Genomic DNA, 72,089 nt, shown 5'->3' on the forward strand with positions numbered 1-72,089 from the left:
TGCAGTCGTAGCTGCATACATCTGCCCTCCTTATTCTGGTGTTTTGCCTAATAGTGTGGTCCTCTATGAAACCATTTAGCCACCCCTCTCATCTTTTGTCTTGTAGGTCTTGAGATGGGAACCAGTATGATCTAAGTCATTGCGTATCTTTTTGTAAGAGGTGGGTTTCCTGTAGCATCACTATATAAATATCTTCGCCTTTCAACTGTTAAAGCAGAGCTCTCCATTTCATTGAGGAATTGAGGCCTCTAATTATACTTCTCATGGACAAAGAAGCCTTTTTAAAGGAAGAAGCTGTCCACATCCACAGAAGAAAAGAGCCAGAGATTAGGGCTTTGAAGGGACAATCCCAATCCATTTCCTTTCAGTGTCCACCTCCTAGTTTGTTTCTTTTGATAGTGGAGTAGGAAGAACAGTAGTAGACTGGGTGAAATAAGCAAGTTGTTGCTGATGCCCTTTCTCCCACCACCTTCAATTCACACCCCTTGGAAAACTGGAATTGGCTAGTGGACACGGCTAAGGAGGAGCTGAAGGGAGTGGTAGTTGTGTTAGCTGCCCTTAGCCCTGGAAATAGCTCAAATACTCACCCAGTCCTTTCAAAAGAACTTGAAGGGTCAAGGAATGACTCCCAGTCCTTTTGATATGCATGTGACTTCATATGTAAGGTCACACACATATCAAGTAGGTGGCCAAGAAGACAACATTCAGCTCTTTCGTTTGGGAGTGTGCTGCTTCTAGAGAGAATCAGGCACCAGTAAACTCCCTCACACCATCTTCATCTCCTCAAGTACATTATTTCCCATGGTTGGAACAAAAAAACTTATGTTGGGGCAGAGGAACTAAAAAAAAAAGTTACACATACACAGATATATTACACAGCGATGCTCACCACTGTCCCATTATAGTTAGGTCATGTCTACACAAGCAAAGAATAGTGTGAGAAGGCATAGCTATTTCAGAGGTAAGGCTTATTGTTATTTTTTATATGCTACATATTTGTAGTAGATGCCAAATTATCCATTATTAAAATATCCTGTGCAAAAATAATGAAAATTAATCTGAAAAACACAGTTATTTATAAGTAAACCAATCCAAACTGAAAAGTGGAATTACCTTAAAATATATCAAATATTCCAAAGCATTGCCAATGAAAAAATAAAAATAGAAAAATAAAATGTTTCATATTTTTCAAACAAATCTAATTTTTAGCAGAAATATAATAGTCATTTTACCCAATATTATAAATTACATCAAGTAGATTTTAATAAACATACATATGTTAAACTGCATTACTTTATTTAAAATAAAAGCACGAATACTTTGAAAAATCTGTTATTAAGTAGACATAATATATTTATGCATAAAACACAAATTCTGCACATTCAACCTTTGTAAATATATTAAATAATATAAACCAACACATTTAAAAAAAAATTAATAATGGCCATAAATGTCTATAAAATAATTATACAAATATTATATCAATATCAAACATTACAAAATACACAATTTGAAATTGGGGGTCAACAAACAATGCGGAAAGTACATAAAGGATAAAACAACCACATGTACTATTCTAACCATAGCACCACAAATATTGTGAGAATGATTTGGGGATGAAATGAGCTATTTTAAATCCAGTTACACAAACTATGGGAAACATTCATAAATCTGGTAGGTAAGATTTACTATTCTAGCTCTAATGTAACTAAAATTTTGATTTGATATTCTTTGTCGAGTCCTTCTGGGGAAAGCGGATAAGCTGAGGTAGTGAGAATTGCTATGCTAATTTAAATCCAACTAAATTTGGGTTAAGTTAAAAAATAAAAGGGGTGTGATTTACTATGCTAACTGCAGTAAAGGAAGTGAGATTTACTATTTTAACCATGATCTCAAAAACATTTGGAAAGCGCATTAATCAGAGGGATGAGATTTACTATTGTAACTTGAGTCCAACAACAAATGTTAAAGTGCATACATAAAAGGCAAGAGATTCACTATTCTAACTCCAATCCTACAAATATTGTACAAAGTAAAAAAACAAAACAATTGGGGCAGAGTGGAGGGATTTACTCTTTAATCTTCAGTACAGGTAAATTAGGGAAAGTGCATCAACAAAAGAAAAGCTAAGAGAAAGCGTATACATTGGGCAGGGGGAGAAGTGGACTTAATTAATTAATCGTACTCCAGTGTAACAAACATTTAAATTCGAGAAAAGACTGTTGGGCAGATATTCTAAACCTAATATAGTAAAAAAAGAACTAAAAACCAAACTTTAGAAAAATAAATTAATTTTCAATCTTTAAAAAATAAGCGTCCACATTAAATGAACCACATTGTTATAGCATAGTAACAATCAAATCCACAAGGACAATATTTAGAAAAATCTTAAAAGGTAAATGAAATCACAGTAAGATTAAACAACTAGAGTCAAAATCCCCAGTGCACCACCTACCCATACTTTAAACGTGAAAAGAATCTGGGGGGCTTTTTTCTTTGGTGCTAAGGGCATTGCCAGTATGTGTGTTGTGTGTTGTTCATGTAGAAATATTCCAAACTGACAAAGCCTTTTTTGACAACTCAGCCTCAGACACTGCCAGTAATCCTCCATTTGCTGGCCACTAATGTAAACTTGTCTGATGTGATTTCTATTCAGTGCTGATTTTGTAAATGAGTACTGGTGCCCAATGCTCTGCCTAGAATAGTGCAGCCATCAATATTACATGTTGGTGCTCTGGTTACCAAGGCTGTGTAGTCTGGAATCCACCTCTGGCCTCTTTAATCCACTACCAGACACTCCTTGACCATTTCGCACACTAATACCGGTTCTTGCTTTCTCCATTTTCACAGGTTTCTCCCTCCTCCTTCTTTCCTATGTGAGTGTTTTTCGCTCTCTTTCCCTTGTGAAATGTCCGATGAGGAAAAATAAGTGTTGCTCCCCAAACATGATTGCCGGTAGCCCTCACCAGCAACCACCTGCTCAAATTAAGCACTGTTTCTATTATGACATTAATATTATTAGTAGCTTGGCATTATTTGCATTGCATATAAGTAGCCCTCACAGTAGAAAAGTTTGGAGAGCCCTTTATTACACCCTGGTACTATGATGGAATATTTTGGGGGAGTAAATCTGTTCCCAATGGCAGTGGGATGCTCTGTGAAGTTTGTGCACAGTCAAATATATTCGTTAGAGTCTGGTTTACGGATACTCATGTACCTTTTTGATCCAGTGCCACCATGGAAGTGTTCAGGCATATTCTTCTGTCAAGAGCGGAACTAAATCTGTCTGGTCACCCAAAAACTTTGTGGGACTGTTACAGAAATGTTCTTTCCTTGGGGGAAAGAATTTCCCGTGCAGCAAAATTAAAAATAAGATAGCAAATTTCCACTTGGTCAGACATTTTCCTATTTATCATGCATAAAATCTACAAAAATACAAATGAAAATATATTTGTTGTTTTAAAAAATCAGGACCATTCCTAAGAAAACTTCACCAGTTGAACTTTTCAGGGAACACTCGTGAAAAACTTGATGATTTCCTCCAAAAGTTTCCATTTACACCAAACCTAGGATTAAAACTACAGGAGTAAATGACCCACTTTTCTATAAATTGGTCCCACTGAATCTGCACCTATGATTCCTTTACACGGAGTTAAGAGTGTCATGGAGCATCGGAAATGTATTAGAGGATAGATAATTGGAGAAGATTAGGAGAACTTAGTTAAATGTAGAAGTCATTGCCGTAAAATGCCAAACCGATTTCACCCAGGCATTGTGTCATCAATCCTTGGGGGTGTGAGCTATTACAACATTACACAGTTGACAAAACTGTAACCGCACATTTTGTAAGTTGCCAATAATAACCCAAGAGAGAGCTCGTATGTGCAGAAAATGTGACTTTTATCAAACATCTGCATACTGAAAAGAGCACGTAATAGTGTTAGGAAATACTTGCGAAAGCCGTATTTGATGATTTTAGTAATGTTTGCAGACTCTCAAATACCAGAGGGGGTAAAACCAAAGCCTTTGCCCTTGTCTCGTTGTTAAGCAGGACATGATCAATGATCCCGGAAAGACTTCTTGGAATATTATTTACTCTTGACTTCATGTATTTAATCTTTCATATGTTTTTTCCTTTTCTCGAAGGCACCTAACTGTACTCGCTGTTTGACCTTATTTACGTTTGTGGAAGTGTCCGCAAACCTAACGATTCCATTAATCAAAAACATTGTAAGTTTCCAAATTCATAGGTGTTACCGGTGGGTAGGTGAAATTTACAACATAACTGCCAGGCTTAGGTAAGGAAAGACCAACATTTTCTTACCATCTTTATTCTTTACCACTGTGTATCAGGGTCGGATTTTTCGTCGCACTTTTTCACTTTTTCTAAAGGTATGATGGATGTACTTAGGGAGAAATATTTGTGGATGCTTATTTTTTATCCGATCTCATATTGCCAATGCCTTTCATGGCGCCACATACAGCATGGTTAACTAGTGGGTCGTCATGCAAGGTAAAAAAAACACAAGACAACTATTACACACAGAAAGTCTACGCCAGAAGATTATTAATAATTCCTTGGCTTTATTTACATATACTGTAAAAATATGAACATCTGAGCATGCTTGTTTCTTAAATTTGCGTTTATGTATGTATTTTCATTGGTTAGCGACAATCATCAGGTGTACTCATCCTTACAATCTGTAGATTTCTTTTATGCATACGCCCTTTCTCCTAAATTTACAAATGAGGGTTATTCAAAAATGCGCACTTACTTGTTCAGCTATTTTTTTTTTTTTTTTGCACATGGATATCTATTATTTCCTCAAGGTCTCCTTATCTCGCCTCGCAAGAACACATCTCTTTTCTCTTTATTGACAATATTGTTCTGTGATTCAACGATGTGGTCAATGGGTGCTGAAGCAGACAACTTTCAAAAAGTTGAGGCCAGAGCCAGGCTAACTTTAGTATTCCTTAACATAGCTGGAACCAGTCCTATAGAAATGTTTTTTAAACAAAGAATGCAATTGTTCCTGTATTATCTGTGTAATCCACACACCTATGCATGTAAGATATAATCTTTGGTCTATATTGTTATTTTATGTTATTATCCATACGTAAATACTTCACTGTTATTTACCGGTTTACTACTTACCTGTTTGATGTTGTTGTCTGCAATTTGTCTATATTCTGCATTCTGGAAGGTGTCTTTCTGGGGTGTTCCAGTCATCGGCTACTTCGAGGCAGTTGCTGCAGGACTCTCACAGAGGCTGCAGCTGTTGCTGGGCTCCTTTATAACCTTAGAATAAATTCTTCTTAACGCAACTACTGGATATTGAAAATCATTCCCAACAATCTGATTTGATTTATGCCCAGAAACACTTAGAATGTTTCCGGATCTCAGTAGAAGAAAGCACATTGTTGTGATACGCTCACCCTCAGGCAAAAAACACATGCTGCACAACTTTTTAGTGCTTAGGGCTGCAGAAAGCCCGACAAATTTACACAGTCTCCCTTATTGTTCGGCCTCTAGGCGTATATATTGATAAATCCTAATTCTATGAATCAGGACCTGAACATTTAGCCTATACATATGGGCCCATATGGATACTTATTTTGTGCCGCATTTGCGTTATGTTTAAATATAATTGTATTTTCTAAGTTTGAGCCGGTTTTGCGTCAAAAAATGACACATACGCGGCGGAAAAAAAGTATAAATATGGGCAACGGCATCTTAACTTTTATTCAAGTATTAAAATAAAGGAGCTTGTGTTGATTATTTGAACTTATGTGATTACACTCATTGATAAAATGGGACCGCGGTGGCAATGTCACTACTGGATGTAAAGTGGAAATGATGGTGTAGTGATAAATAGTGACATGTATTCCCAGATTCCAAACTCCTGAACGCATACAAATCTATATGTTACATGTAGCTTCCATTTGAAGCCTCTGACATGAACACATTGCAGAAATCTGGTTATTCACTGCTTTGACGTATTAGTGGTATGAGCTCAACAGTGCAATGCCCTCTTATCTCTTGCTCACTTTGGGCCTGATTTATACTTTTTTTTTAGCACCGCATTTGCGTTATTTTTTTGCGCAAAAGCAACGCAAACTTACAAAATGTAATTGAATTTTGTAAGTTTGTGCCGCTTTTGCGTCAAAGAATGACGCAAATGTGGTGCTAAAAAAGTATAAATCAGGCCCTTTGTTCCGACTACCTTGCCTAGGTTTCAGGAGACTCCAGTGCAGTGGAAGAATGGTAGTTGCCTCTTCTTGGGGTTTCCACTATGCCTTCTCTTCTGTCAGCAGGTCTCTGAAGACCTGTGCTGACAGGAGAAATCAATCCACACTGACCAGCAGATTGCACAGAGCTGCTGTCAGTGCAAAGACAGCTATTTTGGGCAGAGAGGGGTGGGAAGGTGTATTGGGTAGGGAAGTGGAATGAAGGAGGCCATGTGTTTCATTTTACCTTTGACTTGAGTGGGTGAGATAACAATTGCTGTTTCTCGGTATAACCAGGATCAGACTGGCCTATAGGGCAATCAGGCAGTGTCTGAGGGGCTGGTTTAACAGATCAGTGTGTGGAGTGTGTTTTCGGAGGCTTTTGGTCTTATTTTGTGGGCTAGTGGGCCAGTTTTTACTGTTGATTTCTCCAACATAACCACAATTATTGCCTGTAGAAAGCACAAATGCATGCAGTGTCTCACACCTTTCAAACCACCCATACAAAGTGTCTTTACTGGTTCAAAAGTCAAAACTGCCCTATTTTCAAACGTGGGGAACTTTGTTTAGCTATCTGATTCGCTACTGGGGCCGCTTTTTTGGTGACCAGACCTATTTTCTGACCCAGTCTGACCCTAGCTGTATAGGAAATGTGCACACTCACACATCCAGTAGGATGTTACAAAAATGGTGGAAAAATGTTTATATTTATCAGTATTTGTAGAAACTAGAAAGGCCAATTCATACGTTCTATGGGCTCTATGGAGAATTTGCTTCTCACACTTGATTTGCTGTTTTCGCACAACAGAAACAAAAAGGATTTAATTGATAAAATCCATACTGCTGTGGGTATTTTTGGTTAACGTTTGCATTTTGGGTTTCATTTACTAGAGTGCAAGAGTAAACCAATTAAGGAAATGTCTGACTTTTCTCTTTTCTCTAACTGGGTGGGTTTATGAATAATGTCAGTCATAATAGCACCAGATTCAACGAAAAATCATACCCACTGGATTATTAGTCAAGTGCTCCCAAACAACGTGCCAAGCCAAATGTGGTCTTCTGATTATTTCCAACCAGTAGATGACACTAAAGCAACTCCAGATACTGAGAGGGTTCAGATGAGTTGAGGAGAAAAAGAAAAGAACCAAAAACACATGCAGTTGGAATTGTTTATTGGCATCACTGTTTGAAAATGGGTTATTGGTAAGGGCAGGTAAGTACCTACACTATTCAATAGGCCACTAACCTCCACTTAGGTCCAGTTAGGTCTCAATAAATTAAACCCAGCTCATCCCTTGGTAACTTGGCAACGAGCGACAAGGCTTAACTTAGGAGACAAAGGCCCTCATTCTGACCTTGGCGGTCTTTTCGCAAGACCGCCGAGTTACCGCCGCGGTAAAGACCGCCGACCGCGGCGGTATGCCGCTGCGCGTATTCCGACCGCTGGGAGCGTTCTGCCGGAAAACCGCCAGCAGCCACTCTGGCGGTCGGCGGGAAAGTGGAGACTGGTCAACCTCCACCACCACGCCAGCAGAACACCGCCCCCAGAATTACGACCCACATTTCTGTGTGGCGGTCTTCTGTTGGCGGTCTTCTGTTGGCGGTCACGTCCCTATGGCTCCCGTCGCCTCCCGGAGGACCAACGCACAAGGTAAGTTGATCGTCTGTGAGGGGAGGGGGTGGGGGGGTGTTGTGTGATGTGTGCGTGCATGGGGGTGTGTAGAGGGGGTGTGTGAGTGCGTGCATGCGGGCGGGGGGTGCTGCTTTGCCTATGGGCAATGTGTGTAGTTCGGCGGGTGCGCATGTTGGCATGTATGTGTGCGGGTATGTGCCCCCGTTGTGTATGTGTGTGTGTAGGGGGTGTGCATATGTGCATGTTGGGGGTGCGTGCATGTCGGGGTGCGTGTATGTGCATGTCGGGGTGGGGGGGGCAGGGGGTTCGTACCACCTCTGGGGGGGTGGAGGGTGTGGGGGGAGGACTCGTGGGGGGTAGTGGGGGGTGGGGGAGACCCCTATCAGTGCCAGGGAAGGAATTCCCTGGCCCCGATAGTGCCTACCGCCATGGTTCGCATGGCGGTTCCCGACCGCCAAAAACCGCGGCGGTAAGCAGGGTCATGATACGGTTGGCGGTCTTGGGTCGACCGCCGGGCCGGAGTGCGCAAACTCCAGCCCGTCGGTCATGACCGCCGTGGCGGTCGGAGTGGGAAAGTGGCGGTCGATCGCGGCGGTGACCGCCGCGGTCAGAATGCCATTTTTTGGACCGCCGGTCTGTTCGCGGTCCGACCGCCGCCTCTCCGCCGACCGCCAAGGTCAGAATGAGGGCCAAAGTGTAAAGCATTTAAAAATCACAATCCAGTAAATAGGTAAAACACAAAACACAATAAAAATCTAACATCAATTTATAAAAATAGATTATATTTTTATCATTAAAATGACACCAAAACGTTTAACATTCGATAAGGGGAACCACAGATATGATTTTTTCAAGAATTAATGCTTTTTAGCACTTAGAAACTAATAGCGAAAACCTGGTCATTTGGTCGCACCTCGACTGGGGCAAAGTCAAACTTTGAGGCCGAGCGCGATGAAGCCCTGCTCAGCTACACCTCGCGGGAGGCCTCGGTCAAATGTTTACCTTCGGACTTAGTTGTTTTCTTGAAGATTTACTTCAACAGGACCAAGTCACCAGTCCAATCCGAACTCCTGGAACTCTTCCTCAGATATGCGTCACGGTAGCCCTCGGTGGAGATTTTTACCGTTGGACTTAGTCGTTTTTTCGAAAGGAAAATCCTTTGACTAGGGCAAACCTGAATTTTGATCCGACATCTCTGGAGCCCTCTTCGGTTACCACTGCCTGGGAGGTCCTTGTCAACTTCATACGTTCGGACGTAGTCACTTTTTCTGAGATTTTTTGACCGGGATGAACCTGCAAGTCAGGACGGGTCGCGGTTGAGGCAAGCCAGCTAGAGTTGCCATGGCGGGTCGGTCCCTTTATGGAGCTTTTTTCCAAACGTTCTCCAAACTTCTCCAAACTTCTGGATCTTCTTCCAGATGTTCCTTTAAGGTTCTTTAGAGGTCCACAGCTCACTCCAAGGTTCCAGAAGCTCTGAGATGCTCCTTGAGGGTACAGACTACAACTCCCACTAATGCACCTGGCAAAAACTTATTTTAGGCCACTGGACAGTGGTCAGTTTCTTCAGGAGTTGGTGCAGGGGACTCTGGTTAGCAAGTTTTCACCTGTAGCAAACAGGGAGTCCCTCCTTGAACCATTTGAAGCCAGGCAAAGTCCTTCTTGTGGTGCAGTCCACCAGGGTGCAGTGTCCAGGTGTAGGTCGGGGGTCCAGCAGGGAAGTCCTTCTTCTTCTGTAGTTCTTCCTTGTTGGATTCTGGGAGGGAACTAAGGTGTGGGTGCAGGTCTGACAGTTTTATTCTTGCTCCTGGGTGAAAACGGGAGGCTCCTGGTTCTCCAATTAGGTGCAGGGTCCTTCACCCTGTGACAACCACTTCCTGCGAAGTGTGGCAAACATCACAAGGAGCAACATTCCTCAAAAATCCATCATGACTGAAATTGCTTTCTGTAAGTTACATCTGGCTGAGCCCACCCAGTGACGTGGGTTTAACAATCTTAAACACACCCTTCTCCTGCCATCTCCTAATCTGATCAGGGGGCACCTAATTGTTTGGGTTTGCAGGATGTGAGGGAGGTGATGGGTTGCTCCCAATGTCCTTCCCTGCCTTTGAAGACCAGTTTGGCAGCCCTCCACCCTTCCTGCTTTCCAATCTACAGAGGGAAGATCTACTTCCCCAGGCAAATCTCTTTCTGTTGAGCCAGGCCACTTCACACCTCATCAAGGCAGCCTGGCCATTCAGAGCAAAGCAGCAAAACACTTCAGGGCTGAAGTTGGCAAATTTTCAGGTAAAGTTTAAAACTCTTTACCTGAACAAGTTATATTAAATCCAACAATTGTACGTTGTGGGATTTATCATAGAAATTAATTTGATACTAAACTTAAAGTATCTGTGACTGAAGGGGACTTTATAAATTAAAATAAACTCTCCCCATTCTAGCCTATGGAGGCCATTCACTACAATGAGAGAAAACAAATGTGTCTGTTTTACCTCACCATGGCTTATAAAACTATTTTTATAATGTCCCTGCTTATAGTTACATGGCACCCAGTCATATGGGCACATGGGGCACACCTCAGGAGTGACTTATATTTAAAAATAAGGCTGTTTAAGACTTTGGAACTACTTGTAATTCCAAAGTCGAATTTGAATGTAACCTTGATTTAAAAGCAGTGAGCAAGGCAGGTCTGCTTTTAAAATGACACTCAGCACCTCAGCAGTGCACCTATGCGGGCACCACCTATGCTGGGGTCCCTAAACCTACATGCCCTCCCATATACTAGGGACTTATAGGTAGGTTGACTTAGCCAATTATAATTAGCCTAATATGAATACTGATTTTACACAGAGCACAGGCCCTGGGACTGGTTAGTAGTACCCGGGGCACTCTTACAGTCAGGAAAACAGCAGCAAAAAGTGAAAAATGGGGGCAAAAAGTCAGGGGGCCTCTGCAATCAGCTTTGTTTTCTCACAATCACGGAATAGATGAAACCACTGATACTCACTTTTTTCTCATAGAATTCTCAATGCACCACATTCAGTCTTGGGTTCTGCAATTGTGTGTTGCTGTTCTTTTCGTTCCCAAAAATTGTTGTAATCTTCACCTCGAAGCTGATTTCAACAAGATTATCAGACTCACATAGTCCCGAGCACTGCACATAGCTTTCCCTGGTCACAGGATAACATGCACCAGGATTGAGCTAAGGAATTCCTGACAGTCCATTTCCTTTATTTTTCATACCTTGTCAGCTTTTCTTTGTGCCAGTTTGAAATGGTGTCAGATTGATATTGCTGAAGCTGGTAATTTAATACGACTGTGTTTGTCTTAAGTGTGATGTTTTTTCAATGATTTAATGTGCTATGAAGGCATTGGTGATTCTCAGAATTTGCTATTTGATGCCAAAGTAAGGCTCGCTGTTTTGATGCCAAATTTCTTACTTTTTTCCTTGGATTGTGATTCTTCATATGCATTTATGTTTGTGCTTGCTAAATGTTTATTTTGATGCATCTGTAAATAACATTGAGTTTACTACATCGGATAATCCCTGTGTGTATATCTCCCACCAGATTAGATCCAGTAATCCCTTGTGTATATTTTCCCATTACTAGAGAAGAACTAGTATTACCCTTGTACATTTTTTCCTCACCACCACAGTAAAAAGTCTATAAAAACAGAACATTTTAAATGTGTATGACTTAAATCAAAATCCCCTATAAGCTTAGAAACTAAAAAGAGTAACTTTCCCCCAAGAAGACTACCTAAGTTCATCATGTAGTCACATTTAAAGCATATGGAAAATAAATTCCCCATGCAGGCTAAAAAGCTTACCAAGTTCTGCCTTGAGTTATACGCACACACCAAGACACTAACATTCCACTGGCCAAAAGAGGGAACTTTCAACACCAACATAATTGAACACACAAGAACACACATACAAACTGGGTACAAAGGGCAAAAGAAGGATAAAAGAGAGGTATTACTAGAATTATGGGCTATTTTTGAGGGAGCCCAGAGTGCCAATGAAGGAGAGGGCTAACTAGAAAATTAGAGACCAAGAGAGCTTAGTGTGATCTCAGCTTAGACGTAGAAGAACCAAAAGGGCACCTCTGCATGTGCATGAAAAGACCAACAACGAGGACATCCAGTGCTCCCTCCAAACATGTAGGACAGGCAATCCAACTCCAAGGAACATAGTAGCTCAGGAGGAAGGGGAGATCTTCGCCCAAACCTCTTGCCACCTGTTAGCCTCCTGGACCAAGAGAAGTGATCAATATGACAGACAGACTCTGGCCAGAGAAAGGATCCTTCAAACCAGAATACATTGCAATTGTGGAAGACTTCATCCGGCTCGCAGGTGGAGATTCCCAGTGGAACTTCCCTTACATGTAGGAGTGTCTGAGGAGATGGAAACACTATGTTGAGGGAAAACCAGTGGAGCTGCCCAAAATGAGAATATGCTCATTACTGCAGAAGAGCAAGTAAAGGACCATCAATGGGCCATGTACTCAGATGGACACGGAAGGGCTAAGAGCCAAACTGCCACCTTTGTTAGATGGGGCCGGGAAGTGTATGTCCTGCTTTGAGAAGAACACCACAGGAATAACAATAGCAATAGGCAACGTTAAAAGTCTGCTAATCTGCATTATTGGCAAACAGACTAACACAGTGTGAGCCCAAGCTCACATCCCATTGATCACACTGACCAAAACGGAGCATGATGGGGCTGCATTCAATTCAGACTGGCCCCAAATATGACAGCACTGAGGGAAATGTTCCCTGACTGCCCAGATGTAGGAGGGTTGATTGCAGAGACCATGAAACCTGAGAAGACCATAACAGATTTTCTAGACAGGATGATGGAACACTGGGGACAGGAGGCAGGACAGCCATGGACCAATAAGGGTCCTCAGGTCATCGTCTCCTACAATATCCTCAAGAAGGGGCTGCCCCCCAAAAAACAAAGCAGTTTGGACAGCATAGTAGGGTTAGACACTAAACCCTTGTGGGAGATACAAGGGCACATATTACAGTTCCGCAAAAAAAAAGAAACAGGAAAAGGATAATGACAAACAGGAGCAGGCCCAGAGGGACAATGCTAAGTTGGTCTAAAACAAGTTCAGCAAGACCACCCTCAATGGGGCACTGTTGGTCGCAAATGGCACCTGTTCTGAAGGAAGTTCCACCACAAAACTCCACAGAGCTCCAAGATAGCTGCTATGATAGAAATCAGGGAGGTTGGCAGCAGCCAAACTCCATGCAGTGCTACTGTAGTGAATCCTATTTTGTTTTAATGGGAAACAGGAGTTAGCTCCGCCTTTGGCTTGCAGACACGTGCTCCCATCGCCCAGTGACCTTTACCCTACTAAGTTTGCTCTGTTTTAGTGCATTTATTTAATTATATCTTTTAAGATGGCTGCATTATTTCTAGTTAGGCCAATGTTTTAGTTTCACATTATCAGTGCCACTGCGCTAAGGCGTCAATATCAAGTGAAAAAGATAAACAAACTTTAGGTGTTCACATTAGGTACTTTCCCTCTTCACGCCTTCAAGGGAATTGTTTACATAAATTTGCCATCCCAAGCATGTCTTGTTATCTATTGTTTGGGAACAGACCTACATCAGGGGTCTGAGCAGATCTGTATAAATGCACCTCAGTTAGATAGATAGTCAGAGGGATTCCGACCAGATGCAATTGCTGCTATCGATGCTGCACGTCACCTTGATGCTAACCCAGTCTTCGTGTCCCTACGGAGTCTGAGCTAGAGACCTTATTCCAAGATAACAAGGGTTGGGAGGCTCTTCTCATGGACATGGCATTGGCACATTAGGTTTAACACACCTAGCTCTCTTTTAGGTTAGAGATTGGGTTTATTACATTAGGGTATTAGGACATGTTTCATATTTCATGTCATTTCATGTCATTGCAAGATAGTGGGGGTGTTTGTTTTAATGACTCTTGTCTTTACCATTCAGTTTTTTGCATTATTCATTATCCTAATCATTGCAGGCCATGCAACCTATTGTAGATTGAAGTTTTGTTAAATAAAACATTGAAATTTTACTGCATCTTCTTTATTGCCTGCATTTGATAGAGACATGTTGGTAATGTAAGAAAGGGGCAATCTACTTTTAACCATGACACTCCCTGAGATGTCACACTCTTGAGTCCATGCGTAAAGGCTGCCACAAATCACATTTTACTGTTTGGGGTTTTGGTGAGGTGCTGCTTGTGAACAAGGATGGTTGGGACGACAGTTGCGACTTGTTTTAGGGCTGGCATAGTCACCTACAAACATAAGTACTGTCATCTTTAAACCAGCAGTCTTGCCTAGAGCAAGAGTCAAACTATGACACTACTATTGCTGCAGAACGGGTCACATACCAGACAGGTGCCTAGTAAAGGTACAATGTGAGCAGAGGTCAATGAGCCGGAGTCAGGCCACACAAAACCTGGACACACCTTTATTCAGCTGCAGGGAAGTCAGTCCACTGCTGCATCACCGCAAGAGGGGTCAGTTATTTGGTCAGGTAGTTGGACCAAAACATGGCATCAGCTTCCGCAGTCAGAGAACCCACTCCAACAAGGACCAGGGAGACAACCATGGCAGGGACGGGTAGCTTTTGGGTAAGCAATGTCTCTGTGTAGGTACAAAACTAAATGCACATTAAGCCTTAATACCCCCAGTGCAAAACACTCAACTTGCACACATCTTGAAATTCACTACAGTAAGGCTCAACAGAAAGGCAAATGAGGCACCAACAGAGATTTAAAACCTTTACTTGAATTCGGGAAAACTCAGGGTTGCTGTGTGGCTGGGTATCCTCACTAGAGTCTGCAATTTAGGGTCAGTGTGTGGCCTTCGACGGACATCCTCACTAGAGTCCGCCATTTTGGTTTGCTGTGTGGCTATCCATTGGTTATCCTCACTAGAGTTTGCCACTCTGGGTGCTTGTTGAAGACTGGTCCCCACCCTGTTGCTGATCCCTTAGGGCGGGGTTGGTTGGCCACACTCCAGGGGGAGGCCAGTCTGACAAAGGAGGTGCGGGCAGCTCCTCAACTGGTGCTTATAAAGCAGACACCCCATGCCCTCACCCACGAACAACTTTTGCCCAGCTCCAATAACTAACTCATAAGGTCCCCATTTCTGGGCTTCTAGCTGGGACCGAAATGTCTTTGTCGCGTCGTCCCAACAGCAATAGCGCCCCCTGCGGCACACAACCAAAAGGGGACCCCCTTTAACGTCCCAAAACAGAGCTGTCCTCCAGTGTCAGGAGGCAAGCTTCTCGTGCACTGGGGGTGGCGAAAACCACATAACCCTCACAGTGCATGCATGAATCCAAACAGAGCACCGCATGGCGTCAAGTCAGTAGAGGGGGTTCACTAGGACAGCCAGTCATCCTAGTCCATTCCCATAACTCGGGCAAACTTTGACAAGTTCCTGGCCTTGCTCCGTATCCTTGCCTCAGCCTTTCCCTCAGAGCATCCCAAAAGCAGCCAGGAATCATAGGCCCAAAAGGGCATGGTTCGAGAAGAGGGGAGTGCCAGGGAAGAGAATCCTAGAACCCCTATCACATTTCTGAGCAGAGTAGAATGCAGAAAGTGCTCACCCCTACTGCAGTCCTAGTAATCAAATAAACACACAAGGCCTCACACACTGTTTGAAGGGTGCAATAATTCCAATCCCGAACTCCACATACCAGAGGCACGCAGGGGCCACAGAACAACTCTCTGCCCCCTGGAGGTCACAACAGCAAAGAGAAATGCCAAAAAAACAGACAAAAGGAGCTCAAAGGAAGTCTTTAGGAAAGGGTGTAGCCAAAACACCTGCCGCCACTTGGAAGGGTCACGTTACACACCACATGCTGGGATTAGAGGGACATACACATGACTTCATGGCACTTTGTGATGGCCGAACCACATTCAGTGTGACACGCTCCCTCTTTACACATCCCCTGTGAACATGTAGGTCAGAAACACTGCCCGCACTGATGACAACTCCATGCACACAATAGGGTACTGGAGGGCTGACAATGCCAACGGAGCACCAGCTAAAAGTTAAAACTGCCTGCAGGCATGAGAATAGCCCTGTAAAGAATATCATTCAAACATACACTTGTTAAAGCACAGAGAGGGAGGCACCCAACGATACATAGAGAAAAAATGTTTATGAAATATAACCCATTTTTCCAAAACCAGGTATCCTGAGTAGGGCCACCCTCTGGTGCCTTTTCATTGTCATGAAAAAGCATTGAAATTCCTGATGAATTATTGGTGACATGCAAAGATGTAATGTTCTTTTCTTTTACAACAACTGAACATAGTTCTTGCCCAATATGTCTGCAGTTGAGCTGCTAAGTGCACCACCTCTACTGTGGATCCTCACCTTCTCGGCAGAACCCACAGCAGTATCAAGAGCCATATGCTGCTCCATAGAGCTCTCACATCCAACAGATTCAAGAGCCACAACTGGAGTCGGTAGCCCACCTTTCTCCAAAGACTTATCTAAAACTGTTTTTCAACCAAGTGACTCCTATCACCAGAAGACATGGGATATCTTCGCCAAAGTCATCTCAAAGCCTACAATGTTTCATAAGTTATGTGTTTTAATGCATTTATATATCCTCTGTTTGCTAGGGATGCTACTGCATCCATGCATTTACAATGAACAGTCTAGTCTCATAGAGTCAATTCAAAAAATGCCACAGCACTTGCATAGGGACCTCTTTCACGTACCTTTAATTACACAGCACCCAGCACTAGCATCCCACACGCACTACACAGCATTCTTTTACACAACACATGGTATCAAAACATGACTGTCATGGGCTCCAAGACATCATTCAGGTCATGTTACATCTGTTCGCTGATACCACATGCCGTAGGTACAGATAGGCTTTACTTATCCCATGATGTAGCCCCTGAAAAAGGAAAATTTCTTCTCCACCTGTACATGTGTCGAATTAGGGCCAAAATACAACCTAGTAGAGTAGAGCCCTGCAGTATAGTAGTAAATCGGACCCGTTACAATACCATTCCTACAGCACTGTCCCTTATCACCAAGCCTAGCTATATCCAAACTGAGCTAGACAGGGTGTACAAAAAGGGAGCCAAAGGGGAGGATACTGTTTGGCCCCAGGATTTTCATGAGAAGAAATTCTTGGAGGTAGCTAAGCCACCTAACCAGTGCACAAACACATCTGCTCCCTCTTCCATCTGTGGCCCTAGAGTGGTCCTTAACATGTTTGCAGATGGCTTCCTTAACAACAAGTGGACCCCCACCGACATGGAGTTTCAGTACAGGGCCATCCACCTCTATGATATGAAGGAAAATGGGTCTCATAGGAGAGGGTTAAATAACAGCATAGTGACTCCATAAAAGAAGACCTCAGACACTGAGATAGAAACTGTATTTCTTATGTTTCAGAGGCAAAGGAACCATTCCGCTGGGCACAAATAAAAAATTGTGGCAGAATACTGCACCTTCCAGATGTGCAATGGGGCACCTCCATGCTGCTGGACACCGACAGGCAGTGTGGCAAGTTTACTTACACCCAGCTTGTTACTGTATGTGTGGCCTCTGCTCCCTCATCACCATGCACACCCCAACCTTGGTCATCTGGGGAAAATATCTGTCTAAACTGTACCAGCACCGGATGAGGAAAAAAACAACATTGTTGCACCATGCTTGATTGAAAAGGACGGCTGATTATTTTGGCTGGGCTCAGTACAAGGATATTCCTGTGGTATTTAGACTGTTCACTGATGCCCATGTATCGTCCGGAGGGTCTATACCCTTGTTCACCTTGCAAAAGCAAATGCCCGCTGGTTGCAAACAACCCGGTGGGAAATGCTCAAAATGATGAATAGTACTGAGTTCTGCCTTAATGCAATCAAGGAAGAACTGACAGCCATGCGCCTCATGTTGATGCAACATCGGTATGTCTTGGACTTGATGACAGCAATGGAGGGTGATGTGTGCTAAAAAAACAGTGCATTTTTCTGCACTTGTATACCTGGCAATGACATGGACAATGGAACTCTGACTCTTGCCATTCGAGCATCGCATCTACTACAGAAAGACATGCATGGAGAGAGGAGTGCCCTTGAGCAGGAGTGGTTCACAAACTGGTTCTCCTGGCTCCCCTGGTGGCTGACTGGACTGTGCATGCCATTGCCAGCCATTTTCTTTGTGTTACTGTTTTTGTTGTGGTTCCCTGCATTTGGGGGTTCCCTCCTGTAAAACTGCAGCCCCCAATTTGCATGAAGTAAAAGTAGTGGGAAAATTAGGACAACAAGGTACCAACAATGGGACTGCCATGACGTATGGGTTTGATGGTGTAGTTGAAAATTCAGCTAGAGGGGGAATGTTAATATTGGATTGATCGATGTCAGTGTGCACAGCGATACATATTTATGTACACACATTGCTAGGGTCCCTCATCATGAACTCTCTATCAACCCCAGCACGTAGGTACTTGTTCAGGCGGGCTCTGAGACCTAGGCCTGAGATTAATGACTGACATGTCATAGGTTAGGTAACACTTAGCTGGCAGCTAAACGCACAAGCAGGAAAACTCAGATCAGATCCCACAGATAGGCAGATCACAGCAGCGGTCCCAGAGACTGGCCCCAATAAAACGCACATGGCCAGAGGGTTGTGTGCATTCCCAGGACACAACACACACAGCACATGAAACAACCAAGTGGCCCTCAGGTTGGGCATCTGGACACAAACTTGCTTGCCCACATTGTATCCATGCCACATTGTGTCGAGGCCCACCTACGTTCATTATCTGAAAGTATATTTATGACTCTAGAACAACTGTTCACATTTTTACAAAGAGAAAAATGTCTTTTATTTTTTATTGCACTGAGAGAAATGTACAAAAACGTGCTTCAATTCGATGTACAATGAGAGGCATTCCTCAGACCCTAGTTCTGTAGCTGCTCTCCCGACCGTAATACCAGGTGCCTCTTGTTTTCTGTTTTTTAAGGTAAATTCTCATTCAAGCAACAAGCCCAACTTTGCTGAGCAGGATCAGAACCTTGCAAGTGCCTGTAGTTGGGGCACTCCCTGAAACTCTGCTTCCTGAAACTCGGCTACAACTTGATTTGGGCCTGTCGGACACTTTGACTATTTCCTAAGATGTTTGAGTAAGACCCACCAGTGTGCGTTTCCTGGAAGCAGTCACCAGTGAATGGGGAACAACCCCAATCACATTGCAAGGAAGCGGGTGGGACAGGGACTAGAGCTTTGAACTCAACGGGATTGTATTGTAGCTTACAAATGTTGTGTACTTCTTTGAATGTGCAGAGTTAGAAACAAAATACTCCTTTTTCATTAAAAAACATATATTTCAATGGACCTTGATTTATTGATATTATTGAGTGCACTTTGAGTTGTGAGTCATGTTCACTACTTCCCCACCAAGTGAGCCTTTGACTGCTCATCCACTGCTACCAAAGAGGGTCAAGTGCAGAAAGGGTACTCGGCCCAGCTGCTCAAGATCCAAAGTAGGTCGGGCCCTAGGATATCAGGAGTAAAACACATCAATCACCATTGTTGGGCCCAGTAGTCCCTGTATGAATGGACTATACACAATTAGCACATTTAATTCACTGACAAGTCCCTAGAAAAGTGGCACTACCTGTGCCAAGGGCCTGTAAATTAAATGCTACTAGTGAGCTTGCAGCACTGATTCTGCCATCCACTTAATAAGCAATTTAAACATATCTTAGGCCTGCCATTGCAGCCTGAGTGTGTGCTGTTTTAATCTGCCATTTTGATGTGGCCAAATAAACCTTTAGCCAGACGCAAACCTTCCTTTATAATACATATATCACTCCTAAGTTGGGCCCTGTACATCCCAGAGGGCAGGGTGCAATGTATTTAAAAGGTAGGGCATGTACTACTAAGTTTTACATGCCCTAGAAGTGAACAACTCTTAAATTAGTTTTTCACTACTGCAAGGCCTTCCTCTTCCATAGGATATCATTGGAGTTACCTTATTGCATTCAATAAGGTGTAATTTCCGAATGGGAAATGGGAACACGTAAGCGGTTCATGTTTGATGTCTTTGGAATTGTAATGAAAAATCCTAACGTATGGGTAAATCAGATTTTAAATCCCAATCTTGAAAATGACACTTTTAGAAAGTTGGCATTTTCATTCCTTAGCCATTTGGTGATTGCAGCCTGTTGTTGGGTCATATGACTGGTATAGTTAACATTTGGGCTTTGTGTATTCATCCTAGACAGCCACACAAAATAGGCAGGTTAGATTGGTAATCACTGGCAGAATAGGAAGGATGAGCTTGGCCCAGTGCTACTTACACTTGAATAGGCTGTGTTCTGCCTCCATACAAAGGGCTGCATACCCCTTGTAGTTAGTCTGGAGCCAGGGCTAGCAAGGCAGGGCACATGTGCAATTCAAAGGCCTGCCTCTAGAAGCGTCTAACCACTTCAAAGGCACAGCTGGGTATAAATGATGGACCTCAGGCACCACCTATTCTGTACACTTCTGTACCAGTGGAAACTCTGCCAGGAAGAAGGACTACAATACTGCTGAAAGGAATGCCACTCTGCTGGACTGCTGCTCTGAAGGACTGCTGACCTGCTGCCCTCTCGCCTGCATGAGAAGGACTGAACCTGCATCTCTTGAACCCAGAACCTCACAGTGACTCAAAGGGCTTATTGTCTTGCCTCCTGATCATCTGAAGCAGCAGGATCACAACAGGCTGCCACACCAGCCCAGGACCCTTAAAAGTGGGATTAAGGTGCTCTGCCACCCTCTGCTGGTTCAGCGGGCTAACACATCTCCTCTGCTGCGTGGCACAACCTCAAGCAGAACAGATGCATTGGCGCTGCTGTGTGGATTGGACTTCTCACAAAGACCCGCATCACTGCCTCAGCCAGCAACCTCAACAGGACCGTCTCTGCACCAGACACCCTTAGTGCAGGCCCTCACATCTCCTATCAAAGGCAGTCAAGACGATGATGCTGCAATTTCAGATGTCATTAGTGAAGTCATAAACTACATCATGAGAGATGTCATGAATTATGTCACATGTGAGGTCATAAGCAGTGCATGGCAGGAGCCAAATTATAGTTAGTGCTGCTAACTATAACTGCTGAATTTATGTGTTTTTTTCAGTTCAAAACGTTAACATCGTCAGTGAGCAATTCGCCTAACTATAACTTCACATTAACCGTTGTTTTTTTCAATGAATTTCTAAGGGTTTTATTTTGAAGTAGATTAATTTATTATGTGATGCCAATCTATAATATAGTAATGAATAAAAAATTATTGGATATTTATTTACTTTTGAAGTAAGAGCTGTCGTAAGATGCTCGCGGGAGTCGGATGCTCAATCCCCTGCATGGCCTACGGTGGGGCTGTATTTCCAGTTCGGCTCTTGCGAACTAGTCATGAAATCGTATATTTTGAATTAAGTTCTATACAGTATTTTATTGTAATTATGAAGAAAATAGAATATTAGACATGTTTTTTGAGGTACAAAAATGAATTATATAGTGTTCTCTCTCTCTGTTGACAGCTGTGTATAGTAAGGTGTAGGGAGGGTCCCCGACCAGATTGTAAGGAAGGGACTAGCCTCTCCTTTCAGACCACTCTCTCAGATGACGGGTGTGTATGGCAGGATATATGAAAAAAGTCTGGCCTCTTCACTGAGACCTCTCTCTCAGATGACGGGTCTGTGCAGTAGTTTGTGGATAGTGAAAGGACTCTCCTTTAATAGTAGTGATTGTGGAGAAATTGGCCTCTCTTTTCAGACCTCTCTCTTAGATGACAGGTGTGCATGGTAGGGTGTCTGGAGAGAGACGGGCCTTTCTGCTAAGACCACTCTCTCACATGACTAGTGTGTGTAATAGAGTGTATGATGAGGGACTAGCCTCTCCTTTGAGACATCTCTTTCTCAAATGATGGGTGTGTATATTAGGGAGTTTGGATGGACTGGCCTCTCCACTGAGACCCCTCTCTTTGATGATGGGTGTGCATAGTAGGGTGTGCAAAGAGGCTTAGCTCTACTCACAATTCTTCCCAAGCCAATGCACATAAATAGAAGACTCTGATAAACACCATCTCCAGTAAAACTCCTTCCTACAGTCTCAGTGAGCATACCAGAATGTATTAAAAGATCACCTACTCCTTCCTATTTTTCATGATTCCGCAACAGTTTCACAAGAGAGTAACATTCTTCTAAAAAAATAATTACCCTTCTATTCATCAAAGTACTTATCTCTGACATACTTCCTCTTAATAATAAGGAATATAATATGCATTTCTACTGGTAGAGTGTATTGATGACTCACAAACTCCTTTTTGCTATTCACGATCCTGTGAGGATCCCACAAGATCATAAAAAGTAGTTACAAACAATGTATATTTATAACCTTTACAGTAGTTACCCCTTAGACACCTCATCTCTAAATCTAGGGAGACAGCATGCCCTTTTGCTACTCCATTATATAGCTCTTTACTTCACTTCCACAACACCTCCAATTTTCCACACAAAACAGTATTGGCCAACATTTAATTTCTAACATTCAAACACCTAGACAATCAGAGGGCTCACTGTCGCAGGACTCCCAGGAGCCTCTCTCTCCCACAAGAGCGTGAAGGATCATGTGAAAAATAAGTCTCTCGACCAAGCACAAGGCTCCATGTTTGATTTTGCACTCTTGCAGGAGACTTGCAAGGCTATTGCTAGTCCAAATGCCAAAATGTGAAATTATTTCTGACCCTTAACTTAATTTCTCAAAAACTACTGAATGGATTTACACCAAATCACTAAATGTGTAATCTGCAGACCAAGATCTAACTTTCGAATTTAATGTAATTCCGTTGGCAGTTTTTGCTGTAGGCCTGCCTAAAGAAGTCTTTGGATAATGCATGGGGATTTTGCATTTTGGAACCCTCTTTTTCTCAGCCCCCACTTGACGTATTACCCCAAACCTTTTAAAGAAGGAGTTGAGGTGGCTGAACTTTTTTTGGGAAAGTTTCAGGAAGATTCATCAAACGCGGCCAAAGTTATTTGCAAACCAAAAAATGTTCTTCCAATTGAAAAGCAGATCTTTCTAGTGCCGATCGTCCTGCGAGAAAGGCCACTCACACTTGAAGTGAGAATTTTGTGGGTTTTATTTCAAAATTCAACAAACCCTGCTATGCATTTCAGCCACCAAGTCTTGTTCACGCATGGGGCAGTGACATACCAAGGTTCATGCATACAATGCTTAATGTATTCAAGAAGTGAAACAACAAAGGACTAACACAGGTCGTCAAAAAGCAAAGGGCCTCAATTACAAGAAACTTGTGCATCGGAATTGATACACCAGTTTCCTTGCACCAGCCGGGGACCCCCTAAAATCACAATGGTAGTGATAATAATACAGCACTCCACAGCGCACATTTCCACAGATCCATCAGAAATTCTGACGCATCTGTGACACTAGCATCAAAAAATGATGCTACTCCAGCAATGTGAAGGGGGTCTATTGTAAAAAAGTCCAGCATCACTTTAACACCTGCTCTGAGAAGGCATTAATAAATCAATGCAGTGAAGGCACAGAATGGTGCAGTGAAATCTTGTAGATTTCACTGCACCAGTTCTGTGTGGCTTTTAACAGGGGAACACTACCTTGCATAGATTATAAATGGCACAGGTATAATGTGGAACAAGGCTTTGCAAACTGGCACAAAGGCCCCATTGCACCAGTTTGTAAATGTGACGCAGGGTAGGGGACTGCTTTCACCACCACAGCATCACAAAAGTGATACTACGGCAGCGCAGGGGGCCCATACTTGGTTGTCGCCATCTTAGACTGTGGGCTTAAAAAGGAAATCAATAATCTATTTTTTCAATAAAAAGGATATTTTAAAGATATTATAAATAAAGCGTGCCTAATACACAAGGTATAGTTCAAACAAAATACATTCATCTTTAATAAAGTTTACTCTCTAGGTCCATGAAGTATACATCCAACTGTTACAATCTGAATGCTTCTTACTGCGATTATCTGTCAATCTCGAGGAACCACCTTGTCTCTTGCTGGTTCTGGACTGACCAAGGTAAGGGCGACCCTTTCCAGTAGCCATGTGCTGCTGACAGAGTAACAACAGGCAGACAGTGACCTCCAGAAGGAGTCCCAGAGGAAAAAACTTAACCCTGGTAAAAACCTTACAAGCAAGGAATTCCTGAAAAACAGGTAAGAAAAAAGAGAAGCATAATAAGAACTGGAAACAGCAAAAGCTGCAGACAAGAAAAAACAGGAGAAGTCCAAAAAATCACCGGATACAGGAGCGAGGAGCACCACCAGAACTGAAGTCTTTGCAACGCAAGGAACAGAAGACCAACTGTGCTTATATACTGACGAACAGGAAGTGACACTCAGGAAGTTCCGAAGACACCATCTTGAATTGGGAAAAGCCACATTTGAGTGAATGGAAAAATATTCATGGTGTAAAAGAGGAAGCAAAGCATGCAGGGAAGGAAACACAGACTCCTGGGAAGAAGAAAAGATAGCTAAGAGTAAAACTATAAAGAAAGAGAAAACAAGAAAAAAGAAAAAGGCAGAAAGAATAGGTAAGAGAGATTATAAGGGCAAAAAGTAGGCGCAGTGTGAAGCAGCGCCCAAAGAAAGATGAACCGGTCTCGTTGTGGACCCAAAAATAGGCAGCGGGCAGAAATGCGGCTCAAAATGCGGGCCGCTGCAGAAACGGCCGTCCAGGACTCGGATCGCCGATCTGACCGTGGTCCACAAGTGGGGTGCCGCAGGTCCTCGCGGCGTCACACCAAATGCATAAATTCCATTGACTTTAATGTTGTGCTTATGGCACATGTGTAAGCAGTTTTTGTACTAATGATGTAAAAGCACACCTTTTAAACATCAAGATACCAAATCTATTACCACAATGGCAACATCAAAATGCAGTGAGATAAAATAAAAATAAAAATAAAATAACTTTACAATTCAACATATGCTTATAGTTTACCCTTGGGCAATTACATTTCTCAAATTACCTTTGAAGCCAGAATTATGAGGTTTGCAATACTGCCCAAGTGGTCATCTACTCTACATCCGGCAGTAGAACACCATTATGATCATACTATAGATAATCGACAGAGGGCTGATAGATCACTTGTCTCTGAGAAGACAAAAGTGCTCTGAGTGAGTCAAAATATATATATATAGAGAGAGAGAGATCAATATATGTTGGATACTGGCGGTCACCACTAGATAGCTATAGTTAGGACCAAGGGCCTGATTTAGAGTTTGGTGGAGGAGTTACTCTGTCACAAACGTGACGGATATCCAGTTTGCTGTATTACAAGTTCCATAAGATATAATGGAATTGTAATACAGCAGATGGAATATCCGTCACATTTGTGACATAGTAACCCCTCTGTCAAACTCTAAATTAGGCCCCTAGTTTCCACTGAAAACTTATTTTTTTTGCCAATAACTTTGGCACCGTCCATTTACTGGGACTGCTGTGTTACAGGTCTCAAAGAGATTTGAAGCGAGGAATGAGAAAAAGCGGGGTCGCAAAAAGCATTTTCCCCATGCAATATCCCATAGGTATTTTAGATAGTACTATAGCATAAACCACTGGGCAGAATCACCCTAAATGTGGCAGAAAGATGGCTTTTGGTCCATAAAGAGCCCTTTTGTGATTTGGTGTAAATCCGTTCAGTAGTTTTGTGGTTATTCAAGGAAAAAGAAATATAGATATCTCGGGACGAGGATCCTCTGCGGATCCAACAGTCCTGTGCTGATATCTGATTGGCTACCAACACTTCAACCGAGAAGTGTTGGCAGTCATTTTGGGACTCGCACGCAGATAAGTCCCAAAGAAAGTTAAAAATATAGAAAAGAGGACAGGGTAGGAATACCCTGACCTCCTAGGCCTGGTGCTGGGGTCCCACAGGGACCCCGCCTGGCCCAATAAAGTATGTTTTGTATTTTTGCAGTGAAATCTCAGAGTTACGTGAATCCAGGCAAATGTTTTAAAAAAATAAGCACAATCTCCCATGCTTGCTTAACATTCAGCCCCTGGGTAGGCCAGGTCCTGAAGCATATAATAATAAATATTATGAGGAGAAGGCACATGCAACCCGTTTCCACATGGTCTACCTTTGCTCCTGGGCCCTCCACCTCTAAAGACAGTTCAATAGATTTTGTCCCTTAAGAGTCCCAGGAGCACCACCTCTCAGGGACTTAAGAAAAAATTGGAGTGAGGCCGCTTGGCCCCCCTCATTTTTTCAGTTCGGCCCCAGGAACATTGAAAGAGAGAGGTCCTCCTCCCGGACCATATTTGGCCCCAGGGACCACTACTTCCCCGGGGTTTGGTCATGCTGAAGAAAGGGAGAGGGGGCACACCTTCCTTCTGCCAGTCCATTTTTGACTCTTGAGATAGCTACCCCCTAGGGCTGGCTTCCTATGTCCTTAGGTGCCCATCCTCCGGCCATAATAGTTTGCAGTTGCTTGGTAGGAACTATGACAGCTCCTGCCAAGTGCAAGCTCTAAGGTAACTATAACTCACACCATTGCCAGGCACTGCTACTCACCCCACATATTACATCAGTAATGACATCTTTATTGACATCATTGATTACATCACCACAACATTTGCAATAAAACTATTGATGAGAAAACTGTGCAATGTGGAGGTGTGAGTTATAGTTACCTTAGAGCACGAGTTATAGTGTCCTGAGGTACGTATAGCTACAACTGTTGAATTTCTATGGTTTTGTGTGAGTAAAATTTTAAACTAAACATAAAGGGGGTCATTCTAAGTCTGGCGGGCGGCGGAGGCCGCCCGCCAGACTTCCCCCTCCGAAATACCGCTCCGCGGTCGAAAGACCGCGGAGGGTATTCTAAGTTTTTCCCTGGGCTGGCGGGCGGTCGCCAAAAGACCGCCCGCCAGCCCAGGGAAAAACTCCCTTCCCACAAGGATGCCGGCTCGTAATCGAGCCGGCGGAGTGGGAAGGTGCGACGGGTGCTGTTGCACCCGTCGCGTATTTCACTGTCTGCCAAGCAGACAGTGAAATACTTGTAGGGGCCCTCTTACGGGGGCCCCGCGACCCCCCCTACCGCCATCCGGTTCCCGGCGGGCGGACCGCCGGGAACTGGATGGCGTTAGGGGGGGTCGGAATCCCCTCGGCGGCGCAGCTAGCTGCGCTGCCTTGGAGGATTCAATAGGGCGGCGGTACACTGGCGGGAGACCGCCAGTGTTGCCGGTCTGACCGCGGCTTTACCGCCGCGGTCAGAATGCCCTGCGGGGCACCGCCGGCCTGTCGGCGGTGCTCCCGCCGACCCTGGCCCCGGCGGTCTAAGACCGCCGGGGTCAGAATCACCCCCAAAGTCCCTCTAAACTTTGATCTTTAGTGAATTTCTAAAGTTTTTCAAAATCTATTTCCTAACTATAATGTCTTTGTAACCTTTGTTGTTTTCAGTGACTATATATACATAAACTCAAAAAAGAGGGATCAGGAGGAATTCTGGTCCAGTGTATATCCTCCTAATGGAAACGTCAAAATATAAGTGATACACTGTTCCAACCATAAAGAACGGAAACTGGTGGCAGGGGTCCTAAATTCTAGGAGCAAGAGGCCTCACACATCCATAGGATGTCATGCTTCATCATCGGCACTGCTCCTCATCAGACCGGCACTGCAATGTCTGACGGGCACCACCCCTGGTGGGGGGGCTCTTTGCCCGAGATCTTTTTTTATGGTGGTGCCGTGACCCCAAAGGTGAAAGAAGTGTCAGAGGAGATCAAAAGAAAGCGTGATTAAAATTGACTCTCAAAACCGCCACTGAGACAATAGTTTTATTAGACCAGATGGACGGTCAGGGCCAAGGTTAAAAAGTGTAGTCACAAGAGTGAATTAAGAAATTAAGATCAATCACTCTATAGAAAAAAATATCAGGGGGGTCATGGTGCGACGGGCACCCCTCCCACGTTGGGAGGCCATCCCCAGCTGAGCATCCACCGTCTTCTTGCTCCAGCGTGAATGTCCTCCCATCTTTTACGGCAGTGGGTGCTCTGTCTGTGGTAGACACCCAGGGTCCGGACGTCCTTGGCGGTGGCACGCCAAATATATTTTTACTGGTGTGCACTGACCTACATGGTTTGTACAGGTGGAAGAGAAACTTATTACCAACTACACAGTCACAGTCATTGGCGCCCATCCCTACCCTTGCCATGTGGCACATGCACTCACCGTTGTTTCATGCACACCGCACTCTCCCCCCTTCCTTCTTACATCCACCCCTCTCCACACAGGCATAGCCCATACAGCATACTCCCAGTGTACTTACCTGTTTGTCTGGAGGACCATAGAGTAGTGTGTACTGGGGGAGGACCCCATCCACGAGTTTCTCCAACTCCTCCGATGTGAAGCAGGGGCCCTTTCCCCAGACACTCAAGCCATTGTCTCTTCCAGACCGAGGTCACAGCAGCACTTGCAGTGTAGGTCCTCTCCTGTCGAAGATCAGGTATCGAGTGATTGAGCAGATAGAAAATGGCGGTCACGTCCACTGCGGTGCGTACCGTCACCGCCGGCGTACATCGTCATTGGCTCCTGGGACCCATAGGGTCCAATGTTAACCAATGCAGCATTGCGCCGCGGTCTTCAACCACCTACCGCAACGGTGTACAACGCCAGCGCAGTTACCTCACATCCAATAGTCCCACTTTACAGGTCAGGCAGCCGCCATTTCAGGGGCCCACATGGCTTCATTTTTAACTGCGTCACACATACCTAGGCCTAGACTCAACACACATACAGGCCCCTTTTTGGATTAGGAATCGTATTCTGTGTAAGCTGTGGGTACGTACCTCTGAGTTGTTTGACTCTGTGCTCACTGTTGTCCTTCATAGGCACCGTCCGCTGGGACATGTGAGGAGATGGCGGCATCCTCCGGTGTATCGACCATTGGTGGACCTGTCGACAATGGAGGAAAGACATGTGATCGTCACCTACAGGCTTGACCGTGCCACAATCCAGGAACTGTGTACCCAGCTGGAGCCAGACCTGATGTCAGCTATCTGCCATCCCACAGGAATCCCCCCTCAAGTGCAGGTGCTGTCAGTGCTCCATTTCCTTGAAAGTGGGTCATTTCAAACAACAGTGGCCATAGCATCAGGGATGTACCAGCCTATGTTTTCCAACGTGTTGTCCAGAGTGTTGTCTGCCCTGCTGAAACACATGAGCTACATCGTTTTCCCTCAGGTGGAGGATTTGCCTACAGTGAAAGGTGATTTCTATGCCCTGGGACATATCCCCAACATCATAGGTGCCATTGATGGGACACATGTGGCTTTGGTCCCCCCCCCACAGGAGTGAACAGGTGTACCGAAACCGGAAGAGTTATCATTCGATGAATGTACAGATGGTATGTTTGGCCGACCAGTACATCTCCCATGTGAAAGCCAAGTTCCCTGGCTCAGTGCATGACGCCTACATCCTGCGTAATAGCAGCATCCCTTATGTGATGGGTCAACTCCAGAGGCACCGTGTGTGGCTATTAGATGAGCACCTGGAAGCAAGACAGTGGGAATGGTTGTCTGGGTCTGGGGATATCCCTACAGGTTAGTGTGTGTCTAACAGTTGTCCCTCGCCATTTGCAGGAGACTCTGGTTACCCCAACCTGTCATGGCTACTGACCCCAGTGAGGAATCCCATGACAAGGGCAGAGGATTGCTACAATGAGGCCCATGGGCGAACTAGGAGGATGATCGAATGGACCTTCGGCCTCCTGAAGGCCAGGTTCAGGTGCCTCCATATGACAGGTGGATCCCTATTCTACTCACCAAAGAAGGTGTGCCAGATCATAGTGGCCTGCTGTATGCTTCACAACCTGGATTTGTGACGACAGGTGCCTTTTCTGCAGGAGGATGGTACAAATGGCGGTGTTGTTGCAGCTGTGGAGCCTGTGGACAGTGAAGACGAGGAAGCAGAAGAAGAATACATGGACAACAGGGACTCAGTGATCCAGCAATATTTCCAGTGAAACACAGGTAAGAATACAAACCTGGCCTACTACATGTACTTAAACACTACTACCTCTCTACTGTCTGTTGTTTTCACCCAGTGTATGGTCACTGAGTTGTCACTTTCCCTTACGATTTCACAGATGTGGGTCCCAATGTGTGACATCTGCTTTGATTCCTCATGGACTAGAGCTGTGTGACATAGGTATGTTGACATTACAAATGAAAGAGCTTTTTGCCACAGTAATTGCTAATACAGTATTCCGAAATCACAGACTGACTCCAGATTGTTTTGTGCTTTAAGGGTGTTTATTTTAGTGCTCAATATTGGAGGGGGTAGCAAAATGGTGAGGGGTGATGGTGGAGGAATGTCCATGGCAGAGTCCAGTCTATTAGTCTCACAGGTCCATTGCCCAAATGGGCATAGGAAGTGGAGCTGGCGCAGTTTAAGGATGGACAGGGTGACAAAGTGGGACAGTAGGATGACAATCAGGGTGGTCTCATTTCTTGGCGGGGGTCTTGGCATCGTTCACTGTCTTTGTCCTGGATCTCAGGGACCGTTTGCGAGGTGGTTCTCCCTCTGCAGGGGGTGGGGTGCTAGTCCTATGGTGGTGTCTCCTGTCCACTAGCACCTGCGGAGGTGTGGTGGGCAGTTCATCGTCCAGGCTAGTGTCAGGGGCCCCTTGTAGTGCCACAGTGTCCCTCCTGGTGTGGAGTACTTCCTTCAGCACCCCTACAATGGTGCCCAGGGTGGAATTGATGGCTCTGAGTTCCTCCCTGACGCCCAAATACTGTTCCTCCTGCAGGCGCTGGGTGTCCTGAAACTTGGCCAGTACCGTTGCCATCGTCTCCTGGGAGTGGTAGTAGGCTCCCATGATGTTGGAGAGGGCCTCGTGGAGAGTGGGTTCCCTGGGCCTGTCCGCCCCCTGTCGCACAGCAGCCCTCCCAGTTCCCCTGTGTTCCTGGGCCTCCGTCCCCTGGACCGTGTGCCCACTACCACTGCCCCTAGGTCCCTGTTGTTGTTGGGGTGGTGGGTTAGCCTGGGTTCCCTTTAGTGGTGGACACACTGCTGATTGATGTGTCCTGGGGACAGAGGTATGGGCCCGCTGGGTGGGTGCTGTGCTGGTGTTTCCAGAGGGGGAAAGCTCTGTGGTGGCCTGTGACTGGGTGAGGGGAACCGACTGTCCTGAGGTCCCCAATGGGCCGGGCGGGTCATCTAGATCCAGTTGGACAGAGGTGCTGTCATCACTGTGGGCCTCTTCTGTTGGTGGTGTGGACATGTGTGGACCCTCCTGTCCGGTGACGTTGGGTAGGGGTCCTGCAGGGGTATAAAAGGATGTTTATTACATCTGTGTGTGGCATGGTGTGCAATGGGTGGGTGACCGTGTACCCCAGTGCTTGCATTCCCGTGTGGGTCCTTGTGTGATGATGGTTTAGGGGGGTGTATGGATATGTGCAGTGGCCATGCTTTAGTGGTGGGTGTCCATGCTTTGTTGTTGCATGCAGGGCTTGGTGTTAGGATGTGTGGTTTGTGATGTTGGGACATTTGTGAGGAGTTAGAGTGATGTGGGTGAGGGTGAGGGTGAGGGTGGGGGTATGTGCTGGCATGCAGGTAGGGTGGGGGATGTAATAGTTAAGATGTAACTTACCAGAGTCCATTCCTCCACCTACTCCTGAGAGGCCCTCAGGATGCTGAATCGCCAAGACCTGCTCCTCCCATGTTGTTAGTTGTAGGGGAGGAGGTGGGGGTCTGCCGCCAGTCCGCTGAACCGCAAGGTGGTGTCTTGAGACCACGGAACGCACCTTCCCCCATAGGTCGTTCCATCTCTTCCTGATGTCCTCCCGATTTCTTGGGTGCTGTCCCACTGCGTTGACCCTGCCCACTATTCTTCTCCATAGCTCCATCTTCCTTGCAATGGAGGTGTGCTGCACCTGTGCTCCGGATAGCTGTGGCTCTACCCAGTCGATTTCCTCCACCATGACCCTGAGCTCCTCCTCCGAGAACCTGGGGTGTCTTTGCCGTGCCATGGGGTGGTGTAGATGATGTGTGGGGTGGTGTGTGGGGTGATAAGTGTGCTGATATGTAGTGGTGTGTAGTGTGAGGTGCGTAGAAGTTATGTGGGTGATGGTGTTGTGTGCCTGTGGATGCTAGTATTATTGATGGTGGTGTCTCTCTCTGGCCTTCTCTCAGTACTTGTGGTCGTAGGGGTTTGTGGGTGATGTGGGTGTGTGTTTTATATTGTAATGGGTGTGTGGGAGTGGTGTGTGTATGTGTATCAAGTGTGTGTATTTCGAATTGTCCAATGTGGCTGTGTTTTGTGTGTGTGTGTATTTTCAGCGCGGCGGTGTGCACCGCCAATGGTTTACCACGGTTGAAAGACCGCCGCGTGGATTCGTGTGTCGTGATAGTGTGGGCGTATTTCTGTTGGCGTGACAGTGGAGGTTTTGTTATCGCCAGTTTATCACTGACCTTTGGTGTGGTGGACTTGTGTGGGTGTCTGAATTTTGGCGGATTACGTGCTGTGGGTCATAATAGCTGTGGCTGAATTCCATGGTCGCGGCGGTGTGTTGGCAGTCTTCTGCACGGCAGTAAGCGGCTTTTACCGCCAAAGTTGTAATGACCGCCTGTGTGTCCATTTGACAAGTTTTCACAAATCATTTCAGGCCTATAGCTTTTCCTGCATTGGCAGACAATGCAAAGATCAGTTAAGGGGGGTGCAGAAAAGAGGGGGTCCCAAAACACTTTTTTTCCCCAATGCGATTTCCATAGATTTTGTAGTTATGGGTAACAGCCAAACAATTGAATGGATTTACATGAAATTTGGCATGTTTATGTGTTATGGGATGCAGATGATCCATTTTGGTAGTAGAGGTAAGTAGGGTAAGTATTTTTAAAGTTATAAAGCATTTAAACTTAGTGATAACTGTGGCTGTGTTCATTTCACAAAATTTAGCTGTATTTTGCAAAAGTACTGAGGTACATAACGATGACGAGGCATTATCTGATTGGTTAAATGACTGCCTTTGAAAAAGTTGAAGGCAGCCATGTTGTTTTTAATACATGTTGGCTGTGTTCTAGGTTGGAACCTTAGATAAAGGTAAGTGTTGGAAATGGCCCTTTCTGCAGAGTCGTTCTCAGACATTTTGCCTTCTTCTTTCTCCTGGTTTCTTTGATGAATTCGTTTTTGTTGGCCTTAGCAGTCTTTGCACTTTGCCACTGCTAAAATGCTTGTGCTCTCTCCTTAAAACATGGTAACATTAGCATATACCCAATTGGTATATTGAATCTACTTATAAGGCCCTAGTAACAAACATTGCATGTGCTCAGGCCCTGTAGAATAAATGCTACTAGTAGACCTGAAGCACTGATTGTGTCACCCACTTAAGTAGCCATTTAAACATGTCTCAGTCTTGTAATTGCAGAGACTGTGTGTGCAGTTTTGAACTGCCATTTTGACCTAGCAAAATACAAAATTTCAAAGGCCCAGACCTTCCTTTTTAATACATATGTCACCTCCAAGGTAGGCCCAAGGAAGCCCCAAGGGCATGGTGCAGTGTATTTAAAAGGTTGGACATGTACATCTGTCCTAGTGGTGAAAAATTCTTAAACTCATTTTTCACTACTGCAATAGGATAACATTGGAGCTGCCTTATAACCTATTTAGGGTTACTTCCATTTGGGAAGAGATGAATCTGTCCAAGCCTACTTATGTTGAAGCCAGGTTTTAAATTGCAGTTGTGAAAATCCCATTTTTAGAAAGTTGGCATTTTCTAACTTTAGCCGTTTGGTCCCTGCTGCCTGTCTCTGCTCACATGTCTGAAATGGGTGACAGCTGGAGGTTGTGTATTTCTCCTGGGTAGCCACACACAATGGGGGCTTAGGTGTGACCTGATGGGCCTTGATGGCCATCCTGGGCAGGATGGGAAGGAGGAGCTGGGTACAGTCTCAGTTACACCTGAATAGGTTGTTTCTTGTCCACACACAAAGGGCTTTTTAATACCCTTTAGTGAGTCTGAAGACAGGACTCTGTGCACTTCAAAGGCATGTCTTTAAAGTGTCCCTAACTTCAAAGGTCCAACTGGGCATAAGTACTTGACCTGTGACACCACCAATTCAGTGCACTTCTGGTCCTGTGGATACTCTATCAGGAAGAAGGACTGCTGTGCTGCTGAAGGACTGTCATTCTGCTGGACTGCTGTTTTGCTGGACTCCTTGTTTGTGTTGGCAGTCTTCTGCACGGCAGTAAGCGGCTTTTACCGCCAAAGTTGTAATGACCGCCTGTGTGTCCATTTGACAAGTTTTCACAAATCAATTCAGGCCTATAGCTTTTCCTGCATTGGCAGACAATGCAAAGATCAGTTAAGGGGGGTGCACTGTGACTGCTGCCCTCTTGCTTGGGCATTAGAAGGATCGGACCGGCATCTCTCCAAGCCAGAACACAGAGTGACTCCAAGAGCTAAATGGTTGGTCTCCTGATCTGAAGTCTCAGTGACATAAAAGACTTCAAACCACCCCGCTTCTGCATGTACACTCTACCATCTGTGGGTCTGCCCTGTCAAGTGGTGCCACCCTAGTCCTGGAACCCTAGTAGTGGGCCTAAGGTGTTTGCTCCAGCGGAACTGACTCATCCTCTGCTGCAGGAGTAGATCTGATACATTGCTGCTGTTGTGAGGAGCAGAACTGAGTCATTGTTTCTACTGCGTGGGTAGGCACCAACATAACAGGATTGCATCGCTGCTTGAGCCCGCATCATGGGACCAAGGCACTGCCTTAGAAACCACCACTGCACAGTGCTTTCTTGTGGCACAAGGTTCTCACATCTCTCATTGACAGCAACCTCAACAATGACTTTACATCTCCGCATCACATCCTCAGGGCTCATCAAAATGGACGCATCGCCTCAGACAAGCTATGTATGCTTGACACCGGTCTGCACATCACAAGCACTGTTGATGGGATCCTCGATAACAACACAACAAGACCTCACACTGCAGTCTCACTACATCTTGGAATTGATGCATCGCCTCGGCTTCTCGGGGCATCTTTGTTTTGAATCCACATAATGCTTGTAACCAAGATTTAAAGTACTTTGGTTGAGAGAGTCTAACTGAGTCCCTGTAGATGACCCACGCTCCATTGTGGTAGGCCTCAACTTTTGATTTTGTCCTGGTATGGTGCGACCAGATATCCCAGGTTGGCGCTTCTTGCTTCTAAGTGCTATTTTACAGTTTATTCTTTAGAAATTCATAACTCAAGTTCTCCATATTGTATTTTTGTCCCTTTGGTCGTGTTTTATTGCCTTCATATAAAGCCTGACTGCTCTGTGCCAAGCTACAAGAGGGTGAGCACAGGTAAATTTGGGGTTTGCTTATGCCTTACTCTGACATGAATTGTGGTTGCTGCTTGACCTGTGCTCACACTCAGGTCAACAACAACCCAATTTCTCACAGTAAATATTAGTGTTTAAGTGTTGTATTAGTAAGGATTTGTCCTGATGTAAAATGAGGAAATCGTCTAGGTAGACTATAATCCTGATCCCCTGCGCTCTCATGTGCGTTACTACTGGTTTTAATACCTTGGTGAAACACCAAGGAGCTGAAGAGAGACCAAAAGGAAGACATGTGAAACGAAAAAATTGGTCCTTCCATTGGAATTGAAGAAATTTCCTGGAGGACTGATGAATGGGGATGGAGAGATAAGCGTCTTGAAGGTCCAAACGAACCATCCAATCGTTTGTCAATAGCGAATCCCGAAGATGGAGAATAGTTTCCATCTTGCAGTGGTGATAAACCACAAATTTGTTGAAAGACTTGAGGTTTATAACTGGACGAAATATTTTGTTCTTTTTTTAACTAGAAATAGCGTACTGGTGAACCCTGAAGGGTGAGGGGAACATGTTTCTATTGCTTGTTTGAGAATGAGAGAATGAATCTCTTGAGAGAGCAGATAGTCTTGTTTGGAAAACATTAAGGCCCATAATTATACTTTTTTAGCGCCGCATTTGCGTCATTTTTTGACGCAAAAGTGGCGCAAACTTGCAAAATACAATTGTATTTTGTAAGTTTGCGCCGCTTTTGCGTCAAAAAGCGGCGCAAACGCGGCGCTAAAAAAGTATAAATATGAACCTAAGGGTTTTGGAATACAATGTTGGAATGGAGTGGAATAGATTTCTATACAATAACCTGAAACTGTCTGCAGAACCCATGGGTCTGCTGTTAGAATTTGCCAGTTTGTCAGAAATAATGCTGTGCGGCCTCCCACCATCAATGGACCACAAACAGGAGCGCTTACCTGAGCTTTGTGCGCCTCTGGATCTGAAGCCACATCTGAATGAACGATACCTCTGTGGGTAAAACTGTGGCTTGAATTCCTGCTGATAGGAAGTGGAGCCTCTGGTCTGGTTGACCGCACCCCTCTGGATGTATCGGCCGGCAAAGCGGCTCCTGCCTTTGCCGGCTCTTCCAAAAACACGTGAGTGAAAAATCTTTTGCATGGAAGATTGCGCTTTGTCCATTGAAGTAAAAGTTTGAACATATTTGCTAAGATCCTTGATGAAGGAGTCCCCAAACAGTAGGCCGTTGGCTTCTGGACCCATTTCTTTGGAGGCGACAGTGTTGAGTTTAGGGTAAATTTTTAGTAAAAGGCTTTTACGTCTTTCCTGCGCCATGGAAGCGTTTGTGTTGCCAAGGAGGCAAATCGCCCTTTGGGCCCAATTAGACAAGATGACCGGGTCAACCTTCTTGCCCTCAATTCTGGCTTCTTCAGCCAAATCCAAAATTCTCGTGAGAGGACCGGAGAGATCCAGTAGCCTGTCCTGGCAGTTGGTCCAGGCTCTGTCTGACCCTTTTTTGGGGTCTTTCCCAAATCTGGTAAAGAACATTAACATGTTGGGATCGATAACAGGAGTGGCTGTAATATTTTTGGGTAGGGAGGGTCTGGGGCATTCAGATTTAAGTCTGTTGCGCACTATCTTGTCTAAAGGTTGTCGTAGATTTTTTGAAACATATTCTGCCACATGATCACAGGGAGTCCATTCGGTGGAGTTAGGGTGACGGATAAGTGACGGATCAAACATCGGTTGACCTGCAAAATCCAATATGGAATTATTTTCACTCCATTTAGATGACTCTCCCAGTAAATTTAGAGAAGTTTTACGCCTCTTCTCCACAGGCCCTGGCCAGATCATTGTGTCTGGATCATCCTTATCCGTGTCTGAATCACCCATGTCGTCATCTGTATCTCCCAGATTAGTGATCTGAATAGGGAAAGTGGCATTGGAGGAAGTGGCCGGTTGGTTAGGAATATTTTTTGACGGAGAGTCAGAATTTATGGCGATAATGTCTGCCTTTCTCTTTCTGGACTTGGAAGAGGTAGATGCAGAATCCAAAGACAAAAGTTTTTTGAAGGAGGCTTCAAATGTCTTAGAGAAATCGGAAATTGAGTTGGAAACGGCCTTTTGAACTGAGTCTTGAATAAAGGAATCTAAATCGTCTTTAAAATGTTGAGCCTCTTCATTCTCAGAATAGTTTTCCATTGTGGGAAAAAAAGCCTTAAGTAATTATTTGAATAATAGTTAAAAAGTAAAATTAAAAATAAGAAGAATGTAATTAAAAAATGTAATTGGGAATAATACGAAGAAAAATGGCACTGTGATCAGTAAACAAACAAACGGTCGCGCTTGAGAAAGCACGACCGCAAAGGGAAAACAGCTGAAAAAGGAACAGCTGATCCCCTCAGGCAAGTATAGAGGAAAGGAAAGCGCTCACCGGGCTGAATTAACTTCAGCAGCGGTCGCGCTTGAATAAGCGTGACCGCGATGGGAAACAGCTGAAAAGGAACAGCTGATCCGCTCAGGCAAGTAAAATGGAAAGCGCTCACCGGGGCTTGTATTTTCTTCAGTAGCGGTCGCGCTTGAATAAGCGTGACTGCGATGAGGAGTTGAGGAGCTGAGAGTGTACGCGCTGTGCCGGCAAGCGTTTGAGCTGTCAAACGGTGCCGTGCACAGCGCGTGCGTCGCGGGCGTTCGCCTTAGAATGTCAGGGAAGTTAAAAATAGATTTATTCCACGGCAATAAAGGTTAAACAGAGTGGAAACAAACGGATAGAATTATGCCTAGAAGCGTATTGACAGTACTGAAGAAAGGAATAAAGATGTAATAAAAGACAATAACCATATAAAATCTTATGAATAACATACACAATAAAGATAGTACTTGTCTTGACTGCGAGCAGCAAGAAAAGAGGACTTGTTGCTCTCAGTCACGATGTTTATACTCACCTTTTATCCTAATTGGTTATTCTCTGTATGACATATTTCTGTAGTTTCCCAGCTAGGTTTACTGGGATTTGTAGTTTTTGTCTTGGCTGCTATTCAAAATAAAGCAAGAGAAGATAGCATAATAGGAGCCTCCGTGTTTGTATTAAAATCCACTGTAGTACAATATTATCATGAAATATAGTGTAATACAGTGTATTTTCAATTTTTAGCATATATATATTTAAGTACTGCTTACTTCCTATGAACTACTGCTATACTCTGTAAATTATTTAAAAAATATATAGAAAAAATTAAATAATTTGCTCTACCTATTACAACTTTATTAAAGTGATAATAGGTAGGAGAAAATGTCACAATGTTTATACTCACCTGTTATCCTGATTGGTTATTCTCTGTATGACATATTTCTGTAGTTTCCCAGCTAGGTTTACTGGGCTTTGTAGTTTTTGTCTTGGCTGCTATTCAAAATAAAGCAAGAGAAGATAGCATAATACTTGCCTCCATGTGTTTAATAAAATCAAGACTTTCTTTCACTAAAGTTAAGAAAATCTCCATTTTCAACTTTTACATATTTAATTCTTTATAAAAAAAATGCATGGAGTACCACAATAATGCCTTCAAATTACTGTGCTACTTTTTTTTTTTTATACATTTGTTCAAAATTATTAATACACTGTTTTACACTATATTTGTGTAATATATTTTACTACAGTGTATTATCTATCTATCTATCTATCTATCTATCTATCTATCTATCTATCTATCTATCTATCTATCTATCTATCTATCTGCTTATATATGTATATATGCCCATTAGGGTGTTATTGCAAACATCATAATTTTGGCTTCAAAGGTAATTGGAGAAATGTATTTGCCCGAGTGTAATATATCTATGTGTGTACATATATATATATATATATATATATATATATATATATATATATATATACACATATATATATATATATATATATATATATATATATATATATATATATATATATATATATTAAATCTAGTGTCGCTTGCCACTAGGTAGTTATAGGACCATGTTTCCAAAGAAAAAGCATTTATTGACTTGCCTATATCTTTGGCACACTTTGACAAATCTTGATGACATTTTCCAGAAAAAGTGCCCCGGTGATTCTTTTTGCGCATGGTAAGTTTCGGGGTGATCTGTCCAACAGGCACCTGATCTGTCAAGTGGGCACCGAGAAGAAGGGAGGGTACAAAAAAAGATGTGTTTCCAACGTTATTCCAATAGGACCTTTAGACACAACTACAGCCCAAACCGCTGGATGGAATTGCACCAAAGTTGGCAGAAAGCTGGGTTTCAGTACGTAGATTGTGATATTAGTTATTTGATGTAAATCCATTCAGTAGTTTCTGTAAAATTAAAGGGAGAATACATTCGCATATTGCTGGCAGTGAACATTTCGAGGTGATTGCGGCAAATTCACTAATGCACTCAACAACAGGTATGCTGTAATTGTCTGGCTGCAACCTGACCAGAACGTTGCAGTCACCATTTTAGTAAACAGGCACAGCCTTTGGGTTTGAAAATTGTCATGAAAAGTGACATTAGAGGTCAGGGTGGAGATACCCTGACCCAAGGGGAGTCATCTAGTAGTGTTTGTAAGTCATAATATGAACTTACAATGTTTTTTTTCCACAGGTAGTGATATTCACAAATACACTGCGGTGCTCAGAGCAGTCCCCGTGTAACATCATGAGGTATTCACAAATATCAGCAACAATAACAAAGCGTTCAGAGACTTAGTTTTACACCAATTCATTCAGTCAAGGTAGCACAGTGAAACTCTTTCACCCTGTCACAGACCTAATGATACCCTGATGCACCCATTCGCAGATCTAGTCACCCCCTGATACACCCACTCACAGAGTCACTGACACCCTGATGCACCCATTCATACATCCAGTCGCACCCTGATACGCCAATTTACAGACTCACTGATACCCTGATGCACCCATTCGCAGATCCAATCACATGCTGACATATCCATTCACAGATTGAATCACACCCTGATGCACCCATTTGCATACCCAGTGACAACCTCACTCACCCATTTGCAGATCCACTCAGACCATGATGCACCCATTTGCAGATCCAGTCACATCCTGATGCATACATACACAGTTCCACTCACCACCTGATCCACCTGTTTGCAGATCCACTTACATGCTGATGCACCCATTCACAGATCCAGTCACCCCTTGATGCACCTATTGGCAGATCCACTCACACCGTGACACACTCATTCATGTATCCACTCACTGCCTGATGCACCCATTCACATACCCAGTGACAACCTCACACAACCATTCATAGACCCACTCATCGCCTGATGCACCCACTCACAGATCCATTCACAACCTGACACATACATTTACAGATCCATTCACACTCTAATGCTACCATTTGCAGATCCAGTCACACCCTGATGCACCCATTCACAGATCCAATCACACCCAGGTGCACCCATTTGCAGATTCACTCAGACCCCAATGCACCCATTCACATACCCACTCAGATCCTGATGCACCCTTTTGTATACCCAATGACAATCTCACGCACCCATTCACAGATCTAGCCCCACTCTGGTGCACCCATTGAGAGACTCACTCAGTCCCTGACATACCCAATCACACCCTGATACACCAATTCATATATCCAGTTATACCCTGATGCATCCATTGGCATACCCAGTGACAACCTGATGCACCCATTCACAGACCCACTTACCCCCTGAGGCACCCATTCGCATATCCAGTCACACCCTAACGCACCCATTCACAGATCCAGTCACCCCCAGGTGCACCCATTTGCAGATTCACTCAGACCCCAATGCACCCATTCACATACCCACTCAGATCCTGATGCACCCTTTTGTATACCCAATGACAATCTCACGCACCCATTCACAGATCTAGCCCCACTCTGGTGCACCCATTGAGAGACTCACTCAGTCCCTGACATACCCATTTTCAGATCCAGTCACACCCTGATGCATCCATTCATAGACTCACTCACCCCCAATGTACCCATTTCCAGATCCAGTCACACCCTGACACAACCATGTGCAAATCCAGTTAAACCCTGATCCACTCATTTGGAGATCCAATCACACAATGATGTACCCATTTGCAGATTCAATCACACCCTGATGCACCCATTCACTTACCAACTCACCCCCTGATGCACCTATCTACTCACACCCTGATGCATCCTTTCAGAGATCCACTCACACCCTGATGCGCACAATCACAGGTCCAGTCACCCCATGGTGGGCTCAATCGCAGATCCACTCACATCCCGATGCACCCATTCACGTACCCAATCAGACCCAGAAGCACCCACTTGCAACCTCACACACCTTTGTAGGTCCAGTTAGATGCTGATGTGTCCATTTACAGACCCATTCACCTCCTGATGCAGCCATTTGAAGATCCAATCACACCCTGGTGCATCCATACGCAGATCCAATGATACCCTAATGCATCCATTCATAGATCCAATTACACCCAGATACATCCATTCACATACCCAGTGACAACTTCAAGCATCCATTTGACCATGACACCCCCATTCGCAGATCCAGTCACATCCTGATGCACCCATTCAAAGACCCACTCACCCCTGATGCGTCCATTCACAGATCCAGTCACACCCTGATGCACCCTTTGAAGATCCATTCACTCCCTGATGCACCCATTCACAGATACAGTCACAACCTGATGCACCCTTTCACAGACCCACTCACCCCTGATGCACCCATTCACAGATCCAATCACACCCTGACACACCCATTCGCAGATATAGTCACACAGTAATCCACTCATTTGCAGATCCAATCACACCCTTATGCACCCATTCGCATACCCAGCCACATCCGCATGCACCCATTTGCACAACCTCTCACACCCCAACAAACCCATTTACCGACCCACTTACACCCTGATATACCCATTTGCAGATCCAGTCACACCCTGACACACCCATTTGCAGATGCAATCACACCCTCATGCAGCATTCAAAGATTCACTCACAGACTGATGCATTCACTCGCAGATGTATTGATACTATGATGTAGGCATTTGGTGTCTCAGTGACACTCTCAAAAAGAGTGACTGAAGTTGAGATATATGGAGCAACAGAGAAACTCATATATGTGTTTGTGCACTTGTTTAAAAAGTAATCTTTAGTGTTAGATATTTGAAATTGGTTACATGTATAGTTATGAATTTTGAATAAGATGGTTTGCATTGAAAGGCTAATTTTGTATTGAGTTTTTGCGGCATAGTCGCAAACATCTTGACATCGTCACGATTATTGTGAAAATTTAAAAATATATATTTATCCAGATAATCATCAAGGCAATAGGGTGGCCTTGAGAGGACCCTTTGAGTTCATTGTAAGAACATCATAGCTACATGTAAAAGTGGCTGCAAAGTTCATGTTTGAATCAAGAACTCTGTTGCCTTCATCTGTGAAGTGCACACCGTCACTTCTGTATATGCCATTCATAGGAAAGCGCAGGTTGTTGTTGTATATATAGCCCATGTTACGGTCCCTGAGGAAAGGAGAAACAGTTTTATTAACATGTTTCTTGGCTTTGTCAATCTGTGGACAGAATTGATTAGACCAGTTCCATTTCTGCCTTTGGCATATGTTGGAGTACACCAAGACAGGAAGAGGGAAAAGTATCATCAATTGTGCGAAGATATCTTTCCTTAGGCATTCCAGTCCTACCCCAGTCAGAGTGACCAGGTCAATACCACCACAGTGCAAAATCATGAGACCCAGGGGTTGGCAATCTCTAATGTTTTTTTACCAAAGGTAGCAATTGACTATACTTCAACCCTCTCCGGCCAATCCAATTAATTTCCACATTAGTCAAACCCAAGTCCCTGTAAATGCCAATCTTTCTAGCAGCTTCCCTGGCCCAAAACACATAGCAGTGGCCAACAATCCACATTCTAACCATTTTCAAGTGAGGCACTAGTGGCAGTACTGCGAAGGCTTGATCTGAAAGAGACAGTGTTGGACATGCAGTTATAATGGATGTGTAGTTAAAAAAACATACTTTTGATTGGGTACTGTGAATATGCAGTAGGGTAAAATTAGGTGTTTTCTTCAAAGGATATGTAACTAGTTCTTTGATTGAATGTAGTAAAAATAAAATGTGTACTGCTGACTTAGATAAGGTGTTTTATCTGCACAGTAAACATTGCCTGCTGCAGCTCATTTTGTAACCAGTATGCCCCTTCGAGAATGTGCTCCGAACTTGCGACATACTGGTTCTAGTGAGTTGAGATGCAGACTGTGCTAAGAGTGCATAGGGGGAAGGCTCTTACAGGGACAGTGCTGTCTTTGTAAAACTTTAAATGATTTATAGTCTTCATTGTGTAACAAACCAAGAGAGATAATGCTAATGATGTATACAGTACTGTTGAAGTAGTGAAACTATCAAGCTAAATGTGTTTTAGACACCCGTTTTTTTCATAAATTTGTCACAAGAATCACTATTAACCCACGTTTACAAATAAAAAGCTTAACATAGTGGATGCCTCAGAAAAGTGCATGAAAAGTTAATAAATACTGACCATTCAGATTTGGCCTTACAAAAGTAAAAAATGAAAGATATGTTTTTATTTACTTGTAGCTCCAGTATCAAACAGTGCAAAGTTTGCCATTTAAGGTTCCTATGTGTAAGAGTGCTCACCCATTCTTATGCTTTGTTTTCAATATTCCTGAGAGCATTGACTCTTCCGATAAGAGCAAAAACAATATTTCAGCAATGTACTCAATTTTCAGGTGTGTGAATGTAACTTTATAGTGAGGTAAAAATCTTTAAAATACATATTTGTATGTTAGTTTGTTGAAACAGAGTACGAGGTATATAGTATTAGATTAGAAAGTGGTGAGATTATCTATTAGGAGTAGTCTTAATACTTTTATATATTTACTAATAGGTAAGTAACACACACTTTGTGTGAGATAAAGAGTAGCTTTGTGGCAAGTTTGTTTATCACATATTGCCAATGAACTGTGTATACTGAATATTGTATTTTGTTGCATGCTCTAATTCCTAGAAAGACAGAGTGTGCTCAGTGTTGAAGCCAAACTTTACATTGTATTACAAGATATGAAAGTTGTATAAGTCTCTATATGATGTGCTGCTCACAAAGAATGTATTGCTTGGAATTCTGGAATTTGTAATCCTATTTATTCTGCTTTACAAGAAGACTACAAAGCTGAGAATTGAAAGTGAAAAAAGAAATACCACAGGTGCATGTGAAACGTTACTGTGTCAAAGTTCACAGTAATGTAATACAAGTCTGGTTAGGTAGGTGTTGGTAAATTATAGAGTCGGTTTCTATGTGCTTTGAAGGTAATATATATTTTTGAAATATTTTTGAAATAATTTCAAAGGCAAATGGAGACACACTTACATAATCCTGTATTCTCTAACAGAGGTATTGACATATATGCTCAGCAGTTATGTAGCGATTTATGGAGTCATACTAGTCATAAAACAGGTAGTCATACACATGCAAATGCACAAAATATCTCATAGCACTACTAGTGGTAGACACCTGCATTCACTGGTAAATATACCCAAGTACTCACATGATCTACTCAGATATGCAGAAAAAAGCTGATTTGATTATGGATGAGGCCTCTTAGTCAAGAGTTTTTCTGTCATGTGTCATTGGTGACTAAAATTGGCTTCTAAAACCTCTTGCTGGAGTCTCAAACTCACATGTAAGTGGTGTTTTCCTGACTCTGATGGTGCCCTGGGTACTGCTACCCAGTCCGAGGGTCTGTGCTCTGTATAAAAGGAGTATGTAAATGAGGCTAATTATAATTGGCTAAGTCAACCTACCTATAAGTCCCTAGTATGTGGTATTGACCCAGTGTTAGAAATGGGGTCTTTGGTTGGCAGCCAGGTTACCCCCTGTCCAAGCAAGTACCCTCACCACTCTAGTCAGGGTAAGTCACACACAACCTAAATGATCCTGTGCCCACCCTGTGGTAGCTTGGAACTGAGCAGTCAGGCTTAACCTAGAAGGCAATGTGTAAAGTATTTGTGCAATAAGTCATGCAATAACACAGTAGAACACCACAAAGATACACCACACCGTGTTTAGAAAAATATATAATATTCATCTGGATAAATGCAGGTCAAAACGAGTAAGATGCAATAAGTATATGTTCAAAATATCACTGTAAAAATGATAAAAAGTGTCTTTACTCTCCTAAAAGCAACAAATGTCTCTTGCAAACACAGAGCACTGGATTTGCGTTCAAAATCTCTGCAAGGAACCACAGAGGAAGGGAAGTGTGGAAAACATGGAGGTGTGTGTCGATTTCTTGGTCCGCTAATGGCGATGCGTCGTTTAGTTTTCACGCAGGCAAGGCTTTGCGTCAATTTCCGGTCCTCGGTCTTGGGTCCTCTTCGGGTTGTGGGGTTTTCGGACACCCTGGGACGATGCGTTGAAATTCGCCACTGACAGGCTGAAGTCACAGGGGCTGCGTCGATCCGGTGGGTGTTGCGTGGAAATTTCTACCGCACGGCGGGAGCTGTGTCAATTCCTCTCAGGAAGTCGGGCTGCGTTGCTCTGGCTTGGCTTTGCATCGATTCAGGGGGCTGTGCGTAAAATTTCCGTTTGCTACGCTGGCGCTGCGTCGATCTTCTCCTGGCAAAGTCAGGCTGCGTCGTTCAAGTTCAGCGTGCACTGATTTTCTCACTGCGATTCAGGCTGTGTGTCGTTGCTGGCAGGCAGTGCAATGATTTTCACTGCACAGGGAGTTCTTCTTGCAGAAATGAAGTCTTTTTGATCCTGAGACTTCAGGGAACAGGTGGCAAGCTCTATCCAAGCCTTTGGAGAGCACTTTCTTCAGCACAGCAAGAGAACAGCAAGGCAGCAGGGCCACAGCAAGACAGCAGTCCTTCTCCGAAAGCAGTCAGGTGAGTCCTTTGGGCAGCCATGCATTTCTTCTTGGCAGGTTGCCGGTACTGGTTCAGGTTTCTTCTCCAGGAAGTGTTTGAGTTGGTAGGGGCAGAGGGCCCTGTCTAAATACCCAAATGTGCCTTTGAAGTAGGAGAGACTTCAAAGAGTGGCTTAGAAGTGCACAAGATCCCCTTTCAGTTCAATCCTGTCTGCCAAGGGTCCCAGTAGTGGGTGTGGCAGTCCTTTGTGTGAGGGCAGGCTACTGTCCTTTGACATGTATGTGTCAGGCCCACCACCCTCCCAGCCCAGGAAGACCCATTCAATATGCAGATGTATGCAAGTGAGGCTGAGCATCCTGTGTTTGGGGTTGTCTGAGTGAATGCACAAGGGAACTTTCAAGTGAAACTAGCCAGACAGAAGCATTTAAGTGCTGAGAAATGCTCACTTTCTAAAAGTGGTATTTCTAAAATAGTAATAATACATCCAACTTCACCAGTCAGCAGGATTTTGTATTACCATTCTGGCCACACTTAATATGAGCTTTCTACTCCTTTCAGATCAGCAGCTACCACCCAAACAGTATATGAGGGTAGCCCTAATGTTAGCCTATGATAGGAGCAGGCCTCACAGCAGTGCAAAAATTTAGGTGTTTTACACTACTAGGACATGTAAACTACACAGGTACATGCCCTGCCTTTTGTCTACACAGCACCCTCCCCTACGGGCTACCTAGGGCCTACCTTAGGGGTGACGTTTATGTAGAAAAAGGTGAGTTTTAGGCTTGGCAAGTACTTTTAAATGCCAAGTCGAATTGACAGCGCAACTGCACACACAGGCCTTGCAATGGCAGGCCTTAGACATGGTTAAGGGGCCACTTAAGTGGGTGGCACAATCAGTGCTGCAGGCCCACTAGTAGCATTTAATCCACAGGCCCTGGGCACATATAGTGCACTTTACTAGGAACTTATAAGTACATTAAATAATCCAATTGGGAATGATCCAATGTCATCATGTTTAAAGGGAGAGAGCATATGCACTTTAGCACTGGTTAGCAGTGGTAAAGTGTGAAGAGTCCTAAAACCAGCAAAAACAGTGTCCAAAAAGTGGAGGGTGGAAGACCATACATTAGGAGTGACCACCCTAAGACTGTCAGGTCTAACACCCAGCATAAGTGGTGCACCCATAGGTGCACTGCTGAGGTGCCCAGCATCATTTTAAAGGCAGGCCTGCCTTGCTGGCTGCTTTAAAATTAAAGTTACATGCAAATTTGACTTTGGAATTAAAAATACTTCCAAAGTCTTAACTACCTTATTTGTACTTATAAGTCACCCCTAAGTGCCCCTAGGACTGAGTGCCACATAACTATAAGCAGGGACCTTAAAAAATAGCTTTATAAGCCCTGGTGAGATAAAACAGCCACATTTGTTTTTCCCTCATTGCAGTGAATGGCCTCCATAGGCTAGAATGGGGAGACTTTATTTTAATTTATGAAGTCCCCTTAAGTGTCAGATACCTCAAGTTTGGTATCAAATTAATTGTTGTAACTTACAATTGTTGGATTTAAGATAACCTTTTCAGGTAAAGAGTTTTAAACTCTACCTAAAAGTTGCCAACTTCAGTCATGTAGTGCTCTGCTCTGATTGGCCAGCCTTTGGCAGCCCGGCCAGGCTGCCTTGATGAGGAGTGAGGTAGCCTGGGCTGAACAACACAAAGAAATGTGCCTGTGGGAGAAGATCTTCCCTCAGCAGATGGAGAAGCAGGAAGGGGGAGGGCTGCCAAACTGGTCTTCAAAGGCAGGGAAGGACATTTGGAGCAACCCAGCACCTCCCTCACATCCTGCAAACCCAGACAATTAGGTGCCTTCCTGATTAGATTAGGAGAGGGCAGGAGAAGGGTGTGTTTAAGACACCAGTGGGTGTAACCTCCACAAATCACTTTCAGCCATGAAGGATTTTGAGGAATGTTGCTCCCTGGGGTTGATTTTTGCCACACTTTCCAGGAAGTGGTCATCAGAGGGGGAAGGACCCTGCACCTGATTGGAGCACCCGGACCCCTCTGTTTTTCACCCAGGAGCAAGGATAAAACTAGCAGACCTGCACCCACATCTCAGATCCCTACCAGATTCCAACAAGAACGAACTACAGGAGAAGAAGGACTGCCCTGCTGGACCCCTGACCTGTACCTGGACACTGCACTCTGGAGGACTGCACCAGTTGCACACTTGGGCTTCACCACAAGAAGGACTGTGCCTGGCTTAAACTGGTTCAAGGAGAGACTCCCTGTTTGCTACAGGTGTAAAATTGCTAACCAGTGTCCCCCTGCACCAACCCCTGAAAAACTGACCGGCTGACCACTGTCCAGTGGCCAATTTGGAGTTTGCGCCAGGTGCATTCTGGGAGTTGTAGTCCACACCCTCAAGGAGCATTTCAGAGCTTCTGGGAACTAGGAGTCAGATATGGACCTCCAAAGAACCTTAAAAGAACATATGGAAGAAGATCCAGAAGTTTAGAGAAGTTTTGAGAAGTTTTGGAGAAAAGCTCCATTGAGTGACAAACCCACCGTGGCAACTCTAGCCGGCTTGCCTGAACTGCATCCCGGCCTGACTTGCAGGTTCGTCCCGGTGAAGAATTCCAGGAGGTCGGATTAGACTGGCGTCTTGGTCTGGTTGAAGAAAATCTCCAGATAAAAGACTAAGGGGGTCATTCCAACCCTGGCGGTCGGTGTTAAAGCGGCGGCCAACCCGCCAACAGGCAGGCGGTCAAAAAAATGGAATTCTGACCCTGGCGGAAACCGCCAACACAGACCGCCACTTTAACACTCCGACCGCCACGGCGGGACAAACAAACAGCACGGCGGTCACTGCCAACAGATAGGCGGGAGACAATGTACCGCCCACCCTATCACAACTCACCAATCCGCCACCTTTTCCGGGGCGGGAGCCCCGCCGATAAAAACACGGCGGAAACAGACTACGAACAGGAAAACGCTCACTTCTAAACACTCCACGAGGAATCTGGACAGCATGGAACCAGAACTACACATCCTACCAGCTATTGTCTACCTGCTCCTCTACCAGGAGCACGAACGCCGGCGCAGAAGACAACGGTGAGTACTGCACCTACGACACAGGGGAGGGGGGAGGAGAAAAGATTACGGGCACACACATACGCGACACACTCACCCTCACCCACAACTACCTACACATCAATGCAGAGCAACAACTCAGAGTGACACCCCCCAAACCCCACGGAAGAATGCAAAGACAAAATAAAATGATCATGAAATTCAAATATATTGTAAGGCTAAGTAAAAAAAAAATTCCAACATCTATAACTATATACACATATGTAAATTGTCCTGTCCAAATTGGGTTCCAGTCATTGTACGTGGGCCAATGGGCCTCAACACATGGGCAAAGCCCACACAGGAGACCCAAATCCATTGGAGAGAACACTGCAGGGGCATCAGATAGAAAAACTACAGGCACCTCAGGGGGAAGGGAAGGGGAGGCACCTCAGCCACATGAGTCCACAACGCCAGATCCACGAGGGGCCTCCATGCCCACTGTCCCATCCTGGGGAGTGCAAAGCCACAGTCTCACAAGTCTCTACAGTGGGTGGCTTGCCCACTGTTACATCCTGGGGAGTGCAAAGCCACAGTCTCGCAAGTCTCTACAGTGGGTGGCTTGCCCACTGTGCCATCCTGGGGAGTGCAAAGCCACAGTCTCACAAGTCTCCACAGTGGGTGGCTTGCCCACTGTTACATCCTGGGGAGTGCAAAGTCACAGTCTCACAAGTGGATTACAGACTCCACTGGTTCTGGAGGAGGCATGGTGCCAGAGTGCTTCGTGCAGCCCTGCCCGACACAGATGCGGGCCTGCCCCTTCTGCCAATGGGCCAGCGGTGCTTGAGACGGCGGTGCCCAGCGGAGCAGTGCTTGAGTTGAAGGGCCCAGCGGAGCGGTGCAGAGACGGCGGTGCCCAGCGGAGAGGTGCTTGAGTTGAAGGGCCCAGCGGAGCGGTGCAGAGATGGCGTGCCCAGCGGAGCGGTGCTTGAGTTGAAGGGCCCAGCGGAGCGGTGCAGAGATGAAGGGCCCAGCGGAGCGGTGCTTGAGATGAAGGGCCCTGTTCAGCGGTTCTTGAGACGGCGGTGCCCTGTTCAGCGGTGCTTGTCTTGAAGGGCCCTGTTCAGCGGTTCTTGACATGGCGGTGCCCTGTTCAGCGGTGCTTGTCTTGAAGGGCCCTGTTCAGCGGTGCCTGTCTTGAAGGGCCCTGTTCAGCGGTACCTGTCTTGAAGGGCCCTGTTCAGCGGTTCTTGAGACGGCGGTGCCCTGTTCAGCGGTGCTTGTCTTGAAGGGCCCTGTTCAGCGGTGCTTGTCTTGAAGGGCCCTGTTCAGCAGTGTCTCCAGGGCACCATATCCGGCCAATATATGGAGTTCACTCGCCATCCGACTTCTCGCTTGCAGGGCCCTCCTGTGCTGGAGTCCCGGGCCCGTGGGTGTCCTCCTTCACACCCGGAATGGGGCTGGTGGGGCCCTCCTGGGCAGCTCGCCTGCTGCCGGACTTGTCGGCCGTGCTGCCCTTGCCATCCTTCCGTGATTCTCTGTGGCCCTTGCCTCCCTTTGTAGATGTGCCAGGTGGCACCCCACTTCCTGACGGTGCCAGGGTAGTGCCTTTGGAGGCTGCCGTCTCTTCCCTCTCGCGCCGGGCCTTGCCTTTCTTGGTTTTCTTCCCAGGGGGTGGGCTGGCTGTCCCTTTACTGCTGGCCGATGTAGCTGCCCTTGAAGGTGGTGGACTCCAATATCCTTGTACTATGGTCCTTGTAGGTCCAGGGGTTGTGGTGGCTGAGGTGCTGATTGGACTCTTATGAGATGAAGGGGGTGGGTCAGGTGATGGAAAGAGGTTAATTTTTGACAGGAAAAACTTTTTAGGAGCAGTGGGAAGGGTAGGTGCAGTGGGTATGGGAGTGGAGGAAGAGGATGTTGATGTAGGAGAGTCAAGTGTGGTGTCTTTGGGTGCAGGTGCTTGTGACGGAGGCTGTTGTGAGGTGGATGGCTGTTGGGTGGGTGGCTGCCTGCGTTTGTGTGGTTTGGAAGAGGGGGTGACAGACACACTGGGAGAGGACACAGGGGACGTGTAAATGGCAGTGGGGGTGGTGACTGCACGTGTGCGGAGTGTTCTGGTGGGTGTGCTGGTGATGGACGTAGTGGCTGATGATGTTGTGCATGCAAGTGTGAGTGGAGACGTCACAGGGAGGGAGGAGGGAGACGAGGAGGAGGGGGACACAGAGGAGGCAGTGGCTGTTGGTATGTCTGCATGTGGCTGTTGCTTGTGTGAATGCTTGTGTGATGTGTGGTGCTTATGTCTGGATGAGCTGCCCTTGGGTGTTGAGGTGTGTGCAGGTTGGTCTGTAGGTGTGTCTGGGATAGGCAGAGGAACAGGGGAGTGGGACTGGGTGGAGGAAGTTGGAGGAGGGAGGCAGGAGACAGGGACAATGGCTGCCATCAATGCTGAGGCCAGAGCGTTGAACGATCGCTGATGGGCAGCCTGACCAGAATGAATGCCCTCCAGGTATGCATTGCTCCGGTGCACCTCCCTTTCTACCCCCTGGATGGCATTCAAAAGGGTAGACTGCCCAACAATGAGCGTCCTGAGGAGTTCAATGACCTCCTCACTGAGGGCAGCAGGGGTAACTGGGGCAGGGCCTGAGGTCCCTGGGGCGAAGGAGATGCCCGCCTTCGTGTGCGAGCGGGCACAGGGCGAACGCTGAGGGGCTGCTTGGAGGGCGGAGCTGGTGCGCTGGGTGGCGGCTGTACCTGTTGTTGCGGTGGGCACGGATGTTGCCGCCACCACAAGGGAGCTCCCTTCCGAGGACGTGTCTGTGTCGCTGATGTCTCCACGTGTCCCCGTTGTGGAGCGCCCATCGCCCTCCGTCTCACTGGTGAACTCCGAGTCGGTTGCATGGCCCTGCAGGGCCATATGAGATGCAGCTCCCTCGTGCTCCGATGCCACTTCTCCTCCGCCTGATGATGTTAATGCACACATGAACAGGAAGAGCAGAAAAAAAGGGGGGGGGAAATAAAGACATGTTGAGTGCATGCATTGGCAACGCAGTTGGCGGAGAGGACAGACACAGAAGGCCCCTGCACTACGCCGCGCACTTGGGGTACTCTACTCAATCATTGGGACTTGGCCTACAAGCCTATGGACGACAACTGCACACGTAGGGGACACTGGGCCATGGATAGCTGTACTTGGCACCCTACAGAGGTGGGGGGCGGGGGCACAGGGCCATGCCTTATGGAGGGGCCTAGCCTACAGAAATCGCCCTGGCATAGGGATACCCACAGCCCTCCTCCCCCACCCAGACACCTCCACTGCGCGCTAAGATAGCAGAATGTGCTGGTACTCACCCCCTTGTGTATGCTGTGATGTCCTCACGCGCCCATCCAAATCTGGGTAGGCCACCGCCAGGATCCGAGACATCAGGGGGGTCAATTGACGAGTGGCACCCCTCCTATGTTGGGAGGCCATCCCCAGCAGAGCCTCCGCGGTCTTCCTGCTCCCGCGGCGGATGTCCTCCCACCTCTTGCGGCAGTGGGTGCCCTGTCTGTTGTGGACCCCCAGGGTCCGGACGTCCTTGGCGATGGCACGCCAAATGTCGATTTTCTGATGGGCGCTGACCTATGTGACATGTACAGGGGGAGAAATAACATTATTATAATTTTCTGCATGCTCGATGTGAGTGGCCCCCCATCCCCACCCTTGCCATGTGGCACATGCTCTCATCCGTCGTTTGATGCATGCCTCAATCGCTCCCCTCCCCACCATCTTTCATCCACCCGACTCAACACAGGCATTGCCCCCAAAGCATGCTGCCAGTGTACTTACCTGTTGGTCTGGAGGACCGTAGAGTAGTGCATACTGGGGGAGGACCCCATCCACGAGTTTCTCCAATTCTTCAGAAGTGAAGGCAGGGGCCCTTTCCCCAGTCGCAGCAGCCATTGTATCTTCCAGACCGAGGTCACAGCAGCACTTGCAGTATAGGTCCTCTCCTGTGGATGATCAGGTCTTGAGTGACTAAGGATATAGAAAATGGCGGTCACGTCTGCGGCGGTGCATACCGCGGCGGTGCGTCCCGCGACCACCGGCGCACTTCGTCATTGGCTCCTGAAACGCATAGGGTTCAATGTTAACCAATGCGGCTGTGCGCCGCGGTCTTCGACCGCCTACCGCCACGGTGTGCCACGCCAGCGCATTGACCTCACATCCCATTGTCGCACTTCACAGGTCAGGCAGCCGCCATTTCAAGGGCCCACATGGCTTAATTTCTACTGCGTCACACATGCCTAGGCCTTGCATCGACACTCATACAAGCCATTCAATGCATAGAGAATCGTGTACTGTGCAAGCTGTGGTTACGTACCTGTGGGTTGATTGACTCTGTGCTCGCTGTTGTCCTTCCTAGGCACCGTCCGCTGGGACTTGCGAGGAGATGGAGGAATGTTCCCGTGTACAGCCCACTGGTCGACAATGGAGGAAAGACATGTCATTCTGACATACAGGCTTGACCGAGCCACTATACAGGAACTGTGTGCCCAGCTGGAGGCAGACCTGATGTCACCCATCCGCCACCCCACAGGGATCCCCCCTCTAGTGCAGGTGCTGTCAGTACTCCATTTTTTGGCAAGTGGGTCATTTCAAACAACAGTGGCCATTTCATCAGGGATGTCTCAGCCTATGTTTTCCAAGGTGTTGTCCAGAGTGTTGTCTGCCCTGCTCAAACACATGCGGAGATACATCGTTTTCCCTGAGGTGGGGGATTTGCCTACAGTGAAGGGTGATTTCTATGCCCTTGGACATATTCCCAACATCATTGGTGCCATTGATGGGACACATGTGGCTTTGGTACCCACCAGTGAAAGTGAACAGGTGTACAGGAACAGAAAAAGTTATCATTCCATGAATGTCCAGGTGGTCTGTTTGGCTGACCAGTACATCTCCCATGTAAATGCCAAGTTCCCTGGGTCAGTGCATGACGCATACATCATGCGAAATAGCAGCATCCCTTATGTGATGGAACAACTACGGAGACACCGTGTGTGGCTAATTGGTGACTCAGGTTACCCCAACCTGTCGTGGTTACTGACCCTAGTGAGGAATCCCAGGACAAGAGCAGAGGAACGCTACAATGAGGCCCATGGGCGAACTAGGAGGATTATAGAAAGAACCTTCGGCCTCCTGAAGGCCAGGTTTAGGTGCCTGCATATGACAGGTGGATCCCTAATGTACTCACCAAAGAAGGTGTGCCAGATCATCGTGGCCTGCTGTATGCTTCACAACCTGGGTTTGCGATGCCAGGTGCCTTTTCTGCAGGAGGATGGTCCAGATGGTGATGTTGTAGCAGCTGTGGAGGCTGCGGAGAGTGAAGAGGAGGAAGACGAAGAGGACGACACAGACAACAGGGACACAGTGATACAGCAGTATTTTCAATAACACACAGGTAAGAATCAACACCGCCATTTTACATTTACTTACAGTCTCCTGCCTCTCTACTGTCTGTCCTTTTCACCCAGTGTATGCTAACAGAGTTGTGACTTTCCCTTCCAATTTCAGAGATGTGGGCCTCACTGCGTGACCTCTGCTTTGTTTGCCCATGGACTACAGCTGTGTGACAGTGGTATGTTGTCATCACAATGTAACTGGTCATTTTGGCACGTTTATGTCTAATACATATTTTCAAAAATACAGGCAGACTCCAGATTATTTGTGTGCAATAAGTGTGTTTATTAAAGTGCTTAATTTTGGGACATGGTTGAAAATCGGTGATGGGTGATGGTGGAGGAATCTCCATGGCAGAGTCCAGATTCTCAGTCTCACAGGTGCATTGTCCATATGCCTGTGGAAGGTGGAGCAGGGGCAGTTTAAGGTTGGATAGGGTGACAATGTGGGACAGTGGGATGACATCAGGGGGTATCCTTTCCTGGCGGGGGTCTTGGCATCCTACTCTGTCTTCTTCCTAGATCTCAGGACCCGCTTGCGGGCTGGTTCTTCTTCTGCAGGAGGTGGGGTTCTGGTGGCCGGTTGTTCCTGTGTCGGGGCCTCCTGTCCACTAGCGCCGGCGGAGGTGGTAGCCTGTTCCTGGTCCATGCTAGTGACAGGGGCCCTTTGTGGTGCCACATGGTCCCGCAATGTGGTGACAATCTGGTTGAGAGCCACAACGATGGTGCCCATTGCGGAACTAATGTTTCTCAGTTCTTCCCTGAACCCCATAAACTGTTCCTCCTGCAGTACCTGGATCTCCTGAAACCTGGCCAGGACCGTCGCCATCGTCTCCTGGGAGTGGTGGTATGCTCCCATGATGGAAGTGAGGGCCTCGTGGAGAGTGGGTTCCCTGGGCCTGTCCCCCCCCAGTCGCACAGCAGCCCTCCCAGTTCCCCTGTTTCCCTGGGCCTCGGTCCCCTGGACCGTGTGCCCACTACCACTGCCCCCAGGTCCCTGTTGTTGTTGGGGTGGTGGGTTAACCTGGGTGCCCTGTAGTGGTGGACACACCGCTGATTGACGTGTCCTGGAGACAGAGGCATGGGCCCGCTGGGTGGGTGCTGTGCTGGTGTTCCCAGAGGGGGGTAGGTCTGTTGTAGCCTGTGGCTGTCTGAGGGGAACCGCCTGTCCCAAGATCCCCGATGGGCCGGGCTTGTCATCTGGGTCCAGGGAGACACAGCTGCTGTCATCACTGGGGGCCTCTTCTGGGGGTGGGATGGACATTTCTGGACCCTCCTGGGCGGTGTGGTGGCGTTCGGGTCCTGCAGGGGTATAAGAGTATGGTTATGCTTCTGTGTGTGCCATAGCGTGCAATGGGTGGGTGCCCGTGTACCCCAGTGCTGGCATTCCTTTGTGGGGGCTGTTGTGACGGCGGTTTGTGGGGGAGATGGGTATGTGCAGTAGGCATGCTTAGGTGATGGCTTTCGATGGTTTGTGGTGGCATGCAGGGTTTGGTGTTGGGATGGGTGGGTTGTGATGGTGAGACATTAGTAATGAGGATGTGTGATGGTGGTGGGGGGGACGGTGGGGGTATGAGTTGGCATGCTGGTGGGGTGGGGGGGATGAAGTAGTGAAGATGAGACTTACCAGAGTCCATTCCTCCGCCTACTCCTGCGAGGCCCTCAGGATGCAGGATGTTCAAGACCTGTTCCTCCCATGTTGTAAATTCTGGGGGTTGAGGTGGGGGTCCGCCGCCAGTCCGCTGCACCGCGATGTTGTGCCTGGATACCATGGAACGCACCTTCCCCCGTAGGTCGTTCCACCGCTTCCTGATGTCGTCCCGATTTCGTGGATGCTGTCCCACAGCGTTGACCCTGTCCACTATTCTTTGCCATAGCTCCATCTTCCTGGCAATGGTGGTGTGCTGCACCTGTGTCCCGAAGAGCTGGGGCTCTACCCGAACTATTTCCTCCACCATGACCTTGAGTTCTGCGTCTGAGAACCTGGGGTGTCTTTGGGGTGCCATGGGGTGGTGTGGATGAGGTGTGGGGTGGTGTTTGCGGTGATGAGTGTGGTGAGTGTAGTGGTGTGTGGTGTTTTGTGCGTGGTTGTTGTGTGGGTGATGGTGTAGTGTGCCTCTGTGTGATGGTGTCTCTGGGCTTCGTCTCTGATTTGTGGTCGTAGGGGTTTGTGGGTGATGTGGGTGTGTGTTTTATAGTTAATTGGGTGTGTGGGAGTGTTGTGTGTATGTGTCTCAGGTGTGTGTATTTCAAATTGTCCAATGTGGCTGTGTTTTGGAGCTGTATGTGTATTTTGAGCGCAGCGGTGTGTACCGCCAATGGAATACCGCGGTTGAAAGACCGCCGCGTGGATTCGTGGGTCGTAATGGCATGGGCGTATTTCTGTTGGCGTGACGGTGGAGGTTTGGTCTTCGCCAGTTTAACGCTGGCCGTTGGTGTGGCAGACTTTTGTGGACGTCGGGTTTTTGGCGGTTTGCCTCTTGAGGGTCAGAATGACCGTGGCGGTTTACCGCGACCACGGCGGTGTTGTGGCGGCCTTCTGACCGGCGGTAAGCACCTTTTACCGCCGAGGTCAGAATGACCCCCTAAGTCCTAAGGTAAACTTTTAACCGAGGTCTCCCGTGGGCTGTAGCCGAGCAGGGCTCCATCGCGATTGACCTTAAATTTTGACTTTGCCCCGGTCAAGGTGTGACCAGATGACCAGAGTGGCGTTATTCGCTTCTAAGTGCTAAAAAGCATTAATTTTGTTAAAAATTCATATCTCCAGTTCCCCTTATCCGAATTTAATTGTTTTGGTATTATTTCAAAGATAAAAATATAATCAATTTCTATAAATTGGTGTTGGATTTTTATTGTGTTTTGTGTTTTACTTATTTACTGTTTTGTGATTTTTAAATGCTTTACACACTAGTCTCCTAAGTTAATCCTTGTCGCTCGTTGCCAAGCTACCAAGGTTGAGCTGAGTTTAATTTATTGGACCTTAGTGGAGGCTAGTGGCCTATTGCTAAGTGTAGGTACTTACCTGCCCTTACCAATAACCCATTTTTCAACAATACACTATCCCAATAACCAAGGACCTGACATTCATCTTTCCAAAGCACGCATGGTATCACTCAGGCAGTAAAACACAAATAGAGACGGTTGTGTATTTAGTGACATACTTAGAAACCATTTAATTATGCAGCAGTAACAAAGGCAATACCAGACATTCTTACATAGTCCTCTGTTCTCTAACAGAGCTACTGATATACATGATCAGCACTTATGTAAAGATTTACAGTGTGATACTAGTCATAAGACAAGTAGACATACTGGCAGATGTGTCAAATATCTCATAGCTCTAGTAAAGCTACACACATTTATTCACTTAGAAATATAGCCAACTACTCACATGATCTATTCAGATATGCAAAGCAATACTGCTTCAATGATGAATAAGGCCTATTAGTCTAAAATTTGTCTGTGCTCTGTCACTAGTCGCTGAACTTGTCCTGTGAACCCCCTTTCTGAACTCTAAAGCTCACATTTAAGTAGAACTATGTCACCTCTGTGATATGTTGTGTGTATTACATTAAGCAAGGTGTATTGTGGTGTAGTGATTGACAAACATACCTTTCAGTTTGACAAGCTTACTTAAGTGCTTTCAGACCACTAAGATGACCACTAGATAGAGTATGGTGATGAACAGAGAACTAATATTCATGTTTCCAAAGCATGCATGGTGTGTCTTGGCCAGTGAAAGAGAAACAGAGAGACTTCTACTTTTATTGACACACTCAGAAAGTATTTACATATGCATTAATATCAAAAGCTATTAGAGACACACTCACATAGCCCTGTATTATCTAACAGAGGTATTAATATTTAATGTATCATGGACAAGGCCTCTTAGTGTACAGTTTCTCTGTGCCCTCTAACTACTATGTGAAATTGGCCTCTAAAACACCTTTCTAACCTATGAATGTGTCATTTAAATGGAAATATGTGTGCTCTCACATATACTGTAGGTATCCTATTAAGCATGGTCCATTGAGCTTCTCTGTAATATATCACTGCATTACCGAAGTTGCTTTCTGAATGTTCATTCTTAGGAGAAACAGATAGAAATCTAAAGTACATAATTAATAGAATAATATTACTCTAGATATATAATTGAAATGCATTTTCTTTATTTTCAGGTATTAATTCATTTTTAAGTGGACATAGTTACTATGCCATTACAAAAGTCAGAGAAGAAAGAAGCAGAAACAACAATACTACCTTGCTCGCTGCTCCAATAGATTCAAGCTAGCCTGGCTGATGAAGGGTGATACCCTAAAACCGGTCCCAGGATGCTTGTTTCCTGTCCAGGGAGGACCTGGCCACGCAGTTCAGGCTGGACTGTTCCCATGGGGAACGGGGTCAAGACTGATTTACCTATGGCTAGGTCCAAACTGGGGTGACGTGGTGAGCAAAAGAACAATGGATTAAACCCAGATCTGTGACTGTGGGTGAGTGTTTGAAAAGTTACAACACTCCGTCCATCATTTTATTTTGTTCTGTGATGTTATAACAATATTACCTCCACACAACTGAGATACAAAAGGGGTAAAATAGAAAAAGTACATAAAGAAAACCAAGCTGTTGGTAGGAGAACAAAGACAATTCTTAAAATAGAATGTGGTCAACTTGAGAGGCAGCAAAGTGAAGTAGAAAAGAAACAAAGTTTGACATCAAGTGAGAAAGGAGTAAAAGTACATAATGTTAGAAGTAAAAAAAACTACATCAAATCACAAAGTTTAACTAGAAAGCAATGTCAGATCAAGGAAATAAGAATCAGAATGTTTCATAGTAGAGTAATCAACAATCTAATTAGAATTATGAAGAAGTATAAAAGAAGCTGTGAGACAAAAAGAATAAGTTGAGAGTATAGTTGATAAGGCATTTACTCTGAAAAGGAAGCTTTTCATCTTGATTTTGAGTAGAATGGCGGCACTAGATAAAATAGTGTTGAGTAAGAGAAAAAAACTCTAAAGAAAAGACTTATTAACAGAACCACCTTTTGCAAAGTATTTAGTGGGGAACAGACATATACGTCTAGTACTGAGCCTTTCTTTAATGAAGAAAGCTACTTCTAAGAGAACACACTAGTGCAAGCAGTTGACGAATCTGGACACCGTTAGCAGATAAAAGATGGTTCTCATATTGAGAAAGAGGGAATAGTACCTAGAAATGTAGAACAAGTCATAGCTGATGAGGTTCAGGGAAGGTGTATAGAAGCTTCAGTATATAAGTGGAATTGTAGCAGTATTTGCGATGTTCGACAGGAATTCATATACTCAGAAATTTCTTACATATATTTCCATGCTAAATTTTTAATCATAAAATGTTACTTTTGAAAAACTAGATCTATGCAAAGTAAGAAAAATATACAAGTCTACAGGGACATTTACTAGCATGTTTATCAAAGAAAGTATCGCAAAGCACATTTAATCATTTTAGGATGTTAGCTGTACACCAGTAATGCATGTGTACTCTAGTTAGGAGACTTTACCATGTGAAGACTCTTGCAATGTGTTTTGGGAAAAGGAATAGAGTTCTTTTGTATGGAACAGTTGCAGAGTTAGAAAATATATCTGATGATGTGCACTTCTGTTTCTTTGGACCTCAAAAGGAATGCACAGAAAATGAACAATGGCAATCTGCAAATGCAGCAGAATAGGAGATATCTATGACTGTTAATAACTTTTGTGAATTCATTAGAAAGTTTAAAACAGTCGGTGCAGAGAAACCAGACTGTATTTGCATATGCTGTGGATGCACTGACTACAAAGCCTAAACCTATTATGTTATTGTGGCTTCAAAAATTGAACAAGACAACAGTGGTAAATGGGGAGAATTGCAGCTTATTTATTCGTAGAAGAATGCTTTGATTGTTGCAAATGGCACTTTATATGTAAGTACTGTTATAAAAAATTAGAGAAGAATACAAAGCACGCAGTAGAGCTATGGAATTTACTCAACTCAGACTCCCCAGATGTTGCCTTCCTGACCTGGACCTGGATGAACCCCTCCTCAATGCCTGAGATCGCCATAGCCATCCCGAACGGCTACAAGATCACCCGCAGGCACCGCTCCAACAAACCAGGAGGAGGCATCGCCATCATCCACAAGAACACCCTCAGGATCACAACCAACACCAAAGACACCCTCAGCACCGCCGAACTCCTGCACTTCCAAATCTACACAGACCCAAACACCACCCTCTGAGGGACCCTCGTCTACAGGCCCCCTGGCCCATGACAGCAGTTCAGTGACTCCATTACCGACATCATCAGCATGCACGCTCTCGCATCCACCGACTACATACTCCTCGGAGACTTAAACTTCCACCTCGAGAATACCAGTGACAACACCGCCACCCTGCTCAACAATCTCTCCAACCTCTGTCTCAAACAGCTCATCACAACACCAACCCACTACCCAGGACACACACTTGACCCTATTTTCTCCGCTAGCAATCACGTCTCTTTCAGCCACACCACTGAACTCCACTGGACAGACCACTGCTGCATCCACTTCTCCTTCAAGAAACCACCAACACACCACCACCCACAACGGATCCCCCACCACAGTTCAAGGTCACCGAAGACCAACTTATCGCGACCCTCTCACATAACACACCCATCGACACCACTGACACGGATGCAGCTGCCCGCAACTTCAGGCAATGGGTCAACACCTGTGCCAATACTCTCGCCCCAATCAAGAAGCCCTCCAATAGACGCACCGACAGAAAGGCGTTCTGGTTTACTGCCAACCTCCATGAATCTAAGCAAAGCTGCCGAAGAATCAAAATAAAGTGGCGCCAAGATCAGACTCTGGAGAACCACACAGCCTTCAAAAATGCCATCTGCAGACGCCACCAGCTTGTCCGAGCTGCCAAAAGAACCGCCTTCAAAGACCGAGTCAACAACAATGCACACAGCCACAAGGAGCTCTTCATGTCGTGAAGTAACTCTCCAACTCCAGCTCCAACGCCAACGACATCCCGTCATCCCAAGACCTCTGCGACTCCCTAGCCTCCTACTTCCACCGCAACATTGCAGACATCCATGACAACTTCAGCACCAGGACTCCCCAGCAACCACCAACACCACAGATTCACCTCCGACCAACCTCCTGCTCTCCTGGATCCCCGTCAATGACAAGGACACCATCGAAATCATGAACACCATCCACTCTGGCTCTCCATCTGACCCCTGCCCTCACCACATCCTCAACAAAGCAAGCTCCATCATCGCACCCCAACTACGGAAGATCATCAACAACTCCTTCGAGTCCACCACCTTCCCGGAGAGCTGGAAACATACCAAGATCAACCCCCTCCTCAAAAAACCGAAGGTGGACCCAAAGGACCTCAAGAACTTCCCGCCTATCTCCCTGCTCCCCTTGACAGCAAAAGTCATTGAGAAGGCCATCAACCGACAACTAACCCACTTCCTAGAGGTGAACCGCACCCTGGACCCTTCCCAATCCAGATTGCAAAGCAATCACAGCACAGAAACCGCCCTCATTGACGCCACAGACGACATCAGAACCATACTGGACAGCGACGAAACCACGGCCCTCATTCTCCTGGACCTCTCGGCCATGTTCAACACCGTCTGCCACCACACCCTATGCTCATGCCTTAGCAATGCTGGAATCCGCGACAGAGCCATGGACTGGGTCACCTCATTTCTCGCCTGCAGAATCCAGAGAGTCTATCTCCCCCCATTCCGCTCGGAGGCCACCGAAATCATCTGCGGCGTACCCCAGGGTTTGTCCCTCAGCCTGACCCTCTTCAACGTCTACATGGCCCGCTCGCTAACATCACCCAATCCCACAATCTCAACATCATCTCATACGTGCACGACACCCAGCTGATCCTCTCCCTCACCAAGGACTCCGCCAAGACCTACCTCCATGAAGGAATGAAGGCCATCGCCGAATGGATGAAGAGCAGCTGCCTCAAACTCAATTCCAACAAGACGGGAGTCCTCATCTTTGGCTCCACCCCCTCCTCATGGGATGACTCGTGGTGGCCTGCCACTCTCGGAACGACTCCAACTCCCACCGACCAAGCATGCAACCTAGGATTCAGCCTGGAACCCTCACTATCCATGACCCAGCAAGTCAATGCCATCTCCTCCTCCTTCTTCAACCACCTCTGCATGCTCCGAAAGACCTACAAATGGATACCCACTGAAGCCAGAAGAACCGTCACCCAAGCCCTCGTAAGCAGCAAACTGGACTAAGGCAATGGTCTCTACGCAGGAACCACGGGCAAACTCCAGAAGAGGCTGCAACGCATCCAGAACGTCTTTGCACGCCTCATCCTGGACATCCCCCGCCACTGCCACATCACAGACCACCTGAAAAACCTGCACTAGCTCCCAGTCAACAAGAGAATTACCTTCAAACTCCTCACCCACGCTCACAAAGCACTGCACAACACTTGACCAGAATACCGCAACAGATGACTCTCCTTCTACACCCTGACCCGGCATCTCCGTTCCGCCGACCTCGCTCTCGCAACCGTCCCACACGTCCGCAGAACTACAACCAGCAGTACATCTTTCTCGCACATCGCCGCCAAAATGTGAAACACTCTTCCCACCCACCTGCACCAGACCAAAGACCTCCTTACCTTCAGGAAACGTCTTAAGACCAGGCTGTTCGGGCAGTAGCCTTCTCCAGCCTCCCCTTCTCAGCGCCTTGAGACCCTCACGGGTGAGTAGTGCGCTTTACAAATCCCTGATTGATTCAATGACAGCTAGAGCAGTATATCACAAGTTAGAACTCCTGTCTATGGCACAAGAATTGCAAGACTTGAATGTTTATGAGTCTATACTTATACAATGTGTACATCCATTTAAATCAGTAGTCCACATGAAACCAAAGGCTGGGTAGTTACCTTCAACTGACCTCCAGAGGGTCTAAAAGGTAGAGTTGTTTATTTGCAGTTAGATTCTGAAGAGAAAGTTGAAACTATAGGTGTGGAAAGAGATTTTGAAAAAGGACTTGTGATTCTAGTCAATGGGGTACCTACTAAGAGTAAAAAGATATGGCAAGAGTCTGTAGATATTAGTAAAGTAAAGAAAGTTACATTGTATCTGGTACAAAGCAACATTTACTATAAAAATATAACCTCCCTTCAAGATATTTCATATATAGATGATGGTAGAGAATTCTGTAGAGGCCAAATTGAGAAGATTGAATGAACAAGAACAGAAGAGATTTATGAGCACTACAGTATTCATTCTCTACATTCTAAAGAGATTAACAAATATGCTACTGAGTTATTTCAAATAAAAAAAGCAAAAGTTACTCCATTAAGCGTGTGGGAGAAAAGCTTAGAAGCTCGTTGTTATCCAAATCTCTTTTCTACTGGAGTTGGTGGTAGGTATGATGACCGGACTGTACAAAAAACACCAGCTAAGTACAGATCTACCAGACTGTATTCAGATGACCCTAGATTTCACCAGAGTATTCCTTATATATTTCACCTACTATTTGAGAGTGACCTGTCTGGCTTATCTTACACAGGTGGGGGAGCCGTCTACCGGCGACAGGGAAGGAATTCCCTGTCACTGGTAGCCCCACCGCCATGGTTTTCGTGGCGGTTCTACTGCCGCGTATACCATGGTGGTAGGCCAGCTCATAATGCTGCCGGCAGTCTTTTGTGGACCGCCAGGTCGGAGATGAACATCTCTGGCCTGGCGGTTCATACCACCATGGTGGTATGAGTGGAAATGTGGTGGGTTGGCAGTGGCCAACCTGCCACACTCATAATGTGGCGGTATACACCACCAGCCTTTTGGCGGTAATACTGCCACATTAGCCTTGGCGGTCAAAAGACTGCCAGGGTCAAAACGAAGGCCTATGACTGTTACAAAGATTCATTCAATGCTATAAAAGATACTATTCAGTGTTCTGTCTTTCCAGCATACTTACAAATGTTGAAAGACGAGGTTGAACAAGAAGAAATGATTGCAGCTTAAATAGCCAGGGACAGTTCACAGAGCAGCCAAATTTCTGCACCAAGAAGCCAAGATCCTCTCGGAGAACCAGTAATTCAAAATGAGGCAACTATAGCAATGATTGAAGTAGAGGTTGCAATGCAGCACGAGAGAGGAAACTGTGGTTTTAGAACACTTAGTGGAACAACTAAACAATGGACATAAATATTCATTGAAGTTTAAACAAAAATAGAACAAGGATTTCTTCATGACAAAAAACTTTGGGCCTGATTTAAGGAAAGTGGCGCTGCACCCAGTACAGTACCACATTCCTTGCACCCTTAGTGCCCCCCTAACACCACCATGTGCGCGCCGTATCTAAAGTATGGCGCATCATGGTGGTAGTTAGGGAAACTAACGTCAACTTTTTTTACACTAGTTTGAAGATTTGCAGGACTAGCATCAAAAATGTTGACGCTAATCCTGCAAAGCCCATTGAGGTCCATTGAAAACAATGGTGTGCCTACTTTAACACCTGCTATGGGCAGGCATTAAAAGTGCCAAAAAAATGAGGTAATGAAATCTCTTAGATTTTTTCATCCTCCCCTAATGGGTGAACACCCCCTTTGCATACATTATTCCTGGTGCAGGCAAAATGTAGCACAAAGGTTTACTTTGTAAATATGGTGCGGGGAAAAGTCAACCTAGCGCCGCCTTAGCTTAAAAAAAGTATGCTAAGGCAGCACTAAAGTGACACTAGGCCCTCTGAAATCATTCCTTTTTGACTGTTCTGTATATAAACCTGTATTACTGTATATCTGTGGACAATTTGGTGCTGGGAAAACTTTCCTAATTAAAGTTCTCACCAGTTACCTATAAAAGACTACTGATACAAATTTGTCCTGTGTTGTAATAGCACCAACAGGATTAGATGCTCATAATATTAAAGGAATTATTCTGCATCAACTTTTAATGCTACCTGTTTAACATGACAAAAAACCTGAGATGACTTTTCTCATCATTGATTAAGTACTCATGGTATCAAACATAATGCTTGCTTTCATAAATTTAAGGATGCAGCAAGTTTTAAGAAGAAACTATGATGTACTATTTGGAGGAAAACATATAATAGTCTGTGGTGACCTACTCCAATTTACACCTGTAAAAGGACAATCAATTTTCAAGACTCTTCTCCATAACTAAACAAGACATTCACTAGAAATTATTGGCAACTGAAAATATGGAGCCTGCACTGTATAAAATAAGGCTTTTCTTATTTTTAACAATGGCAATATACCGTCTTTGTATTGCTACAGACTGGATTAAAAAAGAACCCCCCACGTTTGAGGGATGGCACTCTAGATTACTCGCTATCTATAATATTGAATTAAGTCTTTACAAACTAAAGGGCCATAAGAAGAGGCATAGGGGGGAACGAATATGGGCACCACTGACTAAATGGCTGGAAAATCAAGATATATTGTAAAAGATGGTAGCTGTTTTGATATGCAATGTATACAACTGTCTTCTTCCAGGCCCTCTTTCTTTTTCTTTGCTTCTTTTTTTTGGATATATTATGTCTTCTTTTTTCTTTTGTATAGTCCTCCCCCTCTGACAAAGAAATAAAAATATATAAAAAAAAAAAAAGTATTGGCAACATAAACATTTGATTAAACTTTGAGTGCAAATAATTAGTAAAAAAATATGAATCAAGCATGAAACAGAGAATTCGGAGACACAATGAAAGACACTGGAGTAGGAGTTCTTACAGAAGACGGGAAGTGTGCTTTGCAAAGTCATTTAATCAAAACTCTCTTCTCATCCACCATAACTGCAGCAAAACTAATGTTCAGTTTAATAAAAAGAAGAGAAATCTATAGTTTTATTACCAACACTTCAAGAGTGCTTAAGCTTTAATGAAAACTTACTTCAACTGGAGAAAGAAGACATTTTGGAAAAAACAGCTATTGATAAAATGGAACATCAAAGAGTCGCATTATTACTGTCAGATAAACTCCAGGCTGAACTGGATTATTTGGAAAAAACAGTATCAAAAACAGCAGGGCTAGAAAAGCGTTTCCGTGTCTATGAAAAATGTTGAGTTATTTTACAACGCAATTTAAATGTTAAGGAAGATTTAATAAATGGTGCAATGGGTAAAGTTGTTGATTTAATTAGCTTTCCAAACATAGATGAGGTAGGTTATTTGGCTATAAAGTGTGATCAATTAGATGATGTTAAAAGGATAGTCCTGTGTGTTGTATGTTTTTTGCTTGTGAAAGACTTATACATTCGAAGACAACAGTTTCCTCTCTGTTTAGCATTTGCAGTAATGATCCATAAATCACAAGGGCTAAGTCTAGATGCAACTTTTGTTAACATTGAAAGCTCTGTTTTCAACTAAGGAATGTCATATGTAGCATTGTCATGGATTTGAAGTTTGTTTGGCTTGTTTTTAATTGACTTTGATGGAAGTAAGGTTAGTGCTGACGTAAATTGTGTGCAAGAGTATAATTGTCTGAGACATCTTTATGCTCCTCTTTTAGGACTGTACCCTGTTTATGAGAAAAGTATACTATGTCCAAAGCAGAAGAATACAAAAAGTCCACAGACCCTCATGAAAACAGAGGACAAAAGAACAAGAATGCCCCTGCCTACAAGAGAAAAATGTAAAATGATAGTGAAATATTTGGATAGAAAGTTAGAAAAGAGTTCAGGTGTCACCTGCTATGCCAATGTCGTTGTCAATGTACTATTCTATTTATCCCATGTTGTAAACTAAATTGAACAAAAGTCAGGGAAGAGAATGTGTTCTGCTCTATATAGTTTCCTACAACGTCTAGTGAATGACAGAAATGTAACACATTCTGCTTCAGGGATCCAAGATCTTTTAGATATATGTACTGGATCTATAATATGTACTCTGAACACCGAGTAAGATGCACAGGAATTTGTTATGGTGATTCTTGGAGTCTTAAAACAAGAAGTAAATATTATTGATCTTTTTGGACTCGGTTACAAATGGATGCATGAGTGTGAAGACTGCTTTCGTACATGTACCACTGACATCAACTCTGATTGATTTCTTTATTTAAAGTTACCAGATTATAAAACTGTGCCCTTGGACATACTGTTTAGAAAAGCTTTCCAAAATTGACATGCCCAAACTGCAGATCATAGCTTGCCTCTACATTATTTCCATGAAGAACAGGAAAATATGTTATTGTAATGCAGCAATGATGCAGAGCAGATGGTTCCCAATTGGAAAATGAAATTATGTACGTCAAAGCAGGGCGAATATCATTTTTGTTTTCAGGAAAAACTTTCACTACTTTCGCTATCATCTTTTATGAATGAGCTGGTATAACCTCTGGACACTATGCTGTATATTTGAAAAGCAAAAGCAGATGGACAGAATGAAATGACACCAACCTAAAGTACAAACAAAAACGTCCCTTAAAACTACAAAAATAATTTCTTCTGTTTCTCCATCCAAAGTTCACATTATTCGGCCTATTAAGGGTAATGTCTTTCAAAAAGATTCTCAATCTCAAGAGACCTTTTAATAGTACAGAAAGAAGTCAATATAAGAAGTCAATGCAACACGGACAAATTAAAGTCGGAAACTGGAAGGATATTCCAATTACAGCAGACTCAACATCAGACGATACAATTAATTCTAAACTAAAGAAAAAGTTCCCTTTTTTTCTCCAACCAAACTTCTACATGCTAACTGATGAAAGATATTACTGTGTATGTTTTTGTGAACATGGATTATGAGCACTTAAGACATCATTTGGTCTAGCAGGGATGATGTTTTCAATTGGATCTGTAAAATTCAACAGTACTTCATTTTATTTTCAGGTATTGTACCAGATATTATAATTGAAGAAAATGTTTAAAAAAAGCTTGTTTAGGTTATTGTAGTAACTAGAGTGAATGGTAGTAAATAATGAGATGTGTGGAGTGCAAAGCATAGTATCACTTATTTCTAGTGATCCACTGGCAGCTTTGGTTTTTTTCACAATCCATTGAGTGTGTTTTCCCCACTGTTCAAAGATGATGCCTTGTACAAACCATTGTTTAAGATGGCGGAGAATATAAGCTGAGAACAGTAAAACAACCAAAATGATATATGTACTGCAGTGCAATTTATTCTTACATTATAAGTGATGACTACTGTACTACTTGTCTATCCTTGAACATCAAATACTAATACATCTTTATCTTCTTTTTATTTTCCAATACCAGATGCACTTCAACAATGTTGTATGAACAGCGTTCTTGAAACATAGACTGATTAATAAAAGATCTGTATGGAGAGTGTTTATATAGTGCTCTTGCTGTACGTTCCCATTAGTTTTCCAGCTTTCTATCGTATTTCAATAGTCTATGTAATATTAAAAGGTTTCAAGTAGTCATACACTCAATCTCTCATGTATAAATGTACTCATGTACTCAGTAAATATCCAGTCCACCTTTCATGTACTCACTTATTCATCCATACATGGAGTCATACACACAGCCAGTCACCCATGCAGCATTCGTACATTTATTTATCATACACTCAGTCTCTCACTAATGCATTCTCCCTTGTACTCACTCACTCATGCATACATGCACTCATGTACTCACTGACTCACCCATACATTCACTCATACACTAAGTCAATCACCCGTACACACACTCATGCACCCAGTCACTTACCCATACATGCACTCATGCAGTCACTCACTCATACATACACTTATACACTCGCCTAATCAACCATACACAAACTCATTCCCACACTCATGCATGCATTCATGCATTCATGCACTCAATCACTCACTCAGTCACCTGTACATGCACTCATGTACTCAATCACTCACCCATGCACATACTCATGCACTCACTCATACATGCACCCATTTGCTCTCCCACTCACTCATACATGAAGTCATGCGCGGAGCCAATCACCCATGCACATACTCATAGACTCAGTCATGCACGCACTCATGCACTCATGCACTCATACATGCACTCACGTACTCACTTACTCACCATAATGTACTCATATACTTAGTCAATCACCAATACACGCACTCATGCACACACTCACACACTTGTGCATGCACTCATGCACTCACTGACCCAGACACTCACCATACATGCACTCATGCACTCGCTAACTCATACATGCACTCATACACTCAGTTAATCAACCATACACTCACTCACACACTCATACACTCACTCATGCCTGAACTCATTAACATACCCGTACATGCACTCATGTACTCAGTCACTCACTCATAAATGCACTCATGCACTGAGTCAATCACCCATGCACACACTCATACACTCAGTCATGCATGCACTCATACTCTGACTCACTCACTCATACATGCACTCAGGTACTAACTCACCCACACATTAATTTATACACTTAGTCAATTACTCATACACACACTCATGCACTCCCTCCCCTCACTCACTCACTAATACATACAGTCATACACAAACTCACTATCCCTTAAATGCATGAATGCACTCACCGAGTCACCCATTTGTGCATTCACATATTCAGACAATCAGCCATACACCACTCATGCATTCACTCACACACCCATAAGAACACTCATACAATCAGTAAATCACCCATGCACCACTTATACACTCACTTATTCATCCACACATGCAATCAAACACCCATGCACTAATCATTTTCTCACTCACTTATCTATACATGCAGTCATACATACTGAGAGTCAACCACGCACCATTTCTACCTTCACTCACTCACCATACAGAATTCATTCATGAATCCACTCACTGAAACATCACTCATACACCTCTGATACACTCACCTTCTTATCATTACAGCACTCATGCACTCAGTCATTCCCCCATATACGTACTCAACCATTCAGTAAATCTCCCAAAAATATGTCACACACTTAGTTACTCACCCATAGAAGCACCTGGACACTAAGACAGTCACCCATACAGCACTCATGCATTCACTCACTCACACATAAAAAACGCTTATTTACTCAATAAATCACCAGTGCACCAGTTATGCAGCCACTTATTCATCCACACATGCACAGATGCACTCAGTGAATTAGCTATGCACCATTCATGCAGTCATTCACCCATCCATACATGCACCCATACACACAGTGAGTCATCCATGCACCATTTGCAGCCTCACAAACACACCCATATATCATTCATGCATTAATTTGCTGCCTCCTACAACTCTCACGAATTCACTTCCTCACTCATACACCTCTCAAGGAGTCACTCTCTCACCCATGCACTACTCATGCTTTCACTCACTCACCTATGTACACACTCATCCACTCAATCTCCCAAATACCTCTCATGCAGTCATTTTGCTCATACATTACAATCAGTCATGCACCACTCATTCACTAACCGAGCCATACAGACAGTCAAGCACTCAGTAAATCACTTAATGCTCCACTTATGCACTCACACATCCTCCCAAACATGCACTCATCACTCACTAAATCAGTGATGCACCATTTAAGTCAGTCATTCATCCATAGATGCACCCATACACACAGTGAGTCACCCAAGTACCATTTGCAACCTCAGTAATCCACCCATATATCATCCATGCCTTTGTTCCCTGACTCATACAGCACTCATGAATTCACTCTGTGACTCATACACTTTTCAAGCACTCACTCTCTCACCAATGCAGCTCTCATGGTTTCACTCACTCACCTATGTAGACACTCATTCAAATACCTCTTACACATTCAATTGCTCACCCATACAAGCACTCGAAGACTCAATCAGTAATGTACCACTCATGCACTCACTCACCCATACAGACAGACAAGACAGACAGGCACTCAGTAAATCACCCATGCACTACTTATGCACTCAATCATTCACCCATACATGCACTCACTCAATCAGCCATGTGTCATTCATGCAATGATTCACTCATCCATACATGCACCCATACACACAGTGAGTCACGCATGCACCATTTGCAGTCTCAGTTACACACCCATATATCATCCATACATTTATTCACTGGCTCATACAGTGATCATGAGTTCACTCTCTCAATCATACACCTCTCAAGCACTCACTCTCTCATGCCTACAGTACTCATGGTTTCACTCACTTGCCCATGGACATACTCACCCACTCAGTCAATCTCCAAAATACCTCTCTCACATTCACTTCCTCACCCATACAAACATGCATACACTTACTCAAGGACTAATGCACCACTCATGCACTCGTTCACTCACCCATACACCACTTACAATCTCACTCACTCAACCACATATATTCATACACTTAGGCAAACACACTTACACAAAGTCATGCAGTCAGTCACTTAGCCATACATGCACTCACGAAGTCACTCAATCAGCCTTAAGCCACTCATGCATTCAATTACCCATTCGGAACTCATGTACTCACTGAGCCATACGAGTACCCAT

The sequence above is a fragment of the Pleurodeles waltl genome, chromosome 2_2 (assembly GCF_031143425.1).
Source record: "Pleurodeles waltl isolate 20211129_DDA chromosome 2_2, aPleWal1.hap1.20221129, whole genome shotgun sequence".
NCBI lineage: Eukaryota > Metazoa > Chordata > Amphibia > Caudata > Salamandridae > Pleurodeles > Pleurodeles waltl.